This window comes from Jaculus jaculus, chromosome 2 (genome assembly GCF_020740685.1).
Source record: "Jaculus jaculus isolate mJacJac1 chromosome 2, mJacJac1.mat.Y.cur, whole genome shotgun sequence".
Taxonomy (NCBI): Eukaryota; Metazoa; Chordata; class Mammalia; order Rodentia; family Dipodidae; genus Jaculus; species Jaculus jaculus.
In genome coordinates this window covers 73,795,907-73,867,995 of record NC_059103.1, presented here as the reverse complement: position 1 = coordinate 73,867,995, position 72,089 = coordinate 73,795,907, and the positions used below count along the sequence as shown (strand labels likewise).

Here is a 72,089-nt window from a genome sequence, read left to right as displayed (position 1 = left end):
TCAAAGCAACCTAAATAGCAAGAAGACTGGTGGAGATATCACAATTCCTGACCTAAAATTATACTATAGAGCCAAGTGACAAAGATTGGTATTGGCACAAAACAGACATATAGACCAATGGACAACTCAGAATAAACATACTGCTAATGTCACCCAATTTTCAATAAGGAAATGAAAAAATGTATGGCAAAAAGGCAAGCCATTCAATAGATAGAACTGAAAAAACTGGATGTCCCTGACTAAAAATGAAATTAGACCCATATCTTTTACCTCACACAAAGATCACTTAAAAATGGATCAAAGACCTTAACTTAAAACCAGAAATGTTAAAATTACTAGAAGAAAACATAGGACATATACTGAAAGTTATAGCTATAGGTATGAAATTTCTGAACAGGACTTCAATAATATAGGAAATAGTACCAAGAATCACTCATCAATAAATAATAAAATAATAAAAAAAATCTGCACAGCAAAGGAAACTATGAGTAAAGCCTAGAGAATGGCAGAAAATCTTTGCCAGCTATTCTTCAGAAAACTGACATCTAGACTATATAAATAATAGTAAAAATTATCCCCACCACAAACTGCTAATCAATAAATGGGATAATAAAATGAATAGATATTTCTCATAAAAAGAAACACAAATGGCCAACAGGTATTTATTAAAATTTTCAGCATCCTTTGCTATCAGGAAAATTCAAATTAAAACCACTTTGAGATTTAATTTCACCCTAGTCAATATGACTATCAAGAAAACTGACAACCAATGCTGATGGGGACAGGGAATACTTATTCACTGTCGATGGGCATGTAAACTGGCATATCCAGTATGGAAATCATTGTGAAATTTTCTTTGTTTTAGTGTTTGGTTTTTCAAGGTAGGGTTTCACTCTAGCTCAAGCTCTCCTGGAATTCACTAGGGGGTCTCAGGTGGCCTTGAACTCATGGTGATCCTCCTATCTCTGTCTCCTGAGTGCTGGGATTAAAGGCATGCTCCACCATGCCCGGCTTGTTTTAGTTTTTTGAGGTAGGGTCTCGCTGTGATTCGGGCTGACCTGGAACTCACTATGTAGTCTCAGGGTGGTCTTGAACTCATACCTCTGCCTCCTGAGTGCTGGAATTAAAGGTGTGCGCCACCACGCCCAGCTTGTGAGATTTTCTTAAAAAGTTAAAATTGAACTTCCATATGGGTCAGATAAACCATGATATCAACCTTAAAATTCAGTTCACTAATATTGATCTGAAGATATCAAACTGCCCTCCTGGAGGGGCCTGCTATTCAGATAAGAACTTGTTCCTCACTAAATCCAGCTATCATCCTCCCAGAAAGCAGAGGAAGCCCAGAACATAGCTGTAAAGTAGTAATGATTCAGAGTTATGTGGTCTGATAAGATCTTAAAGAGGCATCTTTAAAACCTCAGAGTGGGCTTTTTCTACAGATGTTCCTTTTAGAACAGGAAATATGCAAGGCTTGCTATACTGTAGTCACCTCAGTGAGACAATGGAAAATGCACTCTCCATCCAGGTGCTAGCCAAATTTATGGCTCTTACCAGGGCACTGGAATTATGATCAGAGGGCTAATATTTAAATATATATGATATATAAAATATATATTTACACAGATTATATTATAATATTATGTATATAATTATACTTTTTTATCCCCTTACCCCTGTTCCTGTTTCCCTGGGGCTGTCCTTAGTGGTGTTATGGGATTTACTGTGGGGTCATGAAGACCTCAGTCAGTCCCTATGGGGTACAGGGAGGAACGTGCCTCAGGGTATTCCTATCCACTCTATGGCTCTTACTACCTTTCCATTCACTCTTCTACAATGTTCCAGAGGGTTAATATTTATACTGATTATAAATATGTCCTCTTGGTCGCTCATACTCGTGCCACTATTTATTATTATTATTATTTGGTTTTTCGAGGTAGGGTCTCACTCTAGCTCAGGCTGACCTGGAATTCACTAGGTAGTCTCAGGGTGGCCTCGAACTCACGGCAATTCTCCTACCTCTGCCTCCTGAGTGCTGGGATTAAAGGCATGTGCCACCACGCCCGGCTTGTTTATTATTATTATTTATGTATTTATTTATTTATTTATTTGTTTTTTTGAGGTAGGGTCTCACTCTGGCTCAGGCTGACCTGGAATTAACTATGTAGTCTCAGGGTGGCCTCGAACTCACAGTGATCCTCTATCTCTGCTTCTTGAGTGCTAGGATTAAAGGTGTGTGCCACCACACCCGGCTTATTTATTTTTTTAAAAAGCTTTTTATTCACAACTTTTAGACATATGAACAATATTCCATAATCATAACCCCCTCCCACCATCCTCCTCCCTGTTCTCCTGACAAATCCATCCTTAACTGAATTCCTTCCTCTTTCCTACTAGTCTTCTATTTTGATGTTATAATTTTTTTCCTTCTGCTATACAGGTCTTGTGTAGGTAGCATTGGCTACAGACTTGTCATGAATATCAAGGTCACTTTGTGTCTGGAAGACAGTATTGTAAGCACTCCCCCTCTTCCTTTGATTCTTACAGTCTTTCTTTCTAAAAATATTTTATTTTTATTTATTGATTTGAGAGAAAGAGAGAGAGAGAGAGAGAGAGAGAGAGAGAGAAAGTGAGCCTGCCAGATTCTGTAAATGAATTCCAAATGCATGCACTACCTTATGCATCTGGCTTATGTGGGTTCTAGGGAATAGAACCTGGGTCCTTTGGCTTTTCAGGTGAGCACCTTGGAATGGCTAAGCCATCTCTCCAGCTCTCTTACAGTGTTTTTATCACCTCTTCTTCAATGGTCTTTGAGCATTAAAAGGTACTATAGAGATATCTCACTTAGTGCTGAACACTCAACTGTCACTTCTCAGCACATATCATATATATATATTATATATACATAAATACATAATAAATTGTCAAATTGATTAAGGCAGCAGGCTTCCTCTTAGCTAAAGACACTCCCATTAGTTCTTCCAATTTAAGATTTTCCCTTTTTAGATAATATCATTTATCTTCTTATAATTATGGGGCATCTTATAAAAATAGACAAAGAACTGTGTGAGACCTCTCAGTTAAGTGGAAAAATTATACTCCATTGTGAGATAATGATAACTAAACTTTCAGAACTCCTTTCAGAACCTTTTACAGTGAGCTGCCAGTTCACAAAGAACTAAATGAATAAAAGCCAAAGACAGCGATATTTGTCAGTTGGCAATGACACCACATCAAAGTCCCCATTCAATCTCAGTTTAAAGGACCTTGTATGGTATTTCCAACTGCCTCTTGTGCTGCAAAACTGCAGGAGGCAAGCTCTTGGGTTTGTATTGCTCACCTCAAATTTGTGCCGAGTTCTGAGCACAGTCATGTGAACTTCAGATAAGTTAGGTGACATTCATTTTCAACTACAGGGACACTGAGCTCAAAACCCCTTTGATGATAGTTCTGCTGGTTGTCACCTTCAGTAACATATTTTCAGAATCCTTTCATGTTTAGATCCATTTAAAATTACATGAGGTATTTGGAATTTCCCAAATGACAGAAAAAATGTTGATCTTGATTTTAGTAAAACTATAAATGAGCATGATGATATCTTTTCATTAGCCATAGCTTTGGTATGTCTATATTTTTACTGGAATCTCCTACTTTACATGGACAAAATCACCACATTTAAAGAAATTCAACATTTTTACTACTTTCTTTAAGCAATTTCTCTCATTTAGTATAGTTTAGAAAAAAATTCAAGTTTTCTAGGATAACAAAAATCTATTTTAAAACCTCTAAGTTAAACGCCAGTTGGTGAGGAGGGAGCACCTCTGTTTTAGACCCAAAGTCCTAGAGTCAAAACCAGTACAACTTCTTTCTAGTAACAAAAGGAAAGATTAAATAGGTCCAACCAATTGGATTATTATGTTGCAATTGATACTAACAACATTAAGATACAATAAATTCCTACATGTAATGGTTAGTATGTATTGCAGTCAGGTTCGCTGGCAGAAATCACCCAACCAAGAGCAGCTTGTGGGAAAAAAAGTTTATGTTGGTTTACAGACTAGAAGGGAAGCTCCATAATGGCAGTGGACAATGATAGTATGAGCAGAGGGTGGACATCACCCCCTGTCCAGTATCAGGTGGACAACTGCAACAAGAGAGTGTCAAACTCTGCCATGGGTACATTGGCTATAATATCCATAAACTTGGCCCCAATAATACACTGCCTTCAAGAGAATTAATCCCCAAAACCCCCTCAGCTGGGAACCTAGCATTCAGAACACCTAAGTTTATGGAGGACACCTGAGTCAAACCACCACATTCTGCCCCATGGCCCCATAAACTGATAACCATACACGATATAAATAAAATACAATGCCTTCATCCAACTTTAAAAGTCCCCATAATTTTTATCAATCCCAATGATGTTCAAACCTCTCCATAATATAAAATCTTTTAACTGAGCCATTATACCAAAAAATCCACACACACAAAAGAGAAACCCATAATGGCACACACACACACAAAAAAAAAACATTCACTGCAAAAGATAGCAGTGGGCATAGCAAAGAAATATTCAACAAATACAAGATTTAAACAGGGAAAACATCAAACTCTGTAGCTCTAAGTCCAACAACTGTAGTCAGTGATAAATCTCCAAGTCTTATAATTCTTTTTTTTAAAAATTATTTATCTATTTATTTGAGAGTGACAGACACAGAGAGAAAGACAGATAGAGGGAGAGAGAGAGAGAATGGGAGCGCCAGGGCTTCCAGCCTCTGCAAACGAACTCCAGACGCGTGCACCCCCTTGTGCATCTGGCTAACGTGGGACCTGGGGAACCGAGCCTCGAACCGGGGTCCTTAGGCTTCACAGGCAAGCGCTTAACCGCTAAGCCATCTCTCCAGCCCCAAGTCTTATAATTCTAACCAACAACAAGTCTCTGGAGTTCCAATTCCACCCCTCCAGCTAGACTACTCACAGTATTGGAAAACTTCATCTGGGGTCAGCAGCTCTCCTCAGCAGCCATCTCATCGTCCAGGCTTCTCCACTGGGTCTCCACTGCAACCCACAACTCATCCTCATGACCCCATGGGGTCTCCATGCAGGAATCCAGCAAACCTACTTCACACTGCCCATGGCCATTTCCAAAACACAAGACCATGTTGCAAATTCAATGACCCTCCCTTTCCTGCATTTCTATATTCCATAATACCAGGTGGGGTGCCAATTTGTTAATACAGGGGGGAATAAAGCAGACTTTAAGAACAGGACACTCCTTCAACATCAGGCCCCTTAAAAAAAAAAGACTACATTCTTTCTGTTTTCCCAATGCAGGTCAGCTGACCCAATCTCAATGGTTGTAATCTCTCATACAATTGCAGCTGAACAGGCAACAGTTTTGACACAAAGATTTCTTTCTGTGTCATATCCCTCTGAACATACTAGTCCATTTTTATGCACTGCAACTCTGCACAAGTTCTCAGGACACAGACATAACAGCAAGCCTCTCACACAAACTGCTTCTATCCCAGTCCAAGCAAAGTGCCTTCTCACCCTTATAAGCCAAACTTCGCAGTCTATAGTTCTTATTGCATTCAGGTCTTTCAACTCTGACCAGAATAGTCCATCAGGCTGTACTTACAGCACTGCAAGGTGTCTCTTAGGCCAAGGTTCCAAATCCTTTCACATTCCTCTTGAAAGTTAGCTCCAAAAGGCCAAAGCCACAGTGAGGTGTCTAGCAGCACATGACACTACTTCTCAGTATCAACTTTACTGTTGCAGTCAGGTTCTCGTTACTGGCAGAAATCACCCAACTAAGAGCAGCTTACGAGGAAAAAAGTTCATTTTGGCTTACAGGTTTGAGGGGAAGCTCCATGATGGCAGGGGAAGATGATGGCATGTGCAAAGGGTAGGCATCACCTGCTGGCCAACATCAGGTGGACAGCTGCAACAGGAGAGTGTGCCAAACACTGGCAAGGGGAAACTGGCTATAATTCCCATAAGCCCACCCCCAATAATACACTGCCTCCAAGAGGTGTTAATTCCCAAATCTCCATCAACTGGGAACCTAGCACTTAGAATACCCAGGTTTATGGGGGACACTTGAATCAAACCACCACAGTATGTTATAACTCTTTGTGATTTCTGTCATAGCATAAGGTGTCCTGATGGCCATCTGCTTTATGAATGTGGCTAGACACAAACTTCAGCTTGATGGACTCAGATTTCAGATCATTCCAATACTACCGTCAGACCTAGAAGGCTATGGGAAGTCCTATGACACACTCAAACTTCTATCTACTTTAGAGTAACTTTGACTCTATTGATTCTTGTTAGAGATACCCAAAGATTTTTGGATTGACTCTTTTTTTTATCAAAATTGTACCAAAACAATCATTTGTCAATGACAACAAAAGTCACAATGCATTTATCAAAATTGACTTAGCCAGGCGTGGTGGCACATGCCTTTAATCCCAGCACTCGGGAAGCAGAGATAAGAGGACTGCTGTGAGTTTGAGGCCATCCTAAGACTACACCGTGAGTTGCAGGTCAGCCTGGATTTGAGTGAGACCCTACCTTGAAAAAAAAAAATTGACCAAATGCTAGAGCTAGAAAAAACTTTTCTGAAGGTGTATATATTAGGCTAGGAATTCTTTCTTTTTCTTTTTTCTTTCTTTCTTTTTTTTTTTTTTTTTTGAGGTAGGACTTCACTCTAGCTCAGGCTGAACTGGAATTCACTATGTCAATCTCAGAGTGGCCTCGAGCTCATGGTGGTCCTCCTACATCTGCCTCCCGAGTGCTGGGATTAAAGTCATGCACCACCACACCCAGCCAGACTAGGAATTTTTGGACAGATGGAATTTGTTAAAACTAATAAAAAGGAAGATGGGTGTGGTAGCTGGGATTAAAAGCCTTTAGATGTTGGTCATGGTGCCTCATGCCTTTAATCTAAGCACTTGAGGGAGAGAGCAGAGGTAGGAGGAACACTGTGAATTTGAGGCCAGCCTGAGACTACATAGTGACTTCTAGGTCAGCCTGGGCTAGAGTGAGACCCTACTTCAAAAAAAATTATTAAAAGAAACCCCTTTAGATTTTTCAGCAGTTAAGGCACTTGCCTGCAGGACCCAATAACCCAGGTTCAATTTCCAAGTACCCACATAAATCTAGTTGCAAAAAGTGGTGGATACATTTGTAGTTTGTTTGCAGTGGCTGAATGCCCTGGCATGCCCATTCCCTCTGTCTCTCGTCTCTTTCTGCTTACAAACAAACAAACAAATATTTAAAAAATTTAAACAATACTCATATCTGCCATGGGAAGTACTATAAAATGATACCTATTAGAGTTCCATTTCCCTTCCTACTGTAAAATAAATGGTAAGATTTTCAATATGCTCATAAAATACTGATTTCTCAGTAGTATTGTCTCTTACTTCTATCTACTAATTGTACTTGTAACATGGGAAATGAACATTTTTTTTGAAAAGTACTTTAAATTGCCCCATTAATTTCTTCAGTAATGTGGCCATTTTTTACTTCTCCACACTGAAACCTGGGTAACACTAAAACAATAGGACAAATAAAATTATTATCCACAAATAAAAGTTATAATAATTTGGACATTAGACATAAATCCTTCTTAGAGTTAGAAGAAGCCACTCCACACAAGGCTATGGCTATAAAATCAAATTGTCCAGTAAAAAAAAAATCTAGACTTAAAAATGATAAATTATTTAAAATATTATATATGTCAGAATATTTCACTTAGTATAATCCTTTCCAGGTCCATCCATTTTTCTGCAAATTTCATAACTTCATTTTTCTTTACCGCTGAGTAGAACTCCATTGTATAAATGTGCCACATCTTCATTATCCACTTATCAGTTCAGGGACATCTAGGCTGGTTCCATTTCCCAGCTATTATAAATTGAGCAGCAATAAACATGGTTGAGCATGTACTCCTAAGGAAATGAGATGAGTCCTTTGAATATACGCCTAGGAGTGCTATAACTGGGTCATATGGTAGATCAATCTTTAGCTGTTTTAGGAACCTCCACACTGATTTCCACAATGGCTGGACCAGATTGCATTCCCACCAGCAGTGTAGAAGGGTTCCTTTTTTTCCACATCCCCGCCAACATTTATGATCATTTGTTTTCATGATGGTGGCCAATCTGACAGGAGTGAGATGGAATCTCAATGTAGTTTTAATCTGCATTTCCCTGATGACTAGTGACGTAGAACATCTTTTTAGATACTTATATGCCATTTGTATTTCTTCTTTTAAAGACTCTCTATTTAGTTCCATAGCCCATTTTTTAGTTGGCTTGTTTGATTTCTTATTATTTAATTTTTTGAGTTCTTTGTATATCCTAGATATTAATCCTCTATCAGATGTATAGCTGGCAAAGATTTTTTTCCCATTCTTTAGGTTGCCTATTTGCTTTATTTGCTGTGTCTTTTGCCATAAAATCTTTGTAATTTCATGAAGTCCCAGTGATTAATCTGTGGTTTTATTGCCTGAGCAATTGGGGTTGTATTCAGAAAGTCTTTGCCAAGACCAATATGTTGAAGGGTTTCCCCTACATTTTCCTCTAGCAGTTTCAGAGTTTCAGGTCTGATGTTAAGGTCTGTAATCCATTTGGACTTAATTCTTGTGCATGGTGAGAGAGAAGAATCTATTTTCATCCTTCTGCAGATATATATCCAGTTTTCCCAACACCATTTGCTGAAGAGGCTGTCTTTTCTCCAATGAGTGTTTTTGGCATTTTTATCGAATATCAGGTGGCTATAGCTACTTGGGCTTACATCTGGGTCCTCTATTCTGTTCCACTGATCTACATGTCTGTTTTTGTGCCAGTACCATGCTGTTTTTTTTACTATGGCTCTTTAGTATAGGTTAAAATCAGGTATGGTGATACCACCAGCCTTATTTTTGATGCTCAGTATTATTTTAGATATTCGAGGGTTTTTTTTTGTCATCCAGATGAATTTTTGGATTGTTTTTTCTATTTCCATGAAAAATGCCTTTGGAATTTTGATAGGGATTGCTTTAAATGTGTAGATTGCTTTAGGTAAGATTGCCATTTTTACAATATTGATTCTTCCAATCCAGGAACAAGGGATGTTTCTCCACTTTCTAGTGTCTTCTGCAATTTCTCACATGAGTGTTTTAACGTTCTCATTGTAGAGATTCTTCAATTCCTTCGTTAGGTTTATTTCAAGGTACTTTATTTTTTTTTTGATGCAATTGTGAATGGGAGTGATTCTCTGATTTCATCCTCTGTGTGTTTATTGTTAGCATATATGAAGGCTACTGATTTCTCTGTATTTATTTTGTATCCTGCTACATGGCTGTAGGTTTTGATCAGCTCTAACAGTTTGCTAGTAGAGTTTTTAGTGTCCTTTATGTATAGAATCATGTCATCTGCAAATAATGATAACTTGATTTCTTCTTTTCCAATTTGTATCCCTTTTATGTGTGTCTCTTGCCTTATTGCTATGGCTAAGACTTCCAAAACTATATTAAATAAAAGTGGGGTTGTCTTGTTCCTGATTTTAGTGGAAAAGCTTCCAGTTTTTCCCCATTTAGTAATATGTTTGCTGTAGACTTGTCATAAATAGCCTTTATTATATTGAGATATGTTCCTTCTATTCCCAGTCTCTGTAGGACTTTTATCATGAAGGGATGTTGGATTTTGTCAAATGCTTTCTCTGCGTCTAATGAGATGATCATGTGATTTTTGTCCTTCAACCCGTTTATGTAATGTATTACATTTATAGATTTGCGTATGTTGAACCATCCCTGCATCTCTGAGACCCTACCTTGAAAAACCAATATATATATTATGTTCATCCAACTTTAAAAGTCCCCATAATGTATTAATCCCAATCCCATAATCCAAGCTCTTTTAACTGAGCCATAATACCAAATCCACAAAAACCCCATAGTGGCACAGAATAAACATTCACATTGAAAAAGATGGCATTGGGCATAGCATAGCAAAGAAATATTCAACAAAAATGAGATTTAAACAAGGCAAACTTCAACCTCTGTAGTTGCAAGTCCAACAACTGTAGTCAGTAACAAATTACCAAACTTGATAATTCTAACCAGCAACAATTCTCTGGAATTTTAACTCTGCCCCTCTAGGTAGTCTACTCATAGTCCTGAAAAACTTCATCTGGGGCTGGCAGCTCTTCTTAGCAGCCATCTCGTGGTCCTGGCATATCCAGTGGGTCCCCACTGTAACCCCTGGTTCATTTTCATGGCTCCATTGTCTCTCCATGTAGACATCCAGTAAACCTGTTTCACACTGCCCATGGCCATTTCCAAAACACAAGACCATGTTGCAAACTCAATAACCCTCCCTTTCCTGCATTTCTTATACTCCACAATAGCAGGTAGGGTGCCAATTTGTTAGTCCAGTGGGGAATAAAGCAGTCTTTGAAGAACAAGACACTCCTTGATCGCTCAGGCCCTTACAAAAGAGTCTACCTTCTTCTTGTTGCCTCAGTGCATGTCAGCTGGCCTAATCTCAAAGGTTGTAATCTCATATAATTGCATCTGAATAGGAAGAAGTTTCAGAGAAATGATTTCATTTCTATGTCATATCTCTCTGCACACACCAGTCTGTTTCTAAGCAATGCAATCCTACCCAAATTCTCAGGACACAGGCATAACAGCAAGTCTCTCACACAAACTGCTTCTAGCCCAGTCTAAGCAAAGCTCCTTCTTACCCTCATAAGCTAAACCTCACAGTTCATAGTTCTTTGCATTCAGGACTTTCAACTCTTATCAGAATAGTCCATCAAGCTGTACTTACAGCACTTCCAGGTGCCTTAGGCCAAGGTTTCAAATCCTTCTACATTCCTCTTGCAAACCAGCTCTAAAGGGCTAAAGCCACATAGTCAGGTGTCTAGCAGCAGTCTCACTCCTTGTTACCACTTTACTGTTGCAGTCAGGTTTGCATTGTTGGTAGAAATCACCTGACCAAGAGCAGCTTGTGGGAAAAAAAGGGTTTATTTTGGCTTACAGGTTTGAGGGGAATCTCCATGATGTGAGCAGAAAACAATGGCATGAGCAGAGGGTAGACATCATAACACCCATTAGCCCACCCCTAACAATACACTGCCTTCAGGAGGCATTAATTCTTAAATCTCCATGAGCTGGGAACCTAGCATTAAGAATACCTGTGTTTATTGAGGATACCTGAATCAAAACTCCACAGTCTACTTGGTCAGGGTGAATGATCTTTTTGATATATTCTTGTATTCTGTTTGCCAATATTTTGTTGAGAATTTTTGCATCTATGTTCATAAGGGAGATTGGTCTGTAATTTTATTTTTTTATTCTGTTTTTGTCTGGTTTTGGTATTGGTGATGCTGGCTTCATAGAAGGAGTTCAATAGAATTGCGTGTTTGAAAGTTTAATTATAACATGGTGAGAAGAGGTTCTTTCAGGTTTTGTCTGTTTTGTGTTGTATAAGCTTTCTGTATCTGCATTGGCATTTCTTTCCCAATTTGGAGAAATTTTTAGTCTATGATTTTGTTGAAAATGCTTATTATGCCTTTGGAGTGAAGTTCTTTTCATTCTACTATACCCTGAATTCTTATGTTTGATCTTTTCATAGTATGCTGAATATCTTGAAATTCCAACTCATACCTTCCTATTAGCTTGTCTTTCTCTTTGATGGACTTTATTAGATCTTCTACCTGGTCCTATAGTTTAGATATTCTGTTATCTCTTTGATCCATTCTACCGACGAGGCTTTCCACAGAGATTTTATTTGACTTACTGTGATTTTCATTGACAGTATTTCTGCCTGTTTTTTTTTTTCTTCAGTATTTCTATTTTTTTTTTTTACTCATATCTTGTAATGACCTCCTTATTTCATTGAACTGGTTTCTTGTGTTCTCTTGGGATTCCTTCAGGAGTCTATTTTCTTCTTTAATTCCTTTGTTTTCTTCTTTGATTCCTTTGAGTATAGATAAAATCTTTTTTTTTTTTTTTTTTAAATCTTTGTCAAGCATTTCATCTAAAAAAGTCTCATTGGGGCTCATTTCTGATGGATTTATAATTTTTGGTGGGGTTGTATTGTCTTGATTTTTTGTGTTTCTTGTATTATAATGTAGTGATTTTTGCATCCTGAGTTGATTTGATGCTTGTGTTTTCCTTTTTTAAAAGTCTTTTAAAATTATCTTTATTTATTTATGAGAGAAAGAAAGAGAGAGAGAGGGAGAGAGAAAGAGAGAGAGAGAGAGAGAATGGGCATGTCAAGGCTTCTAGGCACTGCAAATAACTCCAGACACATGCACCACCATATGCACCTGTCTTATGTGGGACCTGGAGGATCAAACTTGGGTCCTTAGGCTTTTGAGGCAAGCACCTTAACTTCTAAGCCATCTCTCCAGCCCATGATGCTTTTGTTTTCTAATTATCTGCCAAGTTCTTAGACTTGGAAATCCAAATTTATGTACCTTTAGGGTGGGAGTTTAAAGTGCAAAGTGTAGCTCTTGTACTACATCCAGTTGCAGAAGTAATCCTAGTTGCTGAGTTTGTCTGATAGTCAAGTGCTATATGGGTTTGGTGGAGCAATTTACTGGCAAATTCTAAAATTCAACTGAGCAACATACACATTCAATTAAATCCAGCATTGAGTATGCAAGTGTGGGGATTTAAACAGATAACCATATAAAGCCAAAATCCCTAAGGATGTGTGTTTGTGTGTCTGTGTATGTGTGTGTGTGTTGCTCTACACCCTTAATGTCAACTGGGAGGTTGAAATTTCTGTTCTGAAATGGGTTCCAGGTCAGTCTGGGTCTGAATCAGATCCTCTCCTCAATAATGACAGAAGAAAAAGACAAAGCCCCTATGAATCTGAAAGCATCAAAGGCAACAATGATCAACCCCCAAATACAGTTTAAATGATAATGGTAAAGCCAACAAAGAATATGTACCCCACAACCTTCTCTGCCATGAAAAGAAAGAGAATTGCATTTCCAGTACAGGCAGATGTACCTGCTTTTTGTCAGTCAGCCTCGTTACCTTTGGGGTAACTTCTAGTCTCACCCCCCATGTTGTGCTGTGTATCTGGTGTTCTGATCAGCTGTGCTGGATGCCCTGCCTCTAGGAGGATGAATATGTTCTCTGGAGGTTCTCAATTCTGATGGTTGGGGGATAGGAGAGTGCAGGAAACCTGGAGTTGCACTGGAACTGCTCAGCTGGTCCCACCTATGTCCTCTTCAGTAGCTCCTCAGCTAATCTCTGCTGTCTTCCTTCAGGTTTCTTGATTTTGCAAGGAGGCTGATAAGGTTGGAAAATCCTTTTGTTTGGTCTCTGCTCCTGCAGCTTGGTGCTGGGCTGAGCAGGTGTTCAGATTTGCACAGATCAGGGCAACAAGCACCTTGGTGGGATTCTGGCCAGTTTCCTCCTTTCTGGTATATCTTGGTCTTTCCTGCTTCTCTTCTGTGGCCAACAAAAGCCTATACCCCTTCACTTTTCAGAAGGAGAGTGTATTTTGCTGTGGTTTTGCTTAAATCCCTCCCTAGGCTAGTTTGGCATGACTCCTATGCTGCCATCTAACCCGGAAGTCCTGACAAAGTTTTGCTATCTAGAGAATTCAAAGAACTAAAACAACTAAGCAATAAAAGTCAATTAATATGCTGATGAAATGGGACATGGAACTGAACAGAGAGCTCTCAAAGGAAGAATTACAAATGGCCAATTAACATAAAAAATATAATGTTCAACATCTTTAGCCATCTGGGAAATACAAATTATATTTTGATTTGTTAAAGATGCCTATGTATCTTTGTATCATACTATGCTCTTGATTATTTTAACAATAGATATAGTACTCCTATTGGATGTGCACTTTAATGTTGTATCAAGCACAGATGTTGGAGAAAATCAGACTTGGATTATGATGGCCGATAATGTTAATATGACTCTAGGGCCTCTTCCTTAATGTCTGTAATAACTTTTTCCTTATTCTGACTCTTTTTTATGTCTACTCAACCTCTTTGTAAGATCCTAGGGATAAGCTCAGGACAAAACAAAATTTGTCTTCTGCATGCACAAAATATAGTGCATGGTCAATACAGGGAACAGCAGAAGTGCCTCCAGCAGTGGCAGCAATAGGTCTGTGGGGCCACAGCTGCAAGACTTGGCTTGAGCAGCAGGAAAAGACATGTGAGGGGATTTTCCACTTACACTGGAGCTCCTCCAAAACTCAAGAAATGTGAAGATAGGACCATAGCAACCAAAAGAGGATCAGATCACGAGGTAGAGGCAGCGGGAGAACTAGAACCACCATCTACACTCTCCCCTCCCTCACTGCCAGCGCAAGCACCAGCAAGCACCAGAGACCTGGGAAAGGGAGATCACAGCACCCAACACCAGTGACCAGAGCAGTGATCCAGTGACCCAGCCAGCCTACTTGAACCCACAGCACACCAAAGAGGGCCCCAAGCAGGAGCGCCGCATAACTGAGACCAAAATTATCCCAAAAGGGAAGTACCCACCAAATAAGCCTGATATATAGGCCTGAATCAGAAGTGCTAATTGCACCTTCCATATCAGGATAAATTATTTGTTAAATCTGATGGATGGTCAGATTTGCCATTGTTAAATAAACTATATTTTGGGCTTGTTATTTGTTTCTTCTTCATTTATAGTGGCTTTGTTTCCTCTTCTGTTGTTCATTAGGGAAGGGTCTCACTTGGTCACAAGCTGACTTGGAACCCTCAACTGACCAGAAATCTTAACCTCCTAGTTGACAGAATTAAAGGTATGGGACAACATACACCCTAAGGGATTGAGACTTTGTTAGAGGATCTGGTTGTCATACCTACTCTTGTGTAAATATTCTGTGCTGTTTTTCATTGAATGCATGCATCTTTTAGTTAAATTTTAGAATCTGCCTCTATTTTGTTCTACTCAGCCTACTTGAATACTCTCATAGCAGGAAAACCCAACATCTAAGGTCACTTTTGTAGATACTCTGAGAGTCTTAAGAGCCACACCTACCACCTTAAGCTCTACCCTGAAGATATATAACATCAGATTGATTGATACATCTAATAATACTGTAGCTAACTAGAAAATCCAAGCATTAAATTAATCCAAGATGTAAAAATATGTACATTATAACACAAAAAACATCAAAAATTAAGACAATATAGATCCACCAAAAAGTATTAATGCATCTGAAATGACCTTCAGTGAGAATGAGTTAGAGGAAATGCCTGAGAAAGAGTTCAAAAGCATGATTATAAATATGCTCAAAGAAGTGAAAGAAGAAATCAAAGGAATGAAAGAGGAAATGAAAGGAATCAAAGAAGTCACAGGAAACCAAGTTAATGAAATAAAGAGGTCAATACAAGACACAAATAAGGAAATAAAATAATAAAGAATAGCCAGTCAGAATTACTATCAATGAAGAACACAGACAATGAAATAAAAAAAATAAAAACTCTGTAGAAAATCTCACCAGTAGAATGAATGAAGGAGAGGACAGAATATCTAAACTAGAAGACCAGGTGGCAGATCAAATACAGTCCAACAAAGAGAAAGACAAACCAATAGGAAAGTATGAATGGGAATTTCAAGATATTTGGGACACTAAGAAAAGACCAAACATAAGAATTCAGGGTATAGTAGAAGGAGAAAATTTCACTCCAAAGGCATAGTAGATGTTTTCAACAAAATTATAGAAGAAAACTTCCCCCAAGTTGGTAAAGAGGTACCAATGCAGATATGGGAATCATTTAGAACACCAAGCAGACAAAACCTGGAAAGAACCTCTCCTTGCCATATTATAATTGAACTACCAAACATACAAGCCAAGGAAAATATATTGAAAGCAGTTAGAGAGAAAAAACAAGTTACATACAAAGGCAAGCCTATCAGGATCACAGCAGATTACTCAACATAAACTTTAAAAGCCAGAACAGCTTGGAGTGATGTATTCCAAGTCCTGAAAGATAACAACTGACACCCAAGGTTACTATATCCTGAGAAACTATCCATTCAAATAGATGGAGAAATAAGGACATTCTATACCAAAAGCAGGCTAAAGGAATATTTGAAGGCAACCAGCTGTACAGAAAATACATGAAAGAATCCTCCATGCTGAAGAGAAAGTAAAGCATATATATAAGGAACCTGGAAAAAACAAACCATACTCAAATACTAGTTAATAAGAGAGAGCAAAGGTAAAACTGGAAGAACTACAAAAAATGGTAAAAATAAATACACACTTTTCAATAATATCTTTTAATATAAATGGTCTCAATACCCCAACCAAAAGACATAGGTTTGCAGACAGGGTTAAAAAGCAGGATCTTTCAATTTTTAGCCTCCAAGAAACTCACCTTTCTATAAAGGATGGCCACTATCTTAGGGTGAAAGTTTGGAAAACAGTGTTTCAAGCAAATGGGCCTAGAAAACAAGCAGTGGATGATATCCTAATATCTGACAAGGAAGATTTCAGTCCAACATTAGTTAGGAAAGATAAGAAAGGTCACTTTATATTGATTAAGGGCACACTCCAACTGGAGGACATTACAATCCTAAACATATGTGCACCTAACATGGGAGCCCCCAACTTCAAAAAACAAATGCTATTAGAACTAAAGTCACAGATAACACCAAACACAGTTGTAGTGGGTGACTTCAACACCCCATTCCCATTAATTGACAGGTCATCACTGCAAAAAATAAAAAGAGAAGTATATGGATTAAATGAGGTCATAGAAGAAATGGATCTACCATGTATACAGGACATTTCATCCAAATGCTGCATATTATACATTCTTTTCAGCAGCACAAAGAACATTCTCTAAAATATATTGACCATATATTGAAACACAAAGCAAATCTTAACAACTACAGGAAAATTGAAATAATTCCTTGCATTCTATCTGACCACAATGGAATCAAACTACAAATCAATAGCAAGAAAAGCTATAGAGCATACACAAAATCATGGGAACTAAACAATAAGCTACTAAATGATGAATGGGTTAATGAAGAAATCAAGAAGGAAATCAAAAAATGCATAGAGTCAAAACCTATTGAGAACACAACATACCAAAACCTTTGGGACACAATGGAGGCATTCCTAAGAGGAAAATTTATAGCTTTAAGTGCCTATATTAAGAAATTAGAAAGGTCTGAAGTAAACGACCTAGTGCTTCACCTTAAAGCCTTGGAAAAAGAGGAACAAGGCAAACAAAAAATCAGTAGACAGGAAGAAATAATAAAGATTAGGGCATAAATTAATAAAATAGAACACCCCTCCAAAAAATCCAAATAATCAATGAAACAAATAGTTGGTTATTTAAAAGGATAAACAAGATTGATAACCCCTTAGCAAATATGACCAAAAGAAAGGGAGAAAAGATACAAATTAATAAAATTCGAGATGAAAAAGGCAGCATCACAACAGATACCAGAGAAATTAAAAAAAAATCATAGGGACATACTATAAAAGCATATACTCCATTAAGTATGAAAATCTGAAAGAAATGGATGATTTCCTTGACTTATAGGACCTGGCTAAATTAAATCAAGATCAGATTAATTACTTAAGTAGACCTATAACAATTATGGATATCTAAGCATTTGTCAAAAATCTCCCAACCAAAAAAGTACAGGCCCAGGTGGATTCACTGAGTAATTTTACCAACCCTTCAGGGAAGAACTAACACCACTGCTTCTTAAGCTTTTCCATAAGAGAAAAAGAAGGAATCCTACCAAACACCTTCTACAAAACCAGCATCACCCTGATACCAAAACCTGGCAAAGACAGAACAAAAAAAGAAAATTACAGACCAATTTCCCTCATGAACATAGATGCAAAAGTTCTCAACAAAATATTGACAGACAGAATACAAGAATATATCAGAAAGATCATTCACCCTGACCAAGTAGGCTTTATCCCAGAGATGCAGGGATGGTTCAACATACACAAATGGATAAATGTAATACATTATATAAGTGGACTTAAGGACAAAAATCACATGATCATCTAATTAGATGCAGAGAAAGCATTTGACAAAATCCAAGATCTCTTCATGATAAAAGTACTACAGAGGGCTGGAGAGATGGCTTAGTGGTTAAGTGCTTGCCTGTGAAGCCTAAGGACCCCGGTTCGAGGCTTGGTTCCCCAGGTCCCATGTTAGCCAGATGCACAAGGGGCGCACACGTCTGGATTTCGTTTGCAGAGGCTAGAAGCCCTGGCGCGCACATTCAATCTCTCTCCCTCTATCTGTCTTTCTCTCTGTGTCTGTCACTCTCAAATAAATAAATAAATAAAACTTTTTTAAAAAAAGTACTACAGAGACTGAGAATAGAAGGAACATATCTCAACATAATTAAGGCTATTTATGACAAGCCTACAGTCAACATATTACTAAATGGGGAAAAACTGGAAGCTTTCCCACTAAAATCAGGAACAAGACAAGGGTGTCCACTGTCTCCACTTCTATTTAATATAGTACTGGAAATCTTAGCCATAGCAATAAGGCAAGAGACACACATAAAAGGGATACAAATTGGAAAGGAAGAGATCAAGTTATCATTATTTGCAGATGACATGATTGTATAGATAAAGGACCCTAAAGACTCTACCAGCAAACTGTTAGAGCTGATAAGCACCTGCAGCCGTGTAGCAGGATACAAAATAAATACACAGAAATCAGTAGCCTTCATGTATGCTAACAACAAACACACAGAGGCTGAAATCAGAGAATCACTCCCATTCACAATTGCATCAAAGAAAATAAAGTACCTTAGAATAAACCTAACCAAGGAAGTAAAGGATCTCTACAATGAAAACTTTAAAACACTCAAACGAGAAATTGCAGAAGACACTAGAAAGTGGAAAAACAACCCTTGTACTTGGATTGGAAGAATTAATATTGTGAAAATGGCAATCTTACCAAAAGCAATCTACACATTTAATGCAATCCCCATCAACATTCCAATGGAATTCTTCACAGGAATAGAAAAAACAATCCAAAAATTCATTTGGAAGCACAAAAAAAAATCTCAAATATCTAAAACAATACTGAGCAACAAAAATAAGGCTGGTGGTATCACCATACCTGATTTTAACCTATACTACAGAGCCATAGTAACAAAAACAGCATGGTACTGGCACAGAAGCAGACATGTAGATCAGTGGAAGAGAATAGAGAACCCAGATATAAGTCTGGGTAGTTATAGCCACCTGATATTCAACAAAAATACTCACTGGAGAAAAGATAGACTCTTCAGCAAATGGTGCTGGGAAAACTGGATATCTATCTGTAGAAGGATGAAAATAGATTCGTTTCTCTCTCCATGCACAAGAATTAAGTCCAAATGGATTAAAGACCTTAACATCAGACCTGAAACTCTGAAACTGCTAGTCAAAAAAGTAGGGGAAACCCTTCAACATATTGGTCTTGGCAAAGACTTTCTGAATATAACCCTAATTGCTCAGGCAATAAAACCACAGATTAACTGCTGGGACTGCATGAAATTACAAAGATTTTGTACTGCAAAGGACACTGTGAATAAAAAAAGGAGGCAACCTATAGAATGGGAAAAAAATCTTTGCCAACTATACATCTGATAGAGGATTAATATCTAGGATATCTAAAGAACTCACCAAATTAAATAATAAGAAATCAAGCAGCCCAATTAAAAAATGTGCTATGGAACTAAATAGAGAGTTCTCAAAAGAGGAAATACAGATGGCATATGAGCATCTAAAAAAATGTTCTATGTCCCTAGTCATTTGGGAAATGCAGATTAAAACTACATTGGAATTCCATCTCACTCCTGTCAGATTGGCTACCATCATGAAAACAAATGACCATAAATGCTGGCAAGGATGTGGAAACAGAGGAACCCTTGTACACTGTTGGTGGAATTGCAACTTGGTCCAGCCATGGTGGAAATCAGTGTGGTGGTTCCTAAGACAGCTGAAAATAGATGTACCATATGACCCAGCTATAGCACTCCTAGACATATATCCTAAGGACTCATCTCATTTCCTTATAGGTACTTGCTCAATCAACCATGTTTATTGCCATTCTATTCATAATAGCTGGGAAATGGAACCAGCCTATATATCCCTCAACTGATGAGTGGATAATGAAGATATGGCACATTTATACAATGGAGTTCTACTTAGTGGTAAAGAAAAATGAAGTTATGAAATTTGCAGGAAAATGGATGGTTCTGGAAAGGATTATACTAAGTGAGGTAACCCCAGCCCAGAAAGCCAAATGTCACATGTTGTCTCTCATATGTTGATCCTAGCTACAGGTGATTGTACTTCTGTGTGAGTAGGAAGAAAACTCAGTAGCAAAGGCCAGTGAAGCAGAAAAGAGATATAAGGGGATGAGAAAGAAGGGAGGGGGGGGTACTCAATAGGATGGTATTATATATATGTAAGTAGAAGAATAGATTAATGGGGGTGAAAAGGCCCAAGTGAGGTCAGGCGAAGAGATTGATAAAGGAAAGGTGAAGGGAGTGCTAATAAAAATCTAAGAGGATATAAATAAATCATATTGAAACCTACTCTTTTGGACAATGGAACACTCAGAAGCCATAGATTGTTACTAGAAAATTTTCAGTGCCAGGAATGGGATACCTTCCAGTGAGTTGCTGTCCATGGAAGTTCCTGATGCTCCCAAAACTTTACAGGCCATTGCCAAGGCCCCATGTTTCCCACCAGGAGTATAAGACCCTATTGATGAAGACTCCACATACTTGGTCTGCAAGGCCACTGAGAAATTCTGCTGGAACTGAGCTGAGCTCCTCCATGTAGACTAGCTGACAGAAAGCTAGAAGAAGCCATTCTACATGCAGCTTCAATTGGAGAGAGAGAAATCACCAGTGATGATACTCAACAGTGGACACTGCAAGCCTTATATTTGGCCAGCCAGGCCAAATCATCCAATGGGTACAATAGTGGCACATCTGTCATGGTGGAAACCATCTGTCCTCTAATTGGACTGGAGGCCTGCCCCATGGGGGCGAATATATCCCTGATACTGAAAACCTAAATCAGGGGTAGTCATGAGCCCTGGGGTGTAACATCTGCTGCTGTGTAGCTAAATGTATATACTATGCTTATCAAACTGCCCAGTAAGCACTTCTCTTAATGTTCATACCCATATATTAATGCTACTCTCACTTTTGGTAGAGAATCTTCTCCTTTCAGATGGCAGTACCTTGGGATGACTCAGAAGGCATCATGGTGCTGGGAAGAAGTGATAGAGGAATGCTCATGACTGCAATATCTCTATCACACCTTCCAAGGCTCAGTGTCTTTTGCAGAAGAGGTGGCAGAAAGAATGTAAGAGCCATAGGAAGGGTAGGACTCCTTACAATGTGCTCCTCCAGGCAGAAAATGGGCTGGATATCCATGACCTCATAATGCCTGATACTACCAACACAGTATCATCATAATTGGAGGAAAAGATGATGACATCAAAATAAAAGAGAGACTCATTGAAAGGGGGAGGGGATATAATGGAGAATGGAGTTTCAAAGGGGAAAGTGGGGGAGGGAGGGTATTACCATGCGATATTGTTTACAGTCATGGAAGTTGTTAATTAAAAAATAAATTAATTAAAAAAAATCTACAAAGCTGATTGAATGATTAGAACTTCATGATTGTGGAGAGATGTAATGTTGAAGATCCAGAGCCAAATTACTACCTTTAGGACCCTTAATTGCCATTCATTATCTAACTCTGTGTCTGAGCTAACATCCTTGTGAGTATCAGGTAAAACTTTTGGAATGTATCAGTTTAGCAGACAACTAGCTGTCACCAACAATAAGTTGAGAATGTTATCAGAGAACAAGACCACCTATAATGGAGTTTTCCCTGCTTTGCTAAAACCTGCTTACCTGATGTCCCTACCAGTGTTTTTTGGGAAATGTCTTACTTCATGACTTACTTTTGTTCCACGACTATAAAAGCTCATATCATTCTTTCATGCTGAAGCATGTTATTTGGAACAACCTGAATTCCCCAAAGAAGTAACACTTTTCCAGTAGGCTCCACCTCCTAAAGGTTCTACCACCTTTAAGCAGCACCAATCTCAGGACCAAGCCTTCAACATATGGGCCTTTGGGGCACATTACAGATCCAAACTATAGCATCCTCCCATTTTTTGGTATGTTATCATAGCACTGGACATAGAGACTACCTTTATGATCATAGGATGCACTAAAATATTGTGATGTGTAAAAATCCCATCATAAAGGTAGATTTTTACAACATTGAGGCCAAAGACTTCTTTATATAAATGTAAAACATCATCATAAATCAACCCAAAAAGTGGGAGAAAAATTACAACTCAACATAGGAAATGTATTCAGGAATGGGTAAAATTATAAAACTTTTGGATATTCACCCAATGACATTATGGTGGTTCATCTCTGGCTGTCAAATCAACAGGATTTAGAATTTCCATGAAGAAATAATCTCTTGGCATGTCTGTGGTAGTTTGAATAGATGTCCCCCAATAGATTCAGTAATTTTTTTTTTTCCCCGAAGGTAGGGTCTCACTCAGGTCCAGGCTGACCTGGAATTAACTGTGTCATCTCAGGGTGGCCTTGAACTCATGGCAATCCTCCTACCTCTGCCTCCCGAGTGCTGGGATTAAAGGTGTGCGCCACCACGCCTGGCCCAGATTCAGTAATTTTATTAAAGCATCTTGGATTTCCAACTACCTGGCTGGAGGAGGTGTACATGTGGCGGTAGATTTGGAGTTCTAGTCTACAGATATGCAAAGTGCTTTGGCTTTGCTTGGGGTTCCTGGAATGTGCTTCTTGCTTTTGGTGGCTTTTCTCTCAGCTTGGTTCTGTGAAAGGGAAGCCAACTTCTGCCATTATGGAACTTCCCCTGGATCTGTAATCTTCAAATAAATTTCCTTCCTGCATAACTGTGCCTGGTTTGCTGCCTGGTTTGGAAGTTCATCTCAGTGTATTGAGGCTGTCAGTTAAAATGTCTGTTAGGGATTTTCTAGATTAGGACCCACCCTGTGGGTGGTACCATTGCATGAGCTGGAATCCTGGACCAAATAAAAGGTTAAAAGCTATCTAAGCAGCAACATTCATCGCCTCTGCTTCCTCACTGTGGACTGAATGTGACTAGCTCCCATCCTTCTGCTGACATGCCTTCCACACCATGTTTGACTATAACCTGGAACTGTAAACTGACTGGAATAAACCCTTCCTCCCCTAAACTGATTTTTGTAAGGTATTTTGTCTCAGCAAGCAGAAGGTAGCTGACATATGTATTAAATAGAAATTAAAATAAAACAAAGCAAAAGCATAAAAATTGAGGTATGTATATATGGCAAAGGTAAATCTTAAATATAATATAAAACCAAAAATCCAGCTTGAAGAAAATGTATACTTTGATACTTAGTTAAAGTTTAAAAACATGTCATGTCTACTTCAGTAAACATCAAACATTGCCTCTTGCATGCCTAGTTCCCTTCGTAATGACTAAATTGGTTTTTACAACACTTGCATATAACTTTCTGGTGTGCATTATGACAGGGGTTAAAGGGCAAACTTATTGCTAGGTCAATTTCCATGGAGGCCTGGCCTGACCTCAGGACCCAGAAGGACATATCTCCTTGGCCATCCAGTAGTAGATCTCAGGTGCAATGTCCATATTACCTTGTGGGTCCTGAGTCTCATGCTACGCCCGGAAGCCTGCCTATTTGAAGGAAGATGTTGATGTATGTTTTAGAATTTATAAACACTATTTTGTATAAACACCATTTTTCAATAGGAGTCACAGGAAATTGGGTCTAAAATGGAGTGAAATGAAACTAAATTTGTGAAGGAAATTGCACTGACTGTGGACATTAGAAGTTAATGCTTGCTGAGATCACCCTGAATTCTTATTTTTAAATGCTGGGCATATGCACAAGTTTTTTTGAAATGTCATCTGCTAAAGAAAAAACAAAATCAGGGAACTTTTTTCTTGGGAGCTTTTTTATAAAACAATAAAGAGTATTTCATCACACAGAGAATTTGCAGGCAAGACATGAAGTGGTGGGTGGAGGCCGGGAAGTCCTCTGTGGAGCTTTATTTGACTCTGCTTTGTGGGTGGTTGGTTAGCTGGTAATGAATGCAGAACTCATGGAGAAGTTTATCATTTGTTTTCCCCAGTTCTGTCACTAGGAGGAGTACATGCCCAGCGTGTCCTTGTTTGCTAAATACTCATTCTAGAATCATATTTTTAAGGTTTAAGTTGGACAGATCCTAGTTCCCATCCCTGAATGATGATTTTATTTTAGCATGTTTTTGTTTGCTATGAGAACAAATCAAGTTATAATGAGGAATGTGCTGAAATAACAGAAGCTGCACAACTCAGGCCAGCCATACTGTTTTTTGATGGAAATGACTGAAAACAAGTTAATATTAACAATTTCAGATGCCACCAGTGCATCTGTTCCCCACATCTGGGCTATTTTTGCATCTTTTATTGGGAATGTTTGGAACTAGTAGAGAAATGTAGATGTGTTAGACACTGGTTTCAAAATATGATGTAGGTGAAGCATACCTTATTTTGATCAACCACTTCACTCTTGTAATTTACACATTTTGGGAGGAATTTTTTAAAAACTGAGTTTATCAAATCAGGTATCTTTTCCCTATGTGTATATCATCTTTGCTCAGGTCTTAAAAATAGAGAAAGTAAACCTTTTTTTCTTAGGGTGTTAAAATTACTTTCATTAATGTTCATATGTGATTTAAAACTCAAATATTATTTTCCAGCTTACTATGAAGAAACAAAGTGCATGATTCAATAAGACTCAACCAGCGATACTTTTTGGATTTCAAGGACTTTTTTTTTTAGTTATGTACACAGTGTATACAGTCATGTCGGTGTCATCATTAGCCTCCTTCCTATCCTCCCCCCTGTGCAGGGCCCCTCCTCATTGGGGAACATGGGTTGTGCATTGTGGGGCAGCCATCAGTTATGGGTAAGGGGCAATGTCTCTGTGCATAATTTCCCAACACATGGCTCTAACATTCTTTTTTTTTTTTTTAGTTTAGTAAAATTCTGTATATTTTTTTATTAATTAGTTTTGTATTCAGCAAATACAGTTAGTTTGGTGCCATTATTAGGCTCATCCGTGACCCTTCCCTTCCCTTGGCCCTTCCTTGTTGAGGTATATGGGTCATGCATTGTGGAGTTAGCCCACAGTTATGGGTAAGATAAATATCTCTGCATATCATGACCCAACATGTGGCTCCGACATTCTTTGCACCCCCTCTTCCGCAAAATTTCCCTGAGCCATGTTGGGTTCTTTTGTGGTCTGCTTCCGTGATGAGGTGTTGGGGGCCTCTGGGTCTCTGGTTCTCTGATTTGGTAGGAATTGATTTTTCTCTGTGTTGATCTCCTTCACCCTTGTGCTGGTATCTGGTTCACCAGGAAAAGAGAGCACCCTTGCTTATTTTGCCAATTTTTCTTGGTTTCAGCCAGAGCCCTTTTGAGGTGTGATGGGGTGGCTCTTTCCTCAGGATTTACATCTATCTGAAAAAGAGAAGCCGATTCTCCAATGGAGAGTAAGTTAGCACCAGGACAAATGAGATAACCCTTACTTTTTAAATAGAGAATTTAATAGGTGTAGGCCCTCTTGTAGCCCATGAATGGTGGTAGCTTGATAATGGAGAGAGGGATTATGTTTGGATATGGTTCTGACTTGTTTCCCAGCTCCAGCTCTGGGTCCTGTACCACTGAGGGGATCAGTTAGCCAAATCAAAAGCAGTTGGTTCCCCACCATGGCTGTGTGCCACTATTGCACTTGTGTGGGCATCACAACAGGTTATTTGCTGCTAAGTAGGTTAGACCATGAGTTGCTTGGACAGGTATTGGTCATTTTCCCCCAGTCGCCCATGTAGCACCTTCTGGCACTAGACATGCTGACTATCTGGGGATTGACTCTCTTCCAACTTCCAGCCATGCCATTCCATTTTATGTGTCAACCACATAAGGTGTCTTCAGCAGTACGGTCTTACCACTAACCTTTGTGGGTCATCAAGTACTCTGACAGAAATCTGTCTTTCTTGTAGGGCTCTCTGATCAAAAGCTCATTTTGGATGATAGCCACATGCTGGTACTGGGAGTTACAGGTCAGTGTCCACTAAAGAAAGGAGGATAAAGATAACTAATATATAAGAGTTAGAGAGAGAGAGAGAGAGAGAGAGAGAGAGAGAGAGAGAGAGAGAGAGAGAAGCTGTAGAAGATTAGGGTTAGTCTTCCTCATACCCTCTAGTGTCTTGTGGTTCAGGTGTTCCCTCTAAGGGCCTGGTGAAGGTTCAGCCATTTGGTCTGCCTTTTAGGAAATAGAGTTTTATGGTACCATTGCTGCTTGTGTCTAGATTTGTGTTTTCTACCCCATCCGTTGCCCTCCCCTTCCTGCCCACCCATCCTATTGTCTAGTCCACGTGATGTTTGCTGGGTATGTAAGGTATCTTGGGTAGATTCAGTTTAGGTGCTGTAGATGTGTGAGACTATGTGGCAATTTTTTTTTCTGTGATTGGGTAAATTCACTGAGAATGACCTGTTCCAGGTCAAACCAATTTTCCTCAAATTTCATTGTGTCATTTGTTTCTTACCACTGTACAGAATTCCCTTGTGTAGATATACCACATCTTAGTTATCCATTCTTCTAGTGATGAACATCTGGGTTGATTCCAGCTCTTAGCTATTACAAATTGAGCTGCTACAAACATGGTTTGTTCTCTGGCCTGTGACTCTAACATTCTTTCTGTACCCTCTTCTGCGAATTTCCCTGAACTGTTTTGGGTTCATTTTAGATCTGCTTCAGTGATGAGGTCTTGGTAGCCTTTGTATCTCTGGATATCTGGCTTGGTAGGAGTTGGGTGTTCTCTGTGTCTATCTCCTTCACCCTTGTTCTGGTACCAGGTTCACCAAGAAAGCAGCACTCTTGCTTATTATGAGAGAGAGAGAGAGAGGGGGGGGGGGGAGAAAGTTGTAGGCTGAAATAGTTATTGAGCTATGAAATGACATCAGGGCTAGATGTTACTGAAGACTGGTTAGAGGATTCAGCAACCTGGCCAGTCTCCATTTGTTGTATAGTAAATTCCTCCACATTGAAAGCAGTAAACAACCATTGCCAGCTTTTATCAAAAGCAGATGGGACCACTCATGAGAGACTTTTGGGCCTGTTTACATTTTCCCATAGAAGGAAGGGTGTAGGGAGGGTCATCAGACCCCCAACCTGAGACCTCAGGCATCCCTGTGCCAGCTGTATGCAATAATGCATGAGGTCTTGTGGTCCCAGGGGAAGATAGACTATATCGAGGGTGAAAGATCAGTGGCCAAGGGGCCCACTGAAGTGCTGCTTTGGGGTCTCCATGCTCTCTAAGTCTTCACCCCAAGACTGTGGGAAGAGCATCTGTGGGGATAATTCTGACACAGTGAGCTTCACTTAAGCAGCCATGGGGAGGCTGTCATCCAGGCTGAGATGAGACTTCTTTAGTGGTGCAGCTACTTTGGGGACTCCACACTCCTGTAAGCAACTCATCACCCTGCTCTGTAAGTAACCCCAGTAAACTTACTGGTTCACCAAACTGGTACAAGTGTAATTGTACTTTGTTTCTCATATGAGACCCATTCTAAAGTGAAACCATGTGTCATGTTTCTCTCTAGGGAATGTATTTTCTGAGACACCATCTCAGAAGCAGGAATGATTAATTGGAAGGTCGGGGGAACTCCTATGTTATATCAGATATCTTTTATTTTTGAGTAATAGGCTGAGTATATACCCTCAGAAGAGAATGTAGGAATCTGTCTTTTAAGAGTAAAAGTGTACCCTGCCGGTTTGTCTGGACAGAGCTGGGGATCTGTCTTTTCCTTATTCTACTAAATAATATTCTCTGATAAAACTTGCACATTCAAGTACATTCTGGGACTTTCTCTCCATGCATCCATTTAGTGTCTGGCAAGGCTTTATTATGTATTTTGGTATAAACATTATTAATGTACACAGTGACAGAAGAGACATATTAATGTGTTTCTGACGATAGTTTTGAAAAAAAAAACCAAGCAAATTTTTGAGAATCTGTATGTTTCTGATAAAGAAAGAATCTTATCTTCTTGGATTGTGAATGTTATCATATTAGTCAGTTTTCCATTGCAATAATGTAATGCCTGAGATCATCAATTTATAAGGAGAAAAGCATTTACTTTGGCTCACAGTTTTTGAGGTTCTATACTGTACATAGCCAGGCACACTCATTGCTTTTTGGCCTTCAGTAAGGGTGCCAGATGGCAATGGTAGGAAGTGAGTGATAGACCAGGAAGCAAAGAGAGGGAGAGGAAGAGACCAAGCCCCATGCACTCCTTCCAGGGGATGCCCTTATGACCTAAGTAAATCCTGAAAATCACTCATCATGAAGATTTCAACCCTTCCCAATGCATGACCCACATGTGCTTGGGGGAGGGGTATTCAAGATCCAAACTAGAGCAAATTCATAGTTGGTAAGGGCAAATCAGATGTGCAAAGGCCAGAGCTGATCTGATGCCTGGAGGACAATCAAGGGTCTTTTCTAAAGTTAGAGTAGGAAATAGGGCTTTAAGGTAAGAGGACCATGACACAACTCATCACCAGGGACACTGGCCTGTTTTATGTTTAGTTACTTTGTCCTTCAAATGTGCCTTAGGTCCAGTGCAGTCTCCTTTCCCCTTGCCTTCTGTATGCTTAGGTGTTAATACTGCAAGCAGAGAGACGGCTCTGGTCAAGGTTGTCCCTAGTATCTACATAATGTTTTGCTTTTAGTGTGAGCTCTGAAATGCTCTGTTCCAGGCCTTATTGAAAATCTGACTTGCAGTGGACTCTAATAGTCATGTCCTTTACCTTGCTTTTTATTTCTTTGTATAACGATACATTAGAAAATGCATACTTTGGAATAGAAATGTTTCTGCTATGTTTTAAGTCTATACTTATATAGACTACCAGCTTTCCTGAGTTTGGAAAGATAGACTCCTCTTCATTTTCCCCATTAACCTTATGAAAGGAGCAGACAGAAATGTCATCATCTCACTTCAGATGACCTAGCCAGGTTTGAGACAAAGCCCTGAATGAGTCTAGAGCTTGACGCTGGGTGCAGATTGGCAAATGGTAGTTCTGCCATAATAGTAATGAAGCCACTAGACTTTTGTGGTGGTAGGAATATAAAATATACCCCACAGCATCATGTGTTTGTGATTGTGCTTCATGCTTACTCCCAAATTACTCCCCAGGATTTGGGAGGCGGAATCTTGCTACAGGAGGTGTGTGACTGTTAGCAATTCTTGGTATTTTACATTTCTAGTTCAGTCCCTGCTTGCCAGGGCTTAGAAGCTCACTCTCTCCCTTTCCTTCTGCTGATGTGGAGGTGTGACAACTCACTGACTATTCCTGATATGCTTTCCCTGCCATGATTAAACTCCTCCAAAATTGTAAGGTAGAAAGAGCCCTTTCCTCACATAAATTGCCTCTGGCCTGGCGTTTTGTCCCAGCAATGAGAAGATAACCATGTGAATGTATAATGTTCTTGTGGGATGAATCACAAGTCAGAGAGGCGGAGTTAGTAATGTTTTAGAATTATTAACAAGATTGTGTATACATAAATGCAAACATCTATACATTTCTTCCTGAGAAGTCATTTATGCCTCTCATCTGAAGTCTAAACATGTCGAAGCCTTTTATTAGTATCTTATAAACCTGAATATGTCCCACTGTTCTGAAATACCTTTCCAGCTTTCTCTTATATTAATATTTACTTGTTTGAGATTCTTATTTCATATAAAGTAATTCCCACTGTTAATTTTTTGTGTGTGCTGCCATTTCTTAGAAAGCTTGTAGCACCTTCTGGCCCAGCTAATTCTACTATAGGTCATATTCTTGGTGGACTTAGCCTTCCAACATTTCTGTCTTGTAGTAGTGCATGTGGGATGCATCTACCCATGTACTGGTAAATATTTATGCCACTTCTACCTTTTGGTTATTGTGGATAATGTTGCTGTGAACATGTGTAAAACAAATATTTCTTTGAATGCCTGCTTTCATTTTTTTTTTAGCATATCTGAATTGCAATATTAAAGTACATCCCTTAAAGGGTGTAGGCTATGCACATTTGGATCATCCATGGAACTAAACTCCTGGGTAGTAAAAACTCTTTATTACTGCTCTTTTACCTTCATCTTTTTACTTTTTGGAAGCATATTTTTGTATTTCTAGTTACCAAAATACTCTTTCTGATCTCTTGTGGGTCTATTCAATCACAATGATGTCATCTGAGGTTAGTTGGATGACATAGCCCAAACAAGAGTTAGACATGCACATAGATCACATTCCTACTCCAACTGTGACCTCCCTGCTTTGATTTTTCTTTTGGCTTCTTGACATTGTGAGTAATGAAAAAATGTGTTTCAAAAATGTAATGAATATTTGAGCACTGAAGACTTCCACTTCAAGTCCTCAAAAGTTACCTTGGAATATGGCGTGGTCTGTTTTGAGGCTGTGGTATAGAAATTGAATATACCTGAGCAACCAGTATACAGCTTTCTTTTTACATGTTGATGAATAAATATTTTAGGGAAAAACATTAGACATCATTAATTCATATAAAGTTGGTTTGTCTGCTCCATCTTCCTTTTGACAGCATTTTATCTTTTTATGTGAGAGGTGTAAAGAGGCCTAGAAAGACCAGCTGAGCATTGGTTACCAGATATTGTCCCCTGTGGTGGTTTAATTCAGGTGTCCCCCATAAACTTAGGTGTTTTGAATGCTAGGTTCTCAGCTGATGGAACTGTGGGAATTAACACTTCCTGGAGGCAGTGTATAGTAGGCGGCGGGCTTATAGGTATTATAGCTAGTGTCCCCTTGCCAATGTTTGGCACACTCTCCTGTTGCTATTGTCCACTTTATGTTAGCCAAAGGGTGATTTTCCCTCACTGCTCATTCTATCATTTCCCTCTGCCATCATACAGCTTCCCCTCGAGTCTATAAGCCAAAATAAACCCTGTTATTCCCAACAGCTGCTCTTGGTCAGGTGATTTCTCCAGCAATGAGAACCTGTCTACAACAGTAAAGTTGGTACTGAGAGTGGGGTCATTTGCAGCTGTGTGGCTTTGGAGCTGATTTTCAAGAAGAATGTGGAAGGATTTGAAACCTTGGCTTAAGAGGCACCTTGCAGTGCTGTAAATACAACTTGATAGAGAATTCTGGTCAGAGTTGTAAGACCTGAATGCAGTAAGAACCATGGACTATGAGGTTTGGCTGGTGAGGGTGAGAGAGAGCTTTGCTTGGACTGGGCTAGCAATTTGTGTAGGCTTGTTGCCATGCCTGTTTCCTGAGATCTTATGCAGGGTTGCATTGCATGGACTGGTGTGAGCTGAGGCATATGGCACAGAAAAAATGAAATATTTGGGTGAAATTGCTGCCCATCCAGCTGCAATTGAGAGATTACAACCATAAGATTGGGCCAGCTGACCTGCACTGGGGAAACAGGAAGAATGTAGACTCTTTTGAAGGGGCCTGAATGCCCAAGAAGTGTCCTGTTCTTCCAAGTCTGCTTTATCCCCCCACCCCCGGATTAACAAATTGGCACCCTACCTGGTAATGTGGAGTATAAGAAATGCAGGAAAGAGAGGGTCATTGAGTTTGCAATATGGTCTTGTGGTTTGGAAATAGCCATCAGCAGTGTGAAGCAGGTTTGCTGGATGTTTGCATGGAGACCTGGTGGATCCATGAACATGGATCATGGGTTGCAGTGAAGACCCAGTGGAGATGCCAGAATCACAAGATGGCTGTTAAGGATTTCTGCTGGACCTGGATGAAGTTTTCCAAGAGTGTGAGTAGCCTAGCTGGAGTGGCAAAATTGCAAGTCCAGAGACTTGTTGCTAGTTAGAATTATCAGACTTGGAGATTTGTCATTGACCAGAGTTTTTGGACTTGGTGTTACAGAGCTTGCTTTCCCTGGTTGTTTTAAATCTTGTATTGGTTGGATATCTCTTTGCTATGCCCAATGCCATCTTTTTTTTTTTTTTAATGAAAATAAGCTTTATTACATCAAGTAATAAATACATCCAAAGATGCAAACAATTTTAGTCACTTTTCTTCCAGATGTTTTGATCAACTTACAATAAACATAGAACTGAAATCTACACTCTTAGTATGAAAATGTTCAGGGTGCATGTTAGGTTTGGTAGATTGCTCTTTCTTCGTATTTATAACTTGTGCATCTTTAAGATGGACTTCAAAGCACTCAGTCATGCAAATGCTTAAGCAAAGCTCTGTTGAGCAGGATCTACGGTGTGGCAGGTGAGCCAGCTAGGAGTGAAGCGCTGTCAGTGTGCACTAGGAGTCCTCAGAGTCAGACAAGCTTATGAAAAGGAGCAGACCAATTCAGGTGATGCAAATGTGCTCAAAAGAAGGTTAAAGGGAGACACTGGCTTTAGGACAGTTTGCTGTAAAGTAATGTCACATGCCTCTTTAAGTCAATGCTAAAAATAATAAAATTTAAAAAAACTTGGGTCATCCTAACGACTTAAAATGCAAATTTTACTGCAAAATCTTTTCCCAATCTTTGAGGGTGTAGGTATAGAGCTTAGTGAACCATGGTAGAAAAAACTAAACGGTTACCATTTTGAAAACAAAGTTTTGTCTCAACAGGAGAGATGAACTGTAACCTCCCATCTTGTAGAAAGACAGGACCTTCAGATCTAATGAGACTAGGATCTGGCATTGCGTCCTGTCTCAGCCAAGCACTCCCGAACCAGCCCTCGGGCATGGATGATGCCTCGTTTGAGCCGCTCCATGGCGCTCTTGCTCCCTGCATATGTGGGTCTGATCTCCTTTCCCAGTTCTTCAATGATGGCCAGCAGCTCGGCATATTTGCTCTGAGGCACCTGGCTGTTCCCGGTTCCCTGGGTATAGCCTAACGATGGTGGCCCATAGTCACTCAACAGCTGACGGTACTGAGAGGATGTCGCCATGCTAGTGGAAGGCGAGTGAACACTTCCTGCGGCGTTGAGGGCGGCGGCGGGCATGTGCGCGGTCAGGTTCGGCTTGTAAGACATCCATCCCCCCGAGCGGCGGGCGCGCCGGGCGCAGACGGGCCAGGCCGCGAGGGCGGCGGCGGCGAGGACGGGCGGCGGCGCGTCGGGCCCCGCGTCCCCGGGCCCGTCCGAGCGCTGGCCGAGCGCCCGCGCACTTTTTGTTGTTGACGGCTCGGGCCGCACCGGCAAATATGGCCGTCCAATGCCATCTTTTGAATGTTTATTCTGTGCCATTATGGATTTTTTGGGGGGGAGTTTTGTTTGGTATTATGGCTTAGTTAAAAGGCCTTGGATTATGGGGATGCTTGAACATCATTAGGATTAATTAAAAACATTGGGACTGTTAAACTTGGACTGAATGCATTGTGTTTTATATCATGGATGATTATCAGCTTATGGGGGTCAGGGGCGGAATGTGGTGGTTTGATTCAGATGTCGCCCATTAACTTAGGTGTTCTGAATGCTAGATTTTCAGCTGATGGAGATTTGGAAATTAACACCTCCTGGAGGCAGTGTATTGTTGGGGGTGGGCTTATGGGTATTATAGCCAGTTTCCCCATGCCAGTGTGTGGCACACTCTCCTGTTGCTATTGTCCACCTTATATTGGCCAGGGGGTGATGTCCACTCTCTGCTCATGCTATCATTTTCCTCTGCTATCATGGAGTTTCCCCTCAAGTCTGTGAGCCAAAATAAACCCCTTTTCCCACAAGCAGTTCTTGGTCAGGTGGTTTCTGCCAGCAATGCAAACCTGACTGCAACATCCCCTCTTTGAGACTCTAGTGCACATTTGCAAATGAGTAGTGACTTCCCTGTTCCAATGGTACAGAACACTGACTGGCAAAGCTAGCTGGACTTCCAAGTCTAGAGCTTTAACTGGGGAGATTCAAAGATTTGAGAAGGACAAAAGGAGGATTTTACAGTCTGTCATTTAGAAGTCCCAGGCTATAAGTTTTCACTACACAAAAAAGGAACCCATGCAGTTGTTTTCCCAAAATGTCAGAGAGCAAAAGGACAGTTTTTTGTGATTCTCCTGGGAAATTCTACTTGACTAGACACCATAACTCTTGTGCCCAAATAGGTGAGATAAGAAAAGGTCTGGCCTTGTCTGTCTCTTAGATGAGAGGAATTTTCTTGCTACAGGTTCCTGGTACCAGGGACATTAATAAGATTTTGCATGTCTAGGACCCAAAGTCACAGGTAATTTCAGATAAAGGCAGTACAAAACAGCCCTGGCATGATGAGTATGAGGCAGGGTGATGAGAGACTAGTTAATTATGAAAAGCTAAGGGTAGGACCATGGGAGCAGTGTCAGATTTGAAATGACAGCACTTGGATAGAGCTGCAGCCATGGCCACGAACCTAATTTTAGAGTCTCTTCAGGGTCTCTGTACCTTGTAGTTTCCACCCTCCTCCTGATAGCAGCACCCTCCCTTTCTCATTTAAAGTCCCAAGTACAATTCCTTGGAAAGGAAAAGGAATTTCAGTAAAGTGTTGGATAGGAGGGTGTCAGTCTGTCCTAGCATTATTGAGAATGTTTGGGAAGAGAGGAAGAACACTTATGGAGTAGAAATTTGAGATCTCTCTGCTCTCTCTTGTTTTTCAAGCTTATTTATGGTCACTTTAACACAGAGAGGAAGCTAGATGGCTAACAGACAAAAGCGCACTAGTAGTTAATGGTACCTGTTTTCCCCAGAAGTGCACACAGAGGGCCTTGCAGCTGCAGAGCAAGGTGGAGGGCAATTGCTCGAGTATTGTTCTCCACTCTTCCTTCCTCCCCCTTCCCTGCCTTCCACACCTAATGACACACCATTGTGTTTCATTAGTACTCCTGAATCTAGAATATACTGCTGCATGCAGGGCTCCTGGGGAGGAGTGTGAACAATGCAGGGATCAGTCTCACTGGAAGCTGTTCCTTCTTTACTCTCCATCTCTTCTAGTGCAAATAAAGTGGTGCCAAAAGACCTTTATTTCTTTTTCTTTTATTTTATTTATATGTACAATATAATTGTGTGTATAATATTAATAATCTTAGAATTTGTGTATAACACCAACAAATTCATCACTGTGTATAACATGAATTATGTATGCACACCAATAAACTCATCGGCTTAGGCAAATTATTACCATGCTCTTTGGTATATCTGGTTGTTCTCTTCTGTCCCTTCTAAGTAACTAATGTTTAAACGATATGTTTATATTTCCCTGTGTTTTCTTTATAGTTTTACCACACAAGCCTATGTTTATAAATGGTAGTTTGATTTTTCTTCTTCTTATTATTTTTTGTTTGTTTTTTTCAAGGTAGGGTCTCACTCTAGTTCAGGCTGACTTGGAATTCACTCTGTAGTCTCAGGGTGGCCTTGAACTCATTGTAATCCTCCTACCTCTGCCTCCTGAGTGCTGGGAATAAAGGTGTGTGCCATCACTCCCAGCATGATTTTTCTTTCTTCCTTTTTTTTTTTTAGCTTAAAATATATGGAATTTCTGTGTATGGTGGAGTACACCTATAATCCCAGCACTCGGGAGGCAGAGGTAGGTGGGTTGTTGTGAGTTCAAGGCCACCCTGAGACAACAGAGTGAATTCCAAGTCAGCCTGGACTAGAGTGAGACCCTACTTCGAAAAACCAATATATATATATATCATTGTGGTGGCTTGATTCAGGTGTTCCCCCCAGAAGCTTATGTATTGTGAATGCTAGGTCCCCAGCTGGAGGCAATTTGTGAATTGAATCCTCCCGGAGGCAGCGTATTATTGGGGGTAGGCTTATGGGTGTTACAGCCAGCTTCCCCTTGCCAGTGTTTGGCATACTCTCCTGCTGCTGTTGTCCACATGATTTTGGCCAGGAGATGATGTCCATTGTCTGCTCATGCCATTGTTTACTCCTGCCCTGTGGAGCTTCCCCTAGAGTCTGTAAGCCAAAATAAACCCTTTCCTCCCAGAAGCTGCTCTTGGTGGGATGTTTGCTACAAGTAGCATGATACTAAATGCAACAGATATCAAACTATAATTTTGTGACTCTTCAGTTTTACTAAGTTTGAGTTTTTCAAAATTTGTTAGTTTATGTAATCATAGTTAATTTATATTTCATGTCATATATATTGCAATTGGATGTAATTCTTTTACTGATGGTCATTTAATTTGAGTTAGGTTTTGCTATTTAAAAGTGGTCACAATAGGACTTCTGGTTAAGATGTCGGCATAGGTATCACACCAAAGCAGCCTAGGGAGGAAAAGCCCCCCCCCCCAAAAAAAAAACCCCAGCAAAATACACACTTTTACTAAAAAGTGAGGTGTATGGGAAATTGAAATGGAAATGGTGAAGTAGGAGAGATCCAGAGCATTCAGACCCCTCACAGGCCAGCAGAAGCAGCTCCAGCAGGTCCACAGGACTGCAGCAGTGGCGTGCCACCCAGCAGCTAGGCTCAGCTTAAGCTGCAGGAAAAGCCAGGTGAGGGGATTTTCCACTCACACCAGAGCTCTCCGCCAACTCAAGAAACATGAAGGGAGAATGACAGTGAACAACAGAGGAGCAGATCACAAGATAGAAGAAGATGTGGAACAGCGAGAGAACTAGAGCAGCATTGACAGCCTCCTCTCCACCAACACCAGTGCACAGCTCCAGGGAACAGAGCAGCGGTCTAGGGACCCAGCCACGCCTACCTGAACCAACAGCAGGATTCAAGCAGGAGCAAAATAACTAAGACCAAAATCATCCCAAAAGGTAATTGGGATTACACCAACTCAGTACCTGCTTAATAAACCTGTTATATAGGCCTAAACCAGAAGTGCTAATTTCACCTTCCATATCAGGATAAATTATATGTCAAATCCGATGGATGGTCAGATTTGCCATTCTTAAATAAGCTGTATTTTGGGCTTGCTATTTATAGCTTCTTGATTTACAGTGGCTTTGTTTCCTCTTCTGTTATACATTAGGAAGGGTCTCAAGCTGACTTGGAACCCTCAACCGACCAGAAAACTTAACCTCCTTGTTGTCAGGATTAAGGGAATGGGTGAGGCACCACACTGCCTAAGGGACAGACAGAAGATCTGGATGTCATAATACCTATTCTTGGATAAATACTCTGTGGTTTTTTTTATTGAAAGTGTACATTGTTTAGTTAAATTTCAGAAACTATCTGTATTTGGTTCCATTCAGCCTACTTGAATACTCTCATAACAGGCAAACCCAACACCTACGGGCACTTTTGTAGATACTCTGAGAGTCTTGAGAGTCACACATAGTGCCTTAAGCTCCTACCCTGAAGATATGTAACATCAGATTGTTTGATACATCTAATAATACACAACTAAGTAGAAAATCCAATCATTAAATAATCCAGGATGCAAAAATGTATACATTAAAACACAAGAAACACCAAAAATTAAGTCAATATAGATCCACCAAAAAGTATTAATGCATCAGAAATGACCTTCAGTGAGAATGAGTTAGAGGAAATGCCTGAGAAAGATTTCAAAAGAATGATTATAAATATGTTCAAAGAAGTCAAAGAAGAAATCAAAGGAATCAAAGAAGACACAGGATAACAATTTGATGAAATAAAGAGGTCAAAACTAGACATAAATAAGGAAGTAGAAATAATAAAGAAAACCCAATTAGAATTATTAGCAATAAAGAATACAGTTAATGAAATAAGAAACTCTGTAGAAAATCTCACTGGTAGAATGGATGAAGGAGAGGACAGAATATCTAAGCTAGAAGACCAGGTTGCAGATCTAATATAGTCCAACAAAGATAAAGACAAACTAATAGAAAAGTATGAGTGGGAATTTCAAGATATTTGGGGCACTATGAAAAGATCAAACATAAGAATTCAGGGCATAGTAGAAGGAGAAGAATTTCAGTCCAAAGGCATAGTAGGCATCTTCAACAAAATCATAGAAGAAAACTTCCCCCAAACTGGGGAAGAGGTGCCAATGCAGATACAGGAATACTTGAGAACACCAGCCAGACAAAACCTGGAAATAACCTCTCCTTGCCATATTATAATCAAACTATCAAACACACAAAACAAAGAAAAAATATAGAAAGCATTCAGAGAGAAAAATCAAGTTACCTACAAAGGCAAGCCTATCAGGATTACAGATTACTCAACACAAACTTTACAAGCCAGAAGGGTGTGCAGTGATGTATTCCAAGTTCTGAAAGATAATAACTGTCAATCAAGGTCATTTTATCCTGCAAAGCTATCCATTCAAATAGATGGAGAAATAAGGACATTCCATGACAAAAGCAGGCTAAAGGAGTATTTGAAGACAAAACCAGCTCTACAGAAAATACTGGAAAGAATCCTCCATGCTGAAGGAAAGAAAAAAAGCACACATATAAGGAACTGAGAAAAAACAAACAATATTCAAATGCTAGTTAACACAAGAGAGCAAATGTAAAACCAGAAGAACTACAAAAAATGGCAAAAATAAATACACACCTTTCAATAATATCTGTTAATATCAATGGCCTCAATGCTCCACCCAAAAGACATAGGATTGCAGACTGGGTTAAAAAGCAGGATCCTTCAATTTGTTGCCTCCAAGAAAGCCACCTTTCTACAAAGGATGGACATTATCTGAGGGTGAAAGGTTGGAAAATGGTGTTTCAAGCAAATGGACCTAGAAAACAAGCAGGGGTTGCTATCCTAATATCTGACAAGGTAGATTTCAGTCCAACATTAATTAAGAGAGATAAGTAAGGTCACCTTATATTGATTAAAGGCCCACTCCAACAGGAGGACATTACAATCCTAAACATATATTCATCTAAAATGGGGCCCCGCAAATTCATCAAACAAATGCTATTAGAACTAAGGCTACACTTAACACAAAACACAGTTGTAGTGGGTGACTTCAACACCCCACTGTTATCAATTGACAGGTCTTCCTGGCAAAATTAAACAGAGAGGCATCTGGACTAAATGAGGTAATAGAAGGACTGGACCTAACAGACATACAGGACATTTTATCCAAATGCTCATAATATACATTCTTTTCAGCAGCACAAAGAACATTCTCTAAAATGGACCATATATTGGGAGCAAATCAAATCTTAACAAATATAGGAAAATTTAAATAATTCCTTGAATTCTATCTGACCACAATGGAATCAAACTACAAATCAATAGCAAGAAAAGCTATAGAACATACACAAATCATGGAAACTAAATGATACACTACTAAATCATGAATGAGTCAATGAAGAAATGAAGAAGGAAATCAAAAAATTCATAGAGCCAAATGATAATGAGAACACAACATACCAAAATCTCTGGGACATAATGAAGGAAGCCCTAAGAAGCAAATTTATAGCTTTAAGTGCCTATATTAAGAAATTAGAAAGGGGGCTGGAGAGATGGCTTAGCAGTTAAGCACTTTCCTGTGAAGCCTAAGGACCCCAGTTCGAGGCTTGATTCCCCAGGTCTCACGTAAACCAGATGCACAAGGTGTTGTATGCATCTGGAGTTTGTTTGCAGTGACTGGAGGCTCTGGTGCACCCATTCATTCTCTCTTTCTCTGCCTGTCTGTCGCTCTCAAATAAATAAAAACAAACAAAATTTAAAAAAAGGGCTGGAGAGATGGCTTAATGGTTAAGGCCTATGCCTGTGAAGCCTAAGGACCCATGTTCGATTCTCCAGGTCCCACGTAAGCCAGATGCACATGGTGGGTCATGCATCTGGAGTTCATTTGCAGTGGCTAGAGGCCCTGGCGTGCCCATTCTCACTTTCTCTGTCTCTCTCTCTCCCTATTTCTGTCTCTAATAAATAAATAAATATATAATAAAATATTTAAAAAAACCCAAGAAATTAGAAAGGTCTCAAGTAAATGACCTAATGGTTTATCTTAAAACCTTGGAAAAAGAAGAAAAAGGCAACCCAAAAATCAGTAGATGGGAAGGAATAACAAAGATTAGGGCAAAAATTAATGAAATAGAAATCAAAAAAACAATCCAAAGAATCACTGAAACAAAGAGTTGGTTCTTTGAAAAGATAAACAAGATTGATAAAACTTTAGGAAACTTGACCAAAAGAAAGAGAGAAGACACACAAATTAATAAAATTAGAGATGAAAAAGGTAACATCACAACAGATACCAGAGAAATTAAAAATTCATAGGGACATACTATAAAAGTGTATACTCAACAAAGTATGAAAATATGAAAGAAATGGATGATTTCCTTGATTTATATGACCTACCTAAATTAAATCAAGATGAGATTAATCACTTAAATAGACCTATAACAAGCATGGAGATCCTAGCAGTTATCAAAAATCTTCCAACTAAAAAAAGCCCAGGCCCTGATGGATTCATTGCTGAATTTTACCGATCCTTCAGGGAAGAACACAATTGCTTCTTAAGCTTTTACATAAAATAGAAAAAGAAGGCATTCTACCAAACTTCTTCTAGGAAGCCAGCATCACCCTGATACCAAAACCAGGCAAAGATGGAACAAAAAAAAAGAAAATTACAGACCAATCTCCATCATGAACATAGATGCAACAATTCTCAATAAAATATTGGCAAACAGAATACAAGAATATATCAGAAAGATCATTCAGTCTTACCAAGTAGGCTTTATCCCAGAGATGCAGGGATGGTTCAACATAAGCAAATCTATAAATGTAATACATTATATAAACAGGTTGAAGGACAAAAATCACATGATCATCTCATTAGATGCAGAGAAAGCATTAGACAAAATCCAACATCCCTTCATGTTAAAAATCCTACAGAGACTGAGAATAGAAGGAACATATCTCAACATAATAAAGGCTATTTATGACAAGCCTACAGCCAACATATTACTAAATGGGGAAAAACTGGAAGCTTTTTCCAATAAAATCAGGAAGAAGACAAGGGTGTCCACTGTCACCACTTTTATTTAATATAGTACTGGAAATCTTAGTCATAGCAATAAGGCAAGAGACACACATAAAAGGGATACAAATTGGAAAGGAAGAGATCAAGTTATCATTATTTGCAGATGACATGATTTTATACATAAAGGACCCTAAAGACTCTACCAGCAAACTGTTAGAACTGATAAACACCTACAGTCATGTAGCAGAATACAAAATAAATACACAAAATCAGTAGCATTCCTGTATGCTAACAATAAACTCACAGAGGATGAAATCAGAGAATCACTCCCACTCACAATTACATCAAAAAAAAAAAAAAAAAAGTACCTTGGGAATAAACCTAACCAAGGAAGTAAAGGATCTCTACAATGAAATCTATAAAACACTCAAGCGAGTAATTGCAGAAGACACTAAAAAATGGAAAAGCACCCCTTGTTCCTGGATTGGAATCATCAATATTGTGAAAATGGCAATCTTACCAAAAGCAATCTACACATGTAATGCAATCCATACCAAAATTCCAATGACATTCTTCACTGATGTAGAAAAAACAATCTAAAAATTCATATGGATCCACAAAAAAACCTTGAATATCTAAAACAAAACTGAGCAACAAAAATAAGGCTTGTGGTATCACCATACCTGATTTTAACCTATACTACAGAGTCATAATAACAAAAACAGCATGGCACTGGCACAAAAGCAACCATGTAGATTAATGGAACAGAATAGAGGACCCAGATGTAAGTCCAGGTAGCTATAGCCATCTGATATTCAATAAAAATGCCAAAAATACTCAGTGGAGAAAAGACACCTCTTCAGCAAATGGTGCTGGGAAAACTGGATATCTATCTGTAGAAGGATGAAAATAGATTCTTCTTTCTCTCCATGCACAAGAATTAAGTCCAAATGGATTAAAGACCTTAACATCAGACCTGAAACTCTGAAACTGCTAGTCGAAAAAGTAGGGGAAACCCTTCAACATATTGGTCTTGGCAAAGACTTTCTGAGTATAACCCTAATTGCTCAGGCCATAAAACCACTGATTAACCACTGGGACCTCATGAAATTACAAAGACTTTGTACTGCAAAGGACACTGTGAAAAAGCAAAGAGGCAACCTACAGAATGGAAAAAAATCTTTGCCAGCTATACATCTGATGGAGGATTAATATCTAGGATATACAAAGAACTCAAAAGTTAAATAATAAGAAATCAAACAAGCCAATTATAAAATGGGCTATGGAGCTAAATAGAGAGTTCTCAAAAGAAGAATTACAGATGGTGTATAAGCATTTAGAAAATATTCTACATCCCTAGTCATCAGGAAAAGGCAGATTAAAACTACATTGAGATTCCATCTCACTCCTGTCAGATTGGCTACCATCATGAAAACAAATGGCCATACATGCTGGTGGGAATGTGGATATTGAGGAACCCTTCTACCCTGTTGGTGGGAGTGCAATCTGGTTCATCCATTGTGCAATTCATTGTGGAGGTTCCTAGGACAGTCAAAAATAGTTTTACCATATCACCCAGCTATAGCACTCCTAGGCATATATCCTAAGGACTCATTTCTTTCCTTAGAAGTACATGCCCAACCATGTTTATTGCTGCTCAATTCATAATAGTTGGGACATGGAACCAGCCTAGACCCTATTGCTGAAGACTCCACATATTTGGGCTGCAAGGCCACTGAGTAATCCTGCTGGAACTGAGATGATAACCTCCTCCATGGAGACCAGCTGACAGAAAGCTGGTAGAAGCCATTCTGCATGCAGTTCAATGGGAGAAAGTAATACTGTTAGGCCCTGAAAGGCCTAGGCGTGAGGCCTAGTGGAACTTCCTGAGCCTAGCTAAAGTTTGGCGACCTGTCTCTGGCCAGCTATGACTCAGCAGGATGCCTAAGGGCTTCTGGCCTGCTACTTCCTCGTGGTAATTGTAATTACCATTTCAATAGTTAAAGTTTACTATTGGCCCTTACCTCTTCTCCCACCCTAAAATCCCCGCCTTCGTCCCCAACCTGATATAGGCAACTGCTCAGAGTAATAAAGCGAGTTGTTCCTGCATTGCAAAGACTCCCGACTCAGTGTGGTTTTTCTCTGGTGGCCAGGAGAGGTTTCTGGGTCGTCCGACGCTCATCATCCCCTCAACCCCTAGGGAGGAACCAGCAGGCCTGGTCCTTCCCTCGGCACTACCTGAGCGTGCGGGAAGGAGCCCCGCAAATACCACTAGTGAAAATACTCACCAGTGGACACTGCAAGCCTTATAATTGGCCAGCCAGTCCAAATGAGCCAATGGGTACAATAGTGGCACGTCTCTCATGGTAGAAACCAACTGGCCTCTAATTGGACTGGATTCCTGCTCCATGGGAGGGAATACATCCCTGATACTGAATACTTAAAACAGTGGTAGTCATAAACCCTAGGGGTGTAACATCTGATGATGTTTGGATAAATGTATATACTATGCTTGTCAAACTGCCCAGTAAGCACTTCTCTTAATATTCATACCCTTATATTAATGCTACTCTCACTTTGGGTAGAGAATCTTCTCTTTTCAGATGGCAGTGACCTTGGGATGACCTAGAAGGTATCGTAGTGCTGGAAAGAAGTGACTGGAGTACTGAGTAACATCTTGATCACACCTTCCAAGGCTCAGGGTCTAATGCGGAAGAGGTGGCAGAAAGAATGTAAGAGCCAAAGGAAGTATAGGACTCCTTACAACGTGGTCCCTTCAGACATAAAATGGCCTGGATATCCATGACCTCACAGTGCCTGACACTACCTACACAAGACCGTCATAATAGGAAGAAAAGATTATGACATCAAAATAAAAGAGAGACTGATTGAGATGGGGAGGGAATATGATGGAGAATGGAATTTCAAAGGGGAAAGTGGGAGGAGGGAGGGTATTACCATGGGATTTTAAAAAAATTATTTATGTATTTATTTATTTATTTGAGAGTGACAGACACAGAGAGAAAGACAGATAGAGGGAGAGAGAGAATGGGTGCACCAGGGCTTCCAGCCTCTGCAAACGAACTCCAGACGCGTGCGCCCCCTTGTGCATCTGGCTAACGTGGGACCTGGGGAACTGAGCCTCGAACTGGGGTCCTTAGGCCTCATAGGCAAGCACTTAACTGCTAAGCCATCTCTCCAGCCCGGGATATTTTTTATAATCATGGAAGATGTCAATAAAAATTGAGAAAAAAAAATGGTCACAATAAGTGTGTCTTTCAATCTCCTTATGTGCTTTAGGTGACAGTTTGTAGGTTCTTATTCACCTCTGGCTTTAGTTGCTAAGTGATCATGTACATGCCCTCACAGTTTCTAGATTCTTCCACATTGGCTGCATGTGTGTGTGATTCTCTAGAAGCATGTAAGACTCCCAGATGGCCCTCATCTTTTTCAGGAGTTGATATTGCCAGTTGTTAAATTTTTGCCAGTCTGGTGGGGATGGTGAAAATGGTGGAAAGGGTTTCTTGTGGTTGCTATTGAACTTGACTATGTTTTCATATGTGCATGAGTATTTTTACTTTTCTCTCTATTTTGTGATCTTTTCTCTATTTGTATTTTGGAATTGTTTTCATTTTCTTAGTCACTTATATAATTAAAAAAAAATATTCTTTGACAATTTCATACACATATATACTGCATTTTTATCAATACACTCCCACTGTCACCTCTAACTGAACCTCTTCTTCTCAACAAATTCCCATCCTACTTTGATGTATTCTTAGAGTGTGTGACCCTTTCAGTTTAGTTAGAGTTGCTTGCATGAGCATGGGTTATGGGTTATTTACAGGAGCATGGTCAACTCTTCAATGGCTTCACCAGGAAGAACATGACTCCCTGTTATGTTAGCTTTTCCTAGGGAGACACAAACAGATGTCTATTCACCCCAGATAGGGCACAGACAATAGGTCAATGTGAAATTATGCTAAATACCAACTTGGTGAACCAATAAGTTTATTGGGGTTACTTACAGACTACAAGTAAGAGGTTATTGATAGGAGCGTAGATGACTCAAATGTAGCTACATCATCAGAAATCCTACTCTATCATGAGTGAAGATTTATGAAAGCCACACCACTGGAACTTTCTGCATAGCTTGTAGCTGGGCAGGTAGCTCACTTTCCCTCCCTGAAATGATTTATTGCTTCTATAACCTTGGGGAGGGACCTTGTGAATATTGTCCTGAGACTTGTGAATTTTTTAGTTTCTAAGTCTCATGAATTTGCCACTCATAAGTGTAATGGCCATATCAAGTCCAGGAGACAGTGTCTTGCAACTCTGTGAAATTTGTTAGTAGTGAGGAAGCTTTTAGCTCAGTTCTAGCATGATTTATTTATGTCTTGCAATCAAAGTGTGGGGTATCTTCTACAATAAGGTTTCACTATTCAGTTCTGGTGGGCAAACAAAAACAATGGCAATAACCTATTTTGGAGGGCTGTGATGATTCATTGACACTGAGGTTTTTAGTTTAGTAACTCGCAGCTTCTGGAAGCAGCTTTACCCACTCATGTACAGTACCTTTGTTCAGAATGTGTTTCTCTAAATTACACTTTTAATTAGCTTGCAAAATAGTAGGCATCCATATACTTTTATTCATATCTTCTAAGTTTTGGTTAACCCTTCTTCAAACCTATCCCTCATCCCTGTGTCTTCATCTCTGCTTCACCTTTTCTAGCACTGGTATTCTCCCCAGCTACTGAAGTACAGCAGCATAACTTGAAACTAGGTATGATAATAGTGCTAGTAGGTTTTTTTTCTTTGCTTAGGATCACCTTGGATATTCAGGATCATTTATGGTTCCATGTGAATTTTAAGATTGTTTTTCCTGTTTTTTGTAAAGAATGACACTATTGGGATTGAACCTAATCCATAGATGGCTTTTGGCTGTCTTGCCATTTTGTGATAGTAATTCTTCTTATCCATGAGCATTGCAGGTGTTTCCATCTTCTAGATTCTTCTTCAACTTCTTTTGTCAATTGTTTTAAAGTTTAAAGTTGGGTTAATTTTGCATCCTCTCATTTTGTTGAAAGTGTTAGCTCTAGGAGTTTTCTGATAGAAGCTTTTAACATTTTAAAGTTTTCACTATAAGAATGACATGGTGGTGCATGCCTTTAATCCCAGCACTTGGGAGGCAGAGGTAGGAGAATCCCATGAGTTTTGAGCCAACTCAAGACTATATAGTAAATTCTTGGTCAGCCTGGGCTAGAGCAAGACCCTATCTCCAAAAAAAAAAAAAAAAAGAAAGAAAGAAAAGGATTTCCAGCCAAGATGGCGACTGCCTAGCTGCTCTGCAAAATACTGGGGAAAGAAAGGCAAGACATTAAAGGTTTTCTGGGTCTTCTTTTCAGTGGGAGGGCACAGAGGGGGGAAAAACAGGGAATTGCGGATCCCCTCTTGGGTGGGTAGACCACCCCTCCTCCTCCAAACAGCCGCCGCTGTGCTCCCATTGCATGCCCACCATGCTGTGCTCTGATCGTGTGCCTGCTGGCCCGGTCACACACCCGCCACAGCTGCCTCTGCACTCCAATCGCATGTTCAGTGGGCCCAGTCCCACAATGGCCAACAAGCCCAGACTGAGTCACTAGCACCAGCTCAGGTGCCATCCCCTACCTGTCTGTCCCTTGCCATCCCCCACTCCCCTGTGGTGGGGGAGCGCAGACTGTTTCCAGGTCCCAGTGTTCCCAGCCAGAGTTTGGGCAGGTTCAGGGCTTGGTACCTCAGTCCCCCGCTAAGCTTTAAGGCAGGCAGCTTTGGTGCATTACTGCTTGAGAATTCAGGCAATTTTGGCGACCCTGCCAGGCAGTAGATAGGCGGCTTTGGCAAGTGAGAGCCAAAGCCCAGGCTGCTTGGCAACTGCCCCAGGCTGCCTCAGATTCCAATTGCACTAGAGCCCAGGCTGATCCATCCACCTACCTGCCCATACACTGTCATGGGTAGACCACAGTGCAAAAGAAATAACATGAAAAATCAAATGCAAGAAAATCCAGTTAGATCACCCAGTCCTACAAGGAATACATTTAACCAAAACATAGAAGAGTCATTAGGATCAGAACATCAAATTGAAGCTATGAGCAATGAAACCCTGACCAACCTACTACTAGAACTTGCAGGAAAGCAACAAAGGACCAATAATCATGTAGATGCTACCATCACTAAGCTAGAATAATATGATAAGAGATTGGAATGAGTTCAAAGAGAGTTAATGGATTTGAGAGTGAGTGGAATAAAAAGAGGACCTTAAAAATCAGCTTCCCACACTAAATGAAGACATAAAGAAATGCAAGGATGAATTCCAAGAATCATCAAAAAAATCAGAAAATGATGTGAAAAGGGAGCTTGGCAGAGGGATGGAAATGATTCATAGAAAAGTAGTAGAAAATGCAAACTTAATTGAACAAGTCCAGAACTCCCTAGAGGCTCTCAAGAATAGAGTCAGCGAAGTGGAGGATAGAAACTCTGATCTGGAAGACAAGATGGAAGAAACAGTTTGAGAGTTCAAAAATTTCAGTAAGTTCAAAAGTTCCTGTGAAGAGAACAAGAATTGTGGGATACACTTAAACATCCTAATATCAGAATCATTGGAATACCAGAAGGAGAAGAATTTCAGACCAAAGGCATGGAGAAGTTATTTAACAAAATAATTGAAGAAAACTTCCCCAGTCTCTTAAAAGAAAGGCTCATCAAGACACAAGAAGTGAGCAGAACTCCAAACAGACTGGACCAAAGGAGAAACTCTCCAAGACATATTATCATTAAGACTCTAAACATTGACATCAAAGAGAAAATTCTAAAAGCAGCTAGGGAAAAACAGTGCACCACTTTCAAAGGAAACCCCATCAGAATTACTTCATACTTCTCAATGGAAACTCTGAAAGCTAGAAGGGCCTGGAATGAAACCCTCCAAAGTCTAACAACCTATGGCTTCCAACCCAAACTACTCTACCCGGCAAAAGTATCCGTCATAATAGATGGTGAAAGAAAAACTTTCCATGACAAAACTCAGCTTTACAATTATATGAACAGAAAACCAAACCTACAGAGAGTATTTCAGGAAATTCTCCACAAAGAAGAAACAAATAACCAAACTCAAATGCCTACAAGAAGAAGATCACAACAATCAAACCCAGAGTAGGTACAAAAAACTTCAAAACCCATGAAAACACCAACACACATCTACCACCACAACATGACAGGGATCAAATCAAATCTCACAGTCATTACCCTAAATATTAATGGCCTTAATTCACCCATCAAAAGACACAAGCTAACAGGATGGATCAAAAAATTAGACCCCTCATACTGCTGCCTTCAAGAAACCCACCTTACTACTAAAGACAGACATCTCCTCAGGGTGAAAGTGTGGAAAACAATATTCTAAGCAAATGGGAATAAGAAACAAGCAGGTGTACCTATATTAATATCGGATAAATTAGACTTCAAACCAAAAATAATCAAAAAGACAAAGAAGGCTACTTCCTACTTATCAAGAGAACGATCCATCAAGAGGATATTACAATCATAAATTGGTATGCACCAAACACAGGGGCACCACAGTTCATAAAACAAAACCTACTTGACAATAAAACAGAAATAACCACTAACACAATCATAGCTGGGGACTTCAATACACCATTATCAGTAATAGACAGATCATCCACACAGAAACTCAACAGGGAAATAAGAAAGCTCAACAAAACCATAGATCACTTAGACCTAACAGACATCTACAGAACTTTCCATCCCAAATCCACAGACTACACATTCTTCTCAGCAGCCCATGGAACATTCTCCAAAATAGATCATATACTGGGTCACAAAGACTGCCTCCACATATTTAGGAAGACTGACATAATTCCCTGCATGATATCAGATCACAATGCTATTTTGCTAGAAATCAACAACAAAAGACCCACCAAGAATCTCAATGGCACCTGGAAATTGAACAGCACACTTTTAAACAATAAATGGATAGTGGATGAAATAAAAAATGAAATTGAAAAATTCCTGGAATTGAATGACAATGAGAACACATCATACCAAAACTTATGGGACACAATGAAGGCAGTCCTCAGGGGAAAATTCATAGCACTTAATACCTTTATAAAAAAGACAGAAAGATCCCAAATCAATAGCCTAACTATCCACCTAAAGGCACTGGAAAAAACAAGAAAAATCCAACCCAAAGAACTCCATACGGAAAGAAATAATTAAAATCAGAGCAGAAATTAATGAATTGGAAACCAAGGGAATGATTAAGACAATTGACAAAACAAAGAGCTGGTTCTTTGAAAAAATAAACAAGATTGACAAACCCCTGGCCAATTTGATCAAGCAAAAAAAGGAGAAGCTTCAAATTAACAAAATTCCAAATGAAAAAGGAGAGATCACAACAGACATAAGTGAAATTGGGAGAATCATCAGGACTTATTTCAAGAGCTTCTATTCCTCAAAACTGGAAAATGTGGAGGAGATAGATAAATTCCTGGATGCATACCATCTATCAAAGCCAAACTCAGAGCAGATTAATCACTTCAATGAACCCATCACACTCATGGAGATTGAAAAAGTAATAAAACCTCCCCAAAAAGAAGAGTCCAGGACCAGATGGCTTCTCAGTCAAATTCTATCAAACATTCATGGAAGAACTCAAACCAATCTTCCTAAAACTGTGACACACGATTGAAGAACAGGGAAAGCTACCCAATTCCTTTTATGAAGCTAGTATCACCCTAATCCCAAAACCAGGCAGAGATGCCACAAGAAAAGAAAACTACCAGCCTAATTCCCTAATGAATTTAGATGCAAAGATCCTGAACAAAATACTTGCAAACTGAATCCAACGACACATCAAAAGCATTATCCACCTTGACCAAGTGGGATTCATCCCAGGAACACAAGGGTGGTTCAACATAAGGAAATCTGTCAATGTAATACGCCACATAAACAAACTTAAACATAAAAACCACATGACCATTTCGATAGATGCAGAAAAGGCCTTTGACAAGATACAACATCACTTCATGATCAAAACATTGGAGAGAATTGGCATAGTTGGTACATATCTTAACATAATAAAGGCAATATACAAAGCTCCAAAGGCCCAAATAATACTTAATGGAGAGAGACTGGAGGAATTCCCATTAAGATCAGGAACAAGACAGGGATGTCCTCTCTCACCTCTGCTTTTCAATATAGTACTGGAAGTCCTAGATCAAGCAATAAGCCAGGAGAAGGAAATAAAAGGGATACAATTTGGAAAGGAAGAAGTTAAGTTAGCTCTATTTGCTGATGACATGATTGTATATGTAAGAGACCCAAGAGACTCCATCCCAAAACTCCTTAGGTGATTAACTCCTATAGCAAAGTAGCAGGATACAAAATCAATGCACAAGGGCTGGAGAGATGGCTTAGCAGTTAAGGCACTTGCCTCCAAAGTCAAAGGACCCAGGTTCTATTCTCCAGGACCCATGTAAGCAGACACACAAGGTGGCACAAACGAGTTCGTCTGCAGTGTCTGAAGGCCCTAGTGTGACTTCTCTCCCTCTCTGTCTCTCAATTAAATGAAATAAATAAATATATATATATATATATATATATATTTAAAAAAAATCAATGCACAAAAATCGGTAGCATTTCTATATGCAAATGACAAAGATACAGAGAAAGAAATAAGGGACATAGTCCCATTTTCAATAGCAACAACAACAACAAAAATACCTTGGAATAATGTTAACCAAGGAAGTGAAAGATCTATACAACGAAAACATAAAAAAACTCAAAAAAGAATTTGAGGAGGACTTGAGAAAATGGAAAGACCTCCCATGCTCCTGGATAGGCAGAATTAACATTGTGAAGATGACAATCCTACCAAAGACAATATATAGATTTAATGTGATTCCAATTAATATCCCTACAGTGTTCTTCACAGAGATAGAAAAAATGATCTCAAATTTCATATGGAAAGGCAGAAGGCCTCGCATATCCAAACATATCCTCAGCAAAAGAAATACCTCTGGTTGCATCACCATACCTGATCTAAAGCTATATTACAAAGCCATAGTAATAAAAACAGCATGGTACTGGCATAAAAACAGGAGTATAGACCAATGGAATAGACTTGAGGACCCAGAGTTTGGGTCAAGCAATTATAGCTATTTGATATTCGACAAAGGCCCGATTTTCTCTTTGGTGCCAATGTTTAGAGTCTTAATGACAATATGTCTTGGAGAGTTTCTTCTTTGGTCCAGTCTGTTTGGAGTTCTGTTGGCTTCTTGTATCTTGATGGGCCTTTCTTTGAAGAGACTGGGGTAGTTCTTTTCAATTATTTTGTTAAATAAGTTCCCCATGCCTTTGGTCTAAATTTCTTCTCCTTCTGATATTCCAATGATCCTGATATTAGGACATTTAAATGTATCCCACAATTCCCTCATGTTCTGTTCACAGGTACTTTTGAACTTACTGAAATTTTGAACTCTCAAACTGTTTCTTCCATCTTGTCTTCCAGATCAGAGTTTCTATCCTCCTGATTCTGTTTTTGAGGGCTTCTAGAGAGTTTTGGACTTGTTCAATTAGGTTTGAATTTTCTGCTACTTTTCTATGTATAATTTCCATTACTCTGTCAAGCTCCCCTTTCACACATTTTCTGATTTTCTTGAGGATTCTTGGAATTCACCCTTGCATTTCTTTATGTCTTCATTTAGTGTGGGAAGCTGATTTTTAAGGTCTTTTTTTTTTCACTCTCCCTCAAATCTATTAACTATCTTTGAACTCATTCCAATTTCTTATCTGTTAGTTCTAGTTTAGTGATGGTAGCATCCACATGATTGTCAGTCCTTGGTTGCTTTCCTACAAGTTCTAGCAGTAGGTTGGTCAGGGTTGCATTGCTCATAGCTTCAATTTGATGTTCTGATCCTAATGACTCTTCTATGTTTTGGTTAGATGTATTCCTTGTAGGACTGGGTGATCTAACTGGATTTTCTTGCATTTGATTTTTCATGTTATTTCTTTTGCACTGTGGTCTGCCCATGACAGTGTATGGGCACGTAGGTGGGTGGATCAGCCTGGGCTCTAGTGCAATTGGACTCTGAGGCAGCCTGGGGCAGTTGCCAAGCAGCCTGGGCTTTGGCTCTCACTTGCCAAAGCCGCCTATCTACTGCCTGATAGGGTCGCCAAAATTGCCTGAATTCTCAAACGGTAATGCACCAAAGCTGCCTGTGTTTGAGCTAGGAGGGACACTGAGGTACCAAGCACTGAAGCAGCCCACACTCTGGCTGGGAACACTGGTACCCGGAAGCCATCTGCACTCCCCTGCCACAGGACAATGGCAGATGGCTGGCACTGCAGACAAGTAGTTGATGACACCTGAGCTGGCACAAGTGAGCGACACAATCTTAGCTCGTGTGGCAGTTGCTGTGGGACTGGGCTCACTGAGTGTGCAGTGGCAGGAGCAGTATACGAACGAGTGGGTGGAGCAATCTAAACTTCAAGTGCAGGGATAGATCTGTGAGCAGTTGTGCTGTGGATATAGGGAGGGGTGGGCTACCTGCTCCTGAGGGATTCCCTGTTATTGCCAGAAGTCACTGAATGTGCTGTGACCGGAGCAGATAATGGGCGAGTGTGCAAGAAGCCTAAGCTCCGGAAGCAGGGATTGATCAGCATGTGTGCGCGGCGGCAGTGGTGGCAGACATGGGTGGCTATTTGGGAGGATGGGTGGGCTACCGCCAGCGAGGGGATCCACGATCCCCTGTTTTTCCCCCCTCTGTGCTCTCTCACTGAAAATCTATTGGAGATTGTTCTCCCCTAAAAGTCCCAGTGTACCCTTAATATCTTGCCTTTCTTTCCTGGGATTTGCAGTGCAGGTAGGCGGTCGCCATCTTGGCTGGAAGTTGTTCTTTTTCTTTTCTACCTCATTGATTTCTGCCTTGCTCTTAATTGTTTTCATATACTACTTTTTCCCCAAGCTTGTGCAAAAAAAAAGGTTTATTTTGGCTTACAGACTTGAGGGGACATTTCCTAATGGCAGGGAAAAACAACGGGATGAATGGAGGGTGGACATCATGCCCTGGCCAACATAAGGTGGACAATAGCAACAGGAGGGTATGCCAAATACTGGCATGTGGAAACTGGCTATAATACTCATAAGCCTGTTCCCAACAATACACTGCCTCCAGGAGGTGTTAGTTCCCAAATCTCCATCAACTGGGAGCCAAGGATTCAGACCACCTAAGTTTATGGGGGACACCTGAACCAAACCACCACAGGTTCCCTTTTAGGACTGAGTTTATTATAACTTATAAGATTTAAAAAGTATATATAAATGTTTTTGGCAGGTGTATGCATGTGCATGCACATGTGGGCTCACATATGTGCATGAAGATGTGGAGGCTAAAGGTTGATACCTGGTGTCTTCCTCAATTGAGCTTGATGACTGGGCTATTCTAGCTATCCATCTTGCCTGAAGCATCCCATATATTTGCCTCCTAAGATCTGGGATTACAGACAAGCTGCCATACCCATCTGGCATTTATATGTGTGCTGGGGATCTGAACTCTAGTCCTAGGCTTGTTTGACAAACACTGTATCCACTAAAGCTCCTCTTTAGCCACTGCCATAGGATTTGGTATGTTGTGTTTTAATTTTCACTTTATTTTAGAAACCGTTTTTAAAGGTAAGGCTCCACTATAGCACAGGCTGATCTAGAACTCACTCTGTAGCCCCAGGCTGGCTTCAAACTCACAGCAATCCTCCTACCTCAGCCTCCCAAGTTCTGGGAATAAAGATGTGCTCCACCACACCAGGCTCTTTTTTCTAGAAACTTTTGATATTTGTTTTGATTTCTTCAGTGATCCATTGTTATTAGTGTGTTGTCTAACCTCCATGAGTTTGTGAATTCTCTTGCTTTTATTGATTTCTATCTTTAATTGTGGTCAGATAAAATATAATTCTCCTATATTTGTTGAGATTTGATTTGCATCTTTATTTATTTATTTATTTTGGTTTTTCGAGATAGGGTTTCACTCTAGCTCAAGCTGACCTGGAATTAACTATGTAGTCTCAGGGTGGCCTTGAACTCAAGGTAATCCTTCTACCTTTGCCTCCTGAGTGCTGGAGTGCTGGGATTAAAGGCATGTGCCACCTTGCCTGGCCTGTTTTGCATCTTAATATATGATCTATTTTAGAGTAAGTCTCATGACTTCTGGGAAAAATGTGTATTCTCTAGTGTTTGTGTTGAATGTGCTATTGATGTCTGTTAAGCCCATCTGACCTATGATGTCAATATGTCAATTTTACTTCAATGTTCTATTTTTTTTTTTTTTTTGGCTAGATGATTTGAGTACTGGTTAGAGTGGAGTGTTCAAGTCACCTACTATTGCATACAACCCTATGTGTTAGGGTTAATCTATGACTTCATATCTATTAGTATTTGTTTTATGAAATTAAAGGCCTCTGTGTTTGGTGCTCATATAGTTAGATTTTCCTCTTGGTGGATTGTTCCCTTAGTAAGTATGAAGTAAACTTTCCTTTTTCTGACTAGTTTTAGTTTGAAGTCTATTTTGTCAGATATTAAAATAGTGATGCCTGCTTGTTTCCTGGTTCTATTTTCTTGGAATACTTTCCTCCATCGTTTTGTCCTAAGGTAATATCTATCTTTGATCAGGAGGAGTGTTTCTTGGGGCCAGTAAAAGCAAGTATTCCATTCTCTGTTCCAATCAGCTAGTATATGGCATTTGGTTGAGTAACTGAATCCATTTATATTCAGAAGTATTATTGAACAGGAATATAATTCTTTTTATGTTGTTGATTTTCTAATGTTTGGTGTCTCTTAGTTTTCATTTGCTTAACTAGCATCATCCCTCCCATAGCATCTTGAATGTGAATGTCCTCTTTATACACCTTAGGGCTGGGATCAAAATCTACCCCCAGTGATCCACCTTAATCTTAATGAACAAATACGTGGGTCTGTGAGGCCATTTACAATCAATTAGGCTGAGGTAGAAGGGCTACAGAGTGAGTTCCAGGTCAGTCTGGACTAAAGTGAAATCCTACCCAAAACAAAAGAAAACAAAAATCACAGTTGACTGGTGTCAATATTTTACTAGTTTTAGTGAGGTGTAGGAATCTTACCTCTCTTTACAGCCTTTGCCTTCCTTCATGTAGAATATCTTAAATATTTTCTATACACAGAGAACAGCACTGTCCCATGTTATAGTTGTTGGAAATCTGGAAGAAAAGCCTTTCATTTTAAATTCATATCTGATTCCTTCTGTTGCTGTTTCTTACTTTATTTTAGTTAGCATACAGAGTTTTAGGTATCATTATTGCTTTTTATTTTTTTCACAGTAGGGCTTTGCTCTAGTCCGGGCAGACCTGGAATTCACTATGAAGTCTCAGAGTGACTTTGAACTCAAGGCAATCCTCCTACCTCTGCCTCCCAAGTGATGGGATTAAAGGCATGCACCACCTCGCCTGGCAACAATTTCAGTTGATTCTCCTCTTATCTTCCTGATCTCCTTCTCCTTTCTTCCATCCTCCCTAGCTTCTGTTTACATGTCTTGTGTGTTCTTTCACCTTTTCCCCACCCCATTCCTTATCATCTTTTATTGCTGAGCCTTGGTCACCATTCTAGCTTTTTAAGTTTTACCCATGTATGCTTCTGTTTATATGCATATATATTTATATTGCAAGATAGGATCAACATATGAGAGAGATGTAGTTTTAGATTTCTGAATTTGGGTCACTCACTTATTATAAAGACCTATCCATTTTCTTTCTTTTTTTAAAAATATTTTTTTTAATTTAATTTATTAGTTTTCTTTTCAGTAAATACAGGCAGTTTGGTACCATTATTTAGGCTCATCTGTGATCTACCCCTTCCCATTAGACCCTCCTTGTTAATGAAAATGGGTCGTGCATTGTGGCGTTAGCCCCCAGTTATTGGTATGATAAATGTCTCTGCAAATCATGACCCAACATGTGACTCTGACATTCTTTCCGCACCCTCTTCCGCAAAATTTCCCTGAGCCATGTTGGGTTCATTTTTGGTCTGCTTCAGTGCTGAGGTGTTGGGGGCCTCTGAGGCTCTGGCTCTCTGATTTGGTAGGAGTTGATTTTTCTCTGCGTTGATCTCCTTCCCCTTTGTGCTGGTATCCGGTTCACAGGAAAACATCACCCTTGCTTATTTCGCCAGTTGTCCTTAGTTTCACTTGGGCCGCTTTTGAGGTATGTTGGGGCAGCTCTCTTCTTAGGATCTGCATCTATCTGGAAAAGAGAAGCAGATTCTCCAACGGAGAGTAAGTTAGCACCCGGAAAATTGAGATAAGACTTACTTTTTTTTATTTACTTATTTGAGAGCAACAGACACAGAAAGAAAGAGAGAGAATGGGCAAGCCAGGGCCTCCAGCCACTGCAAACGAACTCCAGACATATACGCCTCCTTGTGCATCTGGCTAACGTGGGTCCTGGGGAATTGAGCCATGAACCAGGATCCTTAGGCTTCACAGGCAAGCACTTAACCATTAAGTCATCTCTCCAGCCCAAGACCCATCCATTTTCCTACAAATTCCATAATTTTATTTTTCTTTATTATTGAGTAAAATTCCATTGTTCACCTACAACACACTTTAATTCATCTGCTTATGGACATCTGGGCTGGTTCCTTTTCTCAGTTATTGCAAATAAAGCAACAATAAAGATAGATGTGCAAGTATCTCAGTAGTAGACTACAGAGTCCATAAGGTAGATGCCCAGGAGAAGTATAACTGGGTCCTAAGACAGGTCTATTTCTAATTTTTTTTGAAGTAGGGTCTCACTGTAGGTTGGGCTGACTTGGAACTGTAGTCCTAGGCTGGCCCTGAACTCACAAAGATCCTTGTATCTCTGCCTCCCAAGTGATGGGAGTAAAGATGTGAGCCACCCTCTCTGATGTATTTCTAAATTTTTGAAAAACCTCAACATTAATTTCAATATGGCTGTACTAGTTTGCATTCCCACTAGCAATGAATAAGTGTTTATTTTCCCCATAACATTACTAGTGTTTGTTTTCTTTCTTCTCTTCTCTCTTTCTATATTTTAGAGAAAGAGAGAGAGAGAGAGAGATAATTGGCATGCCAGGGCCCAGCCACTGCAATGGAACTCTAGACACTTGTGACACCTAGTGGGCATGTGCAACATTGCACTTACCTCACCTTTGTGTGTCTGTCTTATGTGGGATCTGGAGAGTCAAACATGGGTCCTTAGGCTTCACAGGCAAGCACCTTACTGCTAAGCCATCTCTCCAGTTCCCCTTCCTTCCTTCCTTCTTTCCTTCCTTCCTTCCTTCCTTCCTTCCTTCCTTCCTTCCTTCCTTCCTTCCTTCCTTCCCTCCTTCCTTCCTTCCTTCCCTCCTTCCTTCCTTCCTTCCCTCCTTCCTTCCTTCCTTCCTTCCCTCCTTCCTTCCTTCCTTCCTTCCCTCCTTCCTTCCTTCCTTCCCTCCTTCCTTCCCTCCTTCCCTCCTTCCTTCCTTCCTTCCCTCCTTCCTTCCTTTCTCTATTTTCTTTCCTTCCTTCCTCCCTTCCTTCCTCCCTCCCTCCCTCCCTCCCTCCCTCTTTCTTTCTTTCTTTCTTTCTTTCTTTCTTTCTTTCTTTCTTTCTTTCTTTCTTTCTTTCTTTCTTTCTTTCTTCTTTCTTTCTTTAATGTAGGGTCTCACTCCAGTCTAGGCTGATCTGGAATGTAACTCTAGGTTGGCCTTGAACTCATAGCTATCCTCCTATCTCAGCCTCCGGAGTGCTGAGACTAAACGAATGCACTAATATGTCCAGCTATTGTTAGTTTTATGAAGATAGCCATTGTGACTGGTGTGAGTTGGTATCTCAAAGTGTTTTTATTTTTCTTCCCCTAAGTTTTTTGAGGTAGGGTCTCACTAGTTCAGACTGATCTAAAATTCACTATGTAGTCTCAGGCTGGCCTCAAACTCATGGTGCTCCTCCTACTTCTGCCTTCCAAGTGCTGGAATTAAAGATGTGCACCACCATGCCTGGCTCAAAGTGGTTTTAATTTACATTTCCCAAATGACCAGAGATGTTGAACATTTTTTAAAATTTTTATTTATATGAGAGAGAGAGACAGAGACAGAGAGAGTCAGAGAGATAGATAGACAGAATGTGTGTGCCAGAGCCTCTGCAAACTCCAGATGCATGCATTACCTTGTGCATCTGGCTTACATGGGTCCTGGGGAATTGAACCTGGGTCCTTTGGCTTTGCAGGCAAGTGCCTCAGCTGCTAAGCCAGCACTACAATATGCTCTAGTTTATCCTGTGTATTTTGTTCCCCAGTTCTAGAATCAGCAATGTCACTCTGGAGTGCTGGTTCCTTTCAGTGGAGAAAGCTAGTCACAATCAAGATCTGTGCCCAACACTACTTGAATGTCATCCCTTAAAGGCTAAACTGGAAGAGTCAGCCCCCAGACAGTCAGTGTGTCTAGTGCCGAAAGGTGCTACATGGGCGACTGGGGGAAAATGTCCAATATCTGTGCAAGCAACTCATGGTCTAACCTTCTTAGCAGCAAATAACCTGTTGTGATGCTCACACAAGTGCAGTAGTGGCGCACAGCCATGATGGGAAACCAACTGCTCTTGATTTGGCTAACTGATCCTCTCAGTGGAACAGGACCCATAGCTGGAATTGGGAAACAAGTCAGAACCATTTCCAAACATGCGCCCGCTCTCCATTATCAAGCTACCAACAATCATGAGCTACGAGGGCCTACACCTATTAAATTCTCTATAAAAAAATAGGGGTTATCCCATTTATCTGGTGCTAAGTTTACTCTCTGTTGGAGAATCTGCTTCTCTTTTTCAGATAGATGCAGATCCTAAAGAGAGAACCACTCCATCATATTTCAAAAGGGCCCCAGCTGAAACTAAGAATAATTGATGAAACAAACAAGGGTGCTGTTTTCTTGGTGAACCAGGTACCAGCACAAGGGTGAAGGAAATTGACACAGAAAACAATCAACTGCTACTAAATCAGATATCCAGAGACCCAGAGGCTCCCAACACCTCATCACTGAAGCAGACCACAAATGAACCCAACATAGCTCAGGGAAATTTTGCGGAAGAGGGGGCAGAAAGAATGTCAGCCACACGTTGGGTCATCTACCCATAAGTGTGGGCTAACTACACAATGCATAACCCATATACCTCAACAAGGAGGGGCCAGGGGGAGGGGGTAGGACACGAATAAGCCTAACAATGGTACCAACTTGACTGTATTCACTGAGTACAAGATTAATTAATTAAAAAAGGCTAAACTGACACAGCAAGAATATTAATTTTTTGTGTGTATTAACCTAGAATATACACACATCATAAATCTTTCTGTATATATCCATATGTATGTATAACAGGCTAAGGTGAGTCCATATTGATGTCTCAAATTCTGATCTATCACTATGTGGATAATTCTAACTTTGGTTGCTGGTAATCTTTCATTCCAACAGTGAGAAAATTGCTTCCCACCATCTGTCATCCCTTGGTTTCTTCCCTAACCTGCCTTTGCTCAGGTTTTGGAAATCTTTCATACATGTGAAGCATAGTTTTGTCCCTTTGATTTTCATACTGGAACTCTTACATGCTGTGATTTAAAAAAATGTTACATATACCCATAGGGTTGATGTCTCAAGGTGAAAGGTCAAGGAGTTTTCTGTATGTAGGTGTGGTATGGGAAATCTAGAGAGGACTTTGGCAGAGAGCTGTTTGTGCAGCCATGTTTACCCCTCCCTTTTGTTACATGTAGTCTTGTTTGTCGGATTTTATGGCTGTGCTCCCTCCATTATCTCTTAAAATGTGTGCTTTTGCATCATATATTTTCACACTCAGGATTAGCTGTATAATGTGCTTTGGTGAATGACATGTGGACAGAATTAGCATGTGCCTTTCCAAATAGCTGCTTTTTCAGATTCTTTGCCACAAGAATTTAAGGTGGTAATACTATGTTGGCCTAGGTTCTTGAGGAAAGACATAGAACAGCTGGCCCTTGAACATTTGACTATTATGGAAAGGCAGTTTGTGTCATTGGTTCCTGTTGTGAAATTCAGTTTTTGTGACTCATAAATCTTTTTGCCTTGATATCAGTGTCACTGTACTTCCAGATTGCTCATCATACTCTATGAGCTAGTGCATGCATCTACAAGGCTCACTTGTTACTGCCCTCATTTGGGTTCAATCAACTGGCATTTTAACCAAATACCTGACAAGAAGCAAAGCAGCTTAAGGGAGGAGGGATTTATTTTGGCTTCTAGTGTAAGAAGGGATATAGTAAGTAATGGTAGGGAAGACATCCCAGCAGGAATAGAAGATGGCTGGTCACAATGCATTCACAGTCAGGAATTGAGAGTGAAGAGAAAGTAGAGCCCAGCTATAACATCTCAAAGCCCACTGCCAGCGACTCACTACTTCATAAGGGTTCCTCAACCACCAGCTACAGTTGAACTAAGTGTTCAAACATGTGAGCCTAGGGGTGACATTTCACAGTCAAACCACAACACTGGGGAAGAAATAGAGGAGAATTCAGAATATTTGTTCCCTAATGTTTTTCTTTCCAGGCTATGGTCTAGAGCTGGCTATGTTCTTATAATACCACAGATATGAAAACACACACACACACACACACACACACACACACACACACACACGTTAGCAAAAGGGGAAATATTTGGGGGAATGAAGGGGAATAACAAGGGAGGAGGAGAGTTGGGGAAGGGGCAAATATGAACAGGGTACAAAGATATATTTTCTTTTAAAAATCCATTATTTTGTATGGCAAGTAAACAACAACAACAAAAAATCTCAGGACATTTTTGTGGGTGGCTGAAGTAGGTGAGCAAGAGAAGATGGGGAAGAAATCTCGAAGTCAGCCTCTTTCAGTGAAAGGGCCAGGGGGCATCAGTAGCATCTTTTTGGTGCATTGAAGTCAACAAAATATACTATAATAATATGTAATACTATATTATAATTATATAATAATGTATATTATTGGATTTAATATGCTGAAAACCTGACCCAAATTTGCAATCATTCTTATGATGTGCTGAGTCCTGAAAAATTTGTTGTCCTAAATTCTCCGGAAAGGAAGCTACCAATTTGGAAACTTAATGACACACCACAGACCACCTACCATGAAGCATTCAGAAAGTGTTTACAGTTGCAGTAAGCAATATTTTTGAAGTATGCCCCCCCTGCCCTCAGATGTCCTGGCCTACTTCCTCGAACCTGTGAGCATGAGGTAGGACTTTCCCCTGCTTATCTTATGTTCTGTGCCATGACTGGCCTTCCAGTAAAGGGGCACGCTTGGTTATGTGGGCAGGTCATCACAGGGCCCATGAAAGCTCAGAGCTTTCTCTGGCTTCTGGTAGAAGTCAAAGAGATTTGAAATATATGGGGCTTTGATATACCTTTGCTGGCTTCAGCAGGCTGAGAAATTTGCTATGCCATTCTGAATTGACAGACCCTATGACTAGCAAATCTACTCAAATAAGCATAGGGAAGTTGGAAGCTATGCTTTTGGCTGGAAGCAGTTTAAAGGAACTAGTGACCTTTGTCCCTTAGGTAATCTCTGTGGTGAACTGTGTAGACCATATTTGTGTCACCTGTGGCTATCATTTTCCCTGTTGCATCTATACCAAGGTGCCAGGCTATATAGCAGCAATGCTGCATTGCCACTCTTGGTAGGGTATGTCTTTCTTACAGACCTTGCAGGTTTTACCTGAAATGATGGCAGCAGTGTTTGCTAGAGTATGACCTATAGGCACTGGCTGAAGGGTCTTAGGGCCGCTGCCAGTAACCTCTTCCTGGTGAGGGTTATGACCATGAAGTTTGAGTGTAACTGGTCTAGAAATTTTTTCCTTGAGGAAATTTTTTTTTCTTCCTTTCCTTCCTTCCTTTATTTTATTTAATTTTTGACATGCACATGTGTGCATATATATATGCTTAATAGAGTATGTGTGGTATGGTGTGTGATGTTGTGTGTGTGTGGCTTATACGTGTATGTGTGTGTAGATGCGTGTGTCCTGTGCTTGCATGTGTGGAGGCAGAGAAGAATGTCAAGTATGTTCCTCAATGGTTCATACATATGTTTTCCTTGAGATGGAATCTCTCACTCACCTGGTGCTGCCATTTTCAGTCAGTGAGTTCCAGTGATTCTCTGGTATCCGTCCTCTGCAGGACTAGGGTTACAGACATATGTAACCATGCCCACCTTTTTTGTGGGTGCTGTGGAGCTCAGGTGGTCTCAGACCCCCTTGCTTCTGTGGCAAGCATTTTTATCTACCAAGCCATACCCCAGAACTTTCCCTCCCTCCCTCTGTTCTTTGCTTGCTTAATTCATTTTTGAGACAGGGTCTCATACAAACCAGGCTGGTTTTCAACTTGCTGTGTAATTGAAGATGACTTTGAACTTCTGATCCTCCTGCTTCCACCTCCCAAAGTGCTGGGATTATAGGTGCTAGCACATCTGGTTGTGTTTGATGCCAGGAATCAAACCCAGGGCTACATGTATAAGAGAAAAGTACTCTACCAATTGAGTTACATCTCTAGCCCAAGGAAATATTCTCTCTGTCTCTGTCTCTCTCTATATATATATCTATATAACATTTATATATAACATAACATATATAACATAAGAATGGACTATTTCCTACTTTTCTTTGCACAGTCATTCAGATTCCATTCCCACATATATATATATAGTATATATATATATATATATATATATATATATATATATATATATATATAGTATATATATATATATATATAAGTATAGACAACTTCTATACTTAGAGACAACAGACCATGATATTTCCCTCCCCTCCCCTCCCCACTTTCTCATTCATAGCTCTGCTCTCTGTAATATTCCCTCCCTCTGTCCATTAGTCTCTCTCTCTCTCTCTTTTTTTAACTAGAGCAAAGTAATAGTAACTAAAATAAAGAGGGTTAAAATACAAACATGAAAAGCATTACAATATGGAATAAAGTGAAAAGAAAGGTATCAATGTTGAAAAAATAGTTGAAAAATAACAAATTGCAGAACACCTATTTCTCCCAAGTGGTTGTTTTATTAAGTAATGGTGTTTCAACTGTGGCTGGATATAATCATTCTTTGATCACTGTTGAAATTTGTGGTGTATGTCTTGATGGACGAACCCATTAGCAAGGTCAGTGACAGGTCTGTACTAAAAAAATGTATTTTCATATAAAAGTCACTGGATACCCTTGAAAGTCCAACATTTTCTCCATGTACAGACAAAAATACTAGGCATCTCCATTGTGTATCTCACAATGAAAAACCAGAAAAAGGGACTCAGCTCAATTCACAGACTTAAGTGCCCAAGCAAGGATTAACTAAATATTATAAGGGGTTAGAATCGACCCATATAATTGATGTGCATTAAAAATTTTCAGATCCACATTAGAATTCAACAAGTGAAGCTACAATGAATGTCCAAAGACCAAACAACACAATCAGTAACACTCCATTATTGGACATCAATAAGCAATGGGAATGACTCTTTACCATGAAGGGTGAAATAGCCAAATGCTTATCTCCTTGGGCTCTCTAATGAAAGCTTGATCAGAAATTCTACATTTAACACTTTCAGATGAAATATTTCTTCTGAAGTTGTGCCCATCTCTCACAGATAAATATTCAGTGCTTCAAACTCCCTGGATTATATTTTCAGGTTTCAAAAATTTCAAATGTTTCCTCCTAGCATATCTCTAATGTTAGTCTGCTGTTATAGATTGAAGGACACAGCATATGGCACTGAATCTCTAGAACTAACCATTACAATAGACTTATATTTCTACTAACACTACAGATACCACTAGTTAGGCACAAAAGCTCTTTCTACTGCTTAGTATTATGTTGTATCTGTGGCTTTACCTTGTATTCTCATGGAGAACATAAGAATGGACTATTTCCTACTTTTCTTTGCACAGTCATTCAGATTCCATTCCCATTAAAGTCTCAAACGCTTTTTAAAGCCCAGACACATTTCTTATTTTTCACAAATCTAGTATACTGTTGTTACCTACATTCTTCTCATGGAAATTACACAAAAGGGTACCCATCCCTTGTGAAATCTCATATGCTCTCTTTTCTCACTTCCTTCTCAATTTCACAGTTGACTGTAAATATAAATATATTAAATACTCTACACAACCACCACTATAGAATTATGTAGTTGAATAAATACTCTTATTCCTTAAGGTGTTTCTTTTAAGAATTTTTGTCACAGCAGAGAAATTGACTAATGGGAATCTAATAATGAAACATACAGAAAATGGACAAGTGAGAAGTTAGGCACAAAATGTAACATATAATTTTTTCCAAGACCACCAGCATATGAAGTTAAATTTGGAATGTAATAAAAAAGAAACATTTTTCACTGGGTGTGGTGCCCACACCTTTGATCCCAGCACACAGGAGGCATAGGTAGGAGAATTGATGTGAGTTTGAGACCACTTGCCGATTACATAGTGAATTCCAGGTCAGCCAGAGCTAGAACGAGACTCTGGAAAACTCTGAATTGAGTCTTCTTTTACACTCCATGGTGCAAGTCCATGCTCCAACTTGAAGATCAAATCTGGTTTGGCCAAACAGTTCCTTAAGTTCTCCAGCATCACATCTCTGTAGAGGTTTCGCTGAACAACATCCAGGTCTTGCCACTCTTGCCAGGTGAAGTCCACAGCTACATCTTCAAATGACACCAACTCCATTTCTGGCTTCCTGAGCACCCTCCTCCTAGCCCTGAAGCACAGTGGCCCAGGCCAGAGTCCTCAACCCAAAGTCCCCAAACTCAAGAGAAGAGAATAACCTGATTGTGGATCCGAGGAGGCGGATGGGCAGCATGCTCAAACACACACACACACACACAAAGCTAGTCTCTCTTTTAATTTGATGTCATCATCTTTTTTCTCTCATTATGAGGGTCTTGTGTATGTATTGTTAGGTACTGTGAGGTCTTGGATATCAAGGCCAAATTCTGTCTGGACAGTTGTATATAGGGAGTGATACCTTTCCTTTGGCTCTTACATTCTTTCTGCCACCTCTTCTGCAATGGACCCTGAGCCTTGGAGGGTGTGAGATGTTTCAGTGCTGGACACTCATCTGTCCCTTCTCAGCACTATGTTGCCTTTTGTATCATCCTAGTGGTCATCGCCATCTGAAAAGAGAAGCTTCTCTAGCCAAAAGTGAGAGTAACATATGAGTATGAACATTAAGTATAGTGATTTCAGGACAATTTGGTGAGAGTAATACATGCATTTATCCAGACAAGAGCAGGCTTTATACCCCTAAGGCTCATGACCTCTCCTGCCATAGGCTTTTGATTAGGTTTTCAGTACCAGGCATGTATTCCCTCCCATAGTGTGGGCCTTCAGTCCAATTAGAGAGCCATTGGTTTTCCCCACTCGTTCAGACATTTGGCCTGTCTGGCCAAACTTGAGGTTTCCAGTGTCCACTGTTTTCACTGCTGATGACTTCTGTCTCCCATGAGACTACATACAGTGCAGCTTTTTCCAGCTTTCAGTTGGCTGGGCTACAGGGAGAAGGTTTCTGCTCAGTACCACCTTGATTTCTCAGTGATTTTGCTGCTCAGGCATGTGATGTCTTCAGCAATAGGGTCTTACCATCTCTTTCTCATGGGAAACCAAGGGCTTTGGCAATAGCCTATAATGTTTTGGAGGCAATATAGACCTCCCTGGCCAATGACTCACTGGGAGGTATCCCATCTCAGGCACTGAAAATTTTCAAGTAAGAATCTATGGCTTCTGGATGTGCCATTATCCAAAAAAGTAGGTTTTCATATGTCTTATTCAGAATATACTGAATTTTGATTGACCCTCCCTCACATCTTTCTTTTATACAATTTCTTCTCCTGACCTCGCTTAGCCCTTTCCCCTCCCTGTAATCTGTTCTTCTTCTTATGTATATACAATACCATCCTCTTAAGACCTCTCTCTCTTCCCTCCCTTATGGCCTTTTTCCAGCTTATGGGCCTCTGCTACTGATTATTGCTTCCAGATCACACATGTCTACACATTTGTAGCTAGTATAAAAGACATAAAAGCACATATAAAAGAGAACATGTGATGGTTGGCTTTCTGGGCCTGGGTTACCTCACTTAGTATAATCCTTTCCAGATCCATCCATTTCCCTGCAAATTTCATAATTTCATTTTTCTTTACTGCTGAATAGAATTCCATTGTGTAGCTGCACCACATCTTTATTATCCATTCATCTGTGAATGAACATCTAGCTGGTTCCATTTCCTAGCTATTGTGAATAGAGCAGCAATAAGCATAGTTGTGCAAGTATGTCTAAGGTAGTGAGAAAAGTCATTAGGATATATGCCTAGGAGTGAGTGCTATAGCTGGAGCATATGGCAAACCTATTCTTAGCTGTCTCAAGAACCTCCACACTGATTTTCACAATGGCTGTACCAGATTACATTCCCACCAGCATTGCATAAGGGTTCTCCTTTTACCACAACTTCACCAACATTTATTGTCATTTGTTTTCCTGATGGTAGCCATTCTGATGGGAGAGCGATGGAATCTCAAGGTAGTTTTAATTTTCATTTCCCGTATGGCTAAGGATGTAGAACACATTTTTAGATGTTTATATTCCATCTCTATTTCTTTTGGTGAGAACTCTCTATTTAGTTCTATAGCCCATTTTTTGATTGGGTTATTTGATTTCTTATTGTTCTGTTTTTTGAGTTCTTCGTATATTCTGGATATTAATCCTCTGTCAGATGTGTAACTGGCAAAGATTTTCTCCCATTCTGTAGGTTGTCTCTTTGCCCTATTTACAATGTTATTTGCTGTATAAAAACTTTGTAATTTCATGAGATCCCAGTAGTTGATTAGTGGTTTTATTTTCTGAGCAATTGGGGTTATATTCAGAAAGTCATCACCTATGCCAATATGTTGGAGGGTTTCCCCTACCTTTTCCTTTAGCAATTTCAGAGTTTCACATCTGATATTAAGGTCCCTGATCCACTTGGATTTGATTCTTGTGCAAGGGGCAAGATAAGGATCTATTTTCATCTTTCTACATGCAGATATCCAGTTTTCCCAGCACCACTTGTTAAAAGGCTGATTTTCTCCAATGAATATTTTTGGTATTTTTGTCAAAAAACAGATTGCTGTAGCTGCCTGGATTAACATCTTGGTCCTCTATTCTATTCCATTGATCTGCATGTCTGTCTTTGTGCCAGTACCATGCTGTTTTTGTTACTATGGCTTTGTAATATAGTTTAAAATTGGGTATGGTGGTGCCACCAGCCTTATTTTTGTTGCTTAAAATTATTCTGGCCATTTGAGGTTTTTTGTGCTTCCAAAACAAATTTTGGATTGTTTCTCTATTCCTGTGAAGAATGCCATTGGAACTTTAATGGGGATTGCATTAAATGTGTAGATTGCTTTCGGTAAGATTGACATTTTCACAATATGATTCTTCCTATCAAAGAATATGGGATATCTTTTCATTTCATTGTGTCTTCTGCAATCTCTTGCTTGAGTGTTTTAAAGTTCTCATTGTAGAGCTCCTTCACTTCCTTAGTTAAGTTTATTCCAAAGTATTTAATTAATTAATTTATTTTGAGGCAATTGTGAATGGGAGAGATTCCCTGATTTCATTCTCTGCACATTTGTTGTTAGTGTATAGTAAAGCTACTGATTTCTGTGTATTTATTTTGTATCCTGCTACATGGCTGTAGGATTTTATCAACTCTAACAGTTGGCTAGTAGAGTCTTTAGGGTCCTTTATGTATAGAATCATGTCATCTGCAAATAATGATAACTTGATCTCTTCCTTTCCAATTTGTATCCCTTTTATGAGTGTCTCTTGCCTTATTGCTATAGCTAAGACTTCCAGTACTATATTAAATAAAAGTGGGGACAGTGGACACCCTTGTTTTATTCCTGAATTTAGTGGAAAAGCTTCGAGTTTTTTACCATTTAGTATTATGTTGGCTGTAGATTTTTCATAAATAGCTTTTATTATGTTTAGATATGTTCCTTCTATTCCCAGTTTCTGTAATACTTTTACCATGAAAGATGTTGGAATTTGTCAAATGCCTTTTCGGTATCTATTGAGATGATCATGTGATTTTTGTCCTTCAGACCATTAATATGATGTATTACATTTATTGATTTGCATATGTTGAACCATCCCTGCATCTCTGGGATAAAGCCAACTTGGTCAGGGTGAATAATATTTTTGATATATTCTTGTATTCTGTTTGACAATATTTTGTTCAGAATTTTTGCATCTATGTTCATGAGGGAGAATGGTTGGCAATTTTCTTTTTTTTGTTCTGTCTTTGCCTGGTTTTGGTATGAGGGTGATGCTGGCTTCATAGAAGGAGTTGGGTAGAATTCCTTCCTTTACTATTTTATGAAAAAGTTTGAGAAGCAATGGTGTTAGTTCTTCTATGAAGGTCTGGTAAAATTTGCCAGTGAATCCATCTGGACCTGGGCTTTTTTTAGTTGGGAGACTTTTTATAACTGCTTGGATCTCTGTACTTGTTATAGGTCTATTTAAATGATTTATCTCATCTTGATTTAATTTTTGTAGGTCATATGAATCAAGGAAATCATCCATTCCTTTCAGATTTTCAATCTTAGAGGGATGTATATTCTTGAACTATGCCCTTATAATTGTCTGAATTTCTTTGGTATCTGTTGTAATGGTGCCTTTTTCATCTCTAATTTTATTAATTTTTGTCTCTTCTCTCTTTCTTCCAGTCAAATTTGCTACGGGCTTATCAATCTTGTTTATCCTTTCAAAGAACCAACTCTTTGTTTTGTTGATTGTTTGGATTAGTTTTTTTTTTGTTTCTATTTTATTAATTTCTGCCCTAATCTTTATTATTTCTTCCCGCCTACTGATTTTTGGTTTGCCTTTTTCTTCTTTTTCCAAGGCCTTAAGGTGGTGCATTAAATTGTTTATTTGTGAACTTTCTAATTTCCTAATATAGGCATGTAGAGCTATAAATTTCCCTCTTAGGACTGCCTTCATTGTGTTCCAAAGGTTTTGGTATGTTGTATCATCATTTGATTCTATGAATTTATTGATTTTCTCAATGACCCACTGATCATTCAATAGTGTACTGTTTAGTTTAGTCTCCATAAATTTCTTTATGCACTGTAGCTTTTCTTGTTGCTGATTTTCAGTTTAATCCCATTGTGGTAGAGATAGAGCACAAAAGATTATTTCAATTTTCCTATATTTGTGGAGATTTTCTTTGTGTTCTAATATATGGTCTATTTTAGAGAATGTTCCATGTGCTGCTGAGAAAAATGTATATTCTGCAGCATTTGGATGGAATGTTCTGTAGATATCTGTTAGATCCATTTGTTCCATGACATCATTTAATTCAGATGTCTCTCTGCTTATTTTTTGCCAGGATGACATGTCAATTGATGAGAGTAGGATATTGAAATCTCCCACTACAATTGCATTTGGCTTTATCTGTGACCTTAAGTCTAATACTGTTTGATGAAACTGGGAGCCCCCATGTTAAGTGCATGTATGTTTAGGCTTGTAATGTCCTCCTGCTGGAGTGTTCCTTTAATCAGTATAAAATGCTCTTCTTTTATGAGAAGTTGGTTTGAAGTCTATCCTGTCAGATATTAGGATAGCAACCCCTGCTTGTTTCCTATGCCCATTTTCTTGAAATACCATTTCCATCCTTTCACCCTAAGGTGGTGTCTATCTTATATTGAGAGATGAGTTTCCTGGATCCAACAAATGGCAGAATCCTGCCTTTTAATCCAGTCTGCAAACCTGTGTCTTTTGGATGGTGCATTGAGGCCATTGATATTAAGAGTTATTATTGAAAGGTATGCATTTATTCTCATCATTTTTCTTATGTTGTAGTGTATACTGTTTTCCGTTTACTCGTTTGTTTTAACTGTTATTTGAGTGTGGTTTATTTTTGTTTTATTTCCTCCTGTGTGTGTGTTTAGCTTTCTCTTTAGCATTAAGAATTCCTTCAAGTATTTTCTGTAGAGCTGGTTTAATTGTCATAAATTCCTTTAGCTTGTTTTTGTTGTGGAATGTCCTTATTTCTCCATTCCAGTAAGGATAGAAAACATCAAAAAAAGATAGCTTTTCAGGATAAAGTAATCTTGGTTGACAGTTGTTATCTTTCAGAACAAGGAATACATCATTCTAAGCCCTTCTGGCTTTTAAAGTTTGTGTTGAGTAATCTGCAGTTATTCTGATGGGCTTGCCTTAGTAGGTGACTTGCTTCTTCTCTCTAACTGCTTTCAATATATTTTCTTTCGTTTGTGTGTTTAGTAGTTTAATTATAACATGGCAAGGAGACGTTCTTTCCAGACTTTGTCTGTTTGGTGTTCTAAAAGCTTCTTGTATCTGCATTAGCATTTCTTTCCCAATTTGAGGAAAATTTTCTTCTATGATTTTGTTGAAAACACCTACTAAGCCCCTGGATTGAAATTATTCTTCTTCTGTTATATCCTGAATTCTTATGTTTGATCTTTTCATAGTATCCCAGATAGCTTGAAATTCCCATTCATACCATGTATTAGCTTGTCTTTCTCTTTGTTGGACTGTATTAGCTCTGCCACCTGGTCTTCTGGTTTATTCTGTTCTCTCTTTCATCCATTCTACTGGTAAGATTTTCTACAGAGTGTTTTTTTTTAATTAATTAATTTTTTTTTAATTGACTGTATTCTTCAGAGCCAAGATTTCAGTCTGGTTTTTCTTCAGTATTTCTACTCCTTACTCATGTCTTGTAATGATCTCTTTATTTCATTAAGCTGGCTTCCTGTGTTCTCTTTCAGAAGTTTGTTTTCTTCTTTAATTCCTTTGTTTCTTTCTTTAATTCCCTTCATTTCTTCTCTTATTTCTTTGATCATAGATACCATGATTTTCTTGAAGTCTTTGTCAGGCATTTCATCTAAAGCAGGATCATTGGTGATTATTTCTGATGGATTTATAGTTTTTGGTGAGACTGTATTGTCTTGATTCTTTGAGTTTCTTGTATTATACTGTAGCGACTTTTGCATCCTGAATTGATTTGATGCTTGGGTTTTCTACTTATCTGCAGTGTTTCCAGATGTGGAGGTCTACCTCTATATACCTTCAGGATATGAGTTCAAGGTGTCAGGTGTAGCTCTTGTCCACCAATCAAGCCACAGAAGTAATCCTAGGTGTTGAGTTTGCTTGCTAAGCAAGTATTCTAGTGGACTGGGTGGAATAATTTATTGGCAAATTCTAAACTTCAACTGAGTAACATACACAATCAATAAAACCAGCACAAAGTATGCAATTGTGGGGATTAAAACAAGCAGCTAGTCATATAAAGCCAAAATCCCTAAGGGTGTGTGTTGTTCTACACCCTTAAACTTGTCAGCTGGGATGTAGAGATTTCTATTCTGAATTGGGTCCCAGGTCAACCTGGATCTGGATCAGACCCTATCCCCAATAATAACAGAAGCAAAAAAAAAAAAAGAAAAAAACACAAAAAACAAACAAACAAAAACAACAAAGGCCCTATATAAATATGAAAGCACCAAAGGCAATAAAATTAAACCTCCAAATACAGGTTATTTGAAAATGGTAAAGACAACCAAGAATATATACGCTGTATCCTGCCCTGACAAGGAAAGAAAGATTAGCTCTTGTAAGACTGTGTACCTGTTTTGTTTTGTTTTTGTCAGTCAGCCTCATTACATTTTGGGGTGGCTTCCAATCTCACCAATGCTGAGTGCCCACCTCGATCCCTCCCTGTTGTGCTGTGCAGCTGTGCCTCTGAACTGCTTGCTGGCTGCACTGCCATTTGGGGCTGAATGCTGGAGGTTCTCGGATCTGATGGGGGGGATGGGAGAGTTCAGACTTCTGGGGTTGCTTGCACTTTCAGTAGCTCTTTAGTTGATCTCAGCTGTCTTTCCTTCAGCTTTCTTAGCTTTGCAGGAAGGCTGATGGAGTTGAAAACTCTGTTGCTTGTTCTCTGCTGCTTCTACTGCTGCTTCTGCTGCTGTCTGGCGGGACTCTCCTTGATGGGTACATGATGACCGTGGGCCAT

The 72,089-nt window shown here is 39.5% G+C and overlaps 1 protein-coding gene across 1 annotated transcript; it reads right to left on the bottom strand.

The window, feature by feature from the left end:
- Positions 1-32,461: 32,461 nt before the first annotated feature.
- LOC123458778 (cyclin-dependent kinase 2-associated protein 1-like) lies at positions 32,462-33,125 on the bottom strand. The gene has a single exon (XM_045144114.1). The coding sequence runs from the start codon at positions 33,123-33,125 to the stop codon at positions 32,778-32,780; it is 348 nt and encodes a 115-aa protein (XP_045000049.1). The 3' UTR covers positions 32,462-32,777.
- Between the last annotated feature and the right edge of the window lie 38,964 nt (positions 33,126-72,089).

Excerpts from the sequence above, each read along its gene's own strand:
- LOC123458778 (XM_045144114.1), bottom strand. The coding sequence starts at position 33,125 with ATGTCTTACAAGCCGAACCTGACCGCGCACATGCCCGCCGCCGCCCTC.